This window comes from Lepidochelys olivacea (assembly GCF_965140295.1).
Source record: "Lepidochelys olivacea isolate rLepOli2 genome assembly, chromosome: 6".
Taxonomy (NCBI): Eukaryota; Metazoa; Chordata; order Testudines; family Cheloniidae; genus Lepidochelys; species Lepidochelys olivacea.
Window position 1 is genome coordinate 112,256,911 of NC_140416.1, and position 72,089 is coordinate 112,328,999.

General features: G+C 46.3%; 1 protein-coding gene across 1 annotated transcript; it reads right to left on the reverse strand.

Moving 5' to 3' along the window:
* Positions 1–19,771: 19,771 nt before the first annotated feature.
* On the reverse strand, positions 19,772–46,036 carry GPR132 (G protein-coupled receptor 132). The gene is made up of 3 exons (XM_084631403.1): positions 45,781–46,036; positions 44,315–44,467; positions 19,772–22,207 (listed from the first exon to the last, which is right to left on the reverse strand). Exon 3 carries the CDS (start codon positions 22,149–22,151, stop codon positions 21,144–21,146), a length of 1,008 nt encoding a protein of 335 aa, XP_084487529.1. The 5' UTR covers positions 22,152–22,207; positions 44,315–44,467; positions 45,781–46,036; the 3' UTR covers positions 19,772–21,143.
* Positions 46,037–72,089: the final 26,053 nt, after the last annotated feature.

Here is a 72,089-nt window from a genome sequence, read left to right on the forward strand (position 1 = left end):
GTTTTTTTTTGCTGATACAGACTAACACGGCTACCACCCTGAAACCTACCCCACTGAGATAAATGGAAGCAACTCCCCCTTCTTAGAGCTCCTGTTTCAGTTTGCAGACTCAGTAAGGCCCCAATCTTGCAAACACTTACACATATACTTAACTTTAAGCACATGAATAGTGTCACTGGATTTTCTCACTCTTGTTGCTGGGTGAAGTCAGTGGATATATTCACACATTTAAAATTAAGCATGGGTGTGTTTGCAGGATCAGGGCCAGCACCTTAGCAGGCCACATTTGGAACAGAATCATAGAATCATAGAAGATTACGGTTGGAAGAGACCTCAGGAGGTCATTTAGTCCAACCCCCTGCTCAAAGCAGGAAGGGTTTTGTTTGCACCCTTAGGGGCTAGAAACCAACTTAAAAAAACAAGAAAGCTTAAGTTTTGAAGAAACTAATGGTTTTAGACAATACCACTGCTTGATTGATCAAATCGCCCCTGCCTACAACTGTATTAAAGAACTCCCCATCAAACCAGTGTACTCTGCAGCTGTACTTAACCTTACCTGTGAATGTAGGGGTTAGCAGTTACAGAGAAACTGCTGCTTCAGATCAGACTAGTAGACCATTTAGTCCAGTATACTTGATCTGTCAGTTACAGAGCTTGACTAATGCATTTAGGGTTTGTTTTGCATCAAGGGAAGCTGATCATGCCTCCTTTGTTTAACTTGGCACAGCAGCAGACCAGAAGGGTGTCTGGTCGGAGGTATGTTGTGTTCTTTAACCCTCATATACCTAGGCTGGATTGCCTTAAAAATAGCCAGTAGTCTCTGTCAATATGGTAAAACAATTCAGAAGAACTTCTGCAGACTTTCACCTTCCTAGGGCAAGGCTCAAGCTAAAGAATCCAGAACCAGAAGAAAGACTAGTTAAATATGACCATTGCCTAGGATGTATGCCCTGTTATTGCAGTAGTTCAGCTGGGCACATGACAGCTCTAAGCTTTGGAAGGCTGCCTGCTCCACCTATTAAAGGGTTCAGAAAGAGACGGAGCTGGAATAAGGCTCCAGCTGCGTTCCAGCCAATGATGAGACAACAGAAAAGGGACAGCGTTGGATGAAAGTGGGCCAGATGGACAGTGATATGTTGCTAACATGCTCCAGCAGAAATGTTCTGCCTCAGACATAAGCTACATTCCTTGGGTAAAATATTGTTCCTTCTTTCTCCCCCATCCTAAATCTATTAGCTTCATACTCTCCCTTCTTCTAACCCCATTAGTCTTTCTAACATCATTTTCTGGTCTAGTGTACCAGTGGTCTCCTCTTCCAGTAACTCTTTGAGGTGGTTCCACTTCAATACTGATCTTTTTGCTACTTCGTTTACTAAAGTAGGGCATACAAGTCTTGATCTCTGGCTGGATATGGTCAGTCTGCTTTCCAAGAAAGAGCTTGCCCTACCAAGAAGATATCAAGAAGTCTATTTCCCCTTAGGGTGTTCATCCAGAAGCAGCAGTGTGAGTTTTCAGAAATTTAGCTACAATGGCACGTCACATGCTGGCTACCTGTGTCATGTCCCCCTCTAGTGACTAGAAGCTCTTACTGTTGTCAGGTAATAGAGTTTCTCCTTTAACTCCAGTGGGAGAGGCTTGTGTTTTTTGTTCAGAAGGTCCAGTCTCTGCTAACAACTCTGATGAGGTCATTACATACACCTGCAAGCTGTGTGATGAAACTAGTCCACAAGGTAGTTATTGGTGATGGTGTGTAGCGTGAAGATCTGTGCATTACATAGTACTAGTCAGCAAAGAAACCATATAAAAATGCTGCAGATTGTTTAGGGCTTTCTTTTAACATCCCAGAGCACTCTCCTGGATAATCATTGTAGTTTGGTTTATTACTGTAAGGGGAGGATTTGTTCTGTTGTTGCAAAGCATCACCTTAGAAAGAACTTCTAACAACATACCTATTCATTTCATAACAGGTATTTTTTTTAAACATGTATTTTTAAATACTTGACACTTGCATGCTGTGCATCCCTGTGTTGCTTAAAAAAAAATGTTCCACCATATCACAGCATAAATATCATAGGATATGACAGTTGCTATAGCAACTAAGAATCTACTATTAAATAGCACCGACTAGCTCGTAAAACATGTGTAGCCTGTCAGTGCTCCTGACTTTGCAGTAACATAGGTACCATATTGTCTTCAAAAGAGTTTGTCAGTTTAGAAATGAATGTCAATGTGATTATATTTTGCATCTTTTTTTGTCAGCTACTCTGTTGTCTTTTGGGAAGGGCAAATCCCATAGGAACAAAACAGACTGAAACAAATACAGTCTGGAGAGGAAAGGTTAACAAAGTAATTCTCTTATCATACAGTCATTCTGAGACACCGGCTTTGGTGCTGCACTTTGCTGTTCTCCAGCTTTTGGTTTCACAATGTTTTAGTAAGGCAGTGATTCCAGAGCACTGTTCTGCTTTCAAAAATCAGTATTTCCAGTGGTGTAGAATCATATGCGGAAGAATTTTCTGTGAAAGGCACAATACAAATGAGCGATGTGGTGGCCGAGTTAGTGCAGCCTCACCAATCCCAAGAGTTAAAAAGCAGAAGTCAGACCCCAAAATCATGAGCATGGCTAAAAATTGTGATTCTTTTTCCAAAATAATACGTTAGGTTATTTTTCTTTGCCTTTTGGTTTCTGAGCCTGTAGAGTGCACTTGGCTCAAGTTTCCAAGGTTTCTATGCAACCACAAGGGCTAGAAATGTACTTTAATCTCTGAGATTCTCATGCAATCCCTTAATTTCAACACCTTGGGGTTTAAGAAAAACACCAAATATTACAAGGCTTGCGATAAAAGAGTTGGTAACCCTGCAATAGACAATGATGCCAGTATACCTGGATTCTTTCTTTGGAAGTGCTATTTCAATAGTTGTTTAGTGTTGAGATACCAAGGTGATTGGCTCCACACAAATGCTTTAGATCATGGGTTTGCAACCCAGAGGGAGTCAGAAAGAGATCCAGGCAGGTTGCACCCATCCTCCCTTTCTTTATTGTTAGATAAAAGGGAGGTCTCAAAATTCTTTCTTGTTGTACAATGGACTCATCCTTTGGAACAGATTGAGAACCACTGCCTTAGACTGATAAATATCACAAGCCCACCTTACATATGGCTCAGCAGATACCTTCATATTCAGAGCATCATTAGCATTTTCAATCCCAGCCAGTTGGAGGTGCTGAAATTGTCCCCTTTCCTGAACCCAGGTCTCTAGCCTTTAGAGGTTTAATTCTTAGAAACAAATACAGATCCCTATTTTTAATTTTTTAAATTTGTGATTTATTTTTCCCCATAGACCTACAACTTAAAATCCTTGTAACAGCATAGATTAGATTTGCCTTTTATATTTCCTTGCTCTCATTTTTTTAAACCTTAGCATCATTCAGCCTGAGAATTTGTGATAGGCAAAGAAAAATGAAGAGAGATGCTGATTTTCTTTCCTCTGCTGAAAGGTCCAGCATGTCCTAGAAGTGAGATGAAATAGATTAGGGTTTGGTGCCCTCCTGTGGCCATGTGCACTGTTATTGAAACATGACATTCCATGCATTAAAATGCAGTATGAATCAGATCTTTTTGTTTACATTTCTTTTCCCTTATCTGCAGATGGAAGCCAAATTGACAGTAAAGCTGCCAGCTAGACAATTTCAAAACACTTTAAGGCCAGGCCTTTTTGCTTTGTATATCAAAACAGTTATACTTCCTTGTACCAGGTTAATAATATCATTTAAAGTTTAGAGACCAGTGTTTGACTTACACTGACTAAAGAGACCACAGGTACATGGAACTGAGAGGAAAACTGGCAATTCCCTGAGGATATACTTCCACATCGCCCAGGGGATCTTATGGGTTCCCTTTGTAGGCATACCACAGTAAGAAAGGGAGTACTAGTGGCACCTTAGAGACAAATCAATTTATTTGAGCATAAGCTTTCGTGAGCTACAGCTCACTTCATCGGATGCATTCAGTGGAAAATACAGTGAGGAGATTTATATACACACAGAACATGAAAAAATGGGTGTTATCATACACACTGTAAGGAGAGTGATCACTTAAGATGAGCTATTACCAGCAGGAGAGCGGGCGGGGGTGGGGGGAGGAGGGGGAGAGGAGAAAACGTTTTGTAGTGATAATAAAGGTGGGCCATTTCCAGCAGTTAACAGCAACATCCAAGGAGCAGTTGGGGGTGGGGGAAATAAACATGGGGAAATAGTTTTACTTTGTGTAATGACACATCCACTCCCAGTCTCTATTCAAGCCTAAGTTAATTGTATCCAGTTTGCAAATTAATTCTAATTCATCAGTCTCTCCTTGGAGTCTGTTTTTGAAGTCTTTTTGTTCTAATATTGCGACCTTTAGACTGAAGGTAAAAAATCCATTACAATCTACATACCACACAGACTATGCTGACAGCTTGTGCCACACGCTCTCAAAGAAACTGTGGAACCACCTGATCAACATCCTCTACAGCAAACAGGGAAAGATTAAGAATGAGCTCTCAAAACTGAATACTCTCATAAAAAACCAACCTTCCACACAAACTTCCTTGTGGCTGGACTTTACAAAAACTAGACAAGCCATTTACAACACACACTTTGCTTCTCTACAAAAGAAAAAGGACACTAAACTTTCTAAACTACTACATGCCACAAGGGGCCACAACAGAGGTTCCCTTAACCCACCCAGCAATATTGTCAATCTATCCAAGTATATTCGTAGCCCAGCAGAAGAATCAGTCCTATCTCGGGGCCTCTCCTTCTGCCCCTCCACCCCACGAACATGATACAGTCCTGTGGTGATCTAGAATCCTATTTTCGACATCTCCGACTCAAGGAATATTTCCAACACACCTCTGAACAACATACTAATCCACAGAGACCTTCCTAACAACACTACAAAAAGAAGGATTCGAGGTGGACTCCTCCTGAAGGTCAAAACAACAGACTGGACTTCTACATAGAGTGCTTCCGCCAATGTGCATAGGCTGAAATTGTGGAAAAACAGCATCACTTGCCCCATAACCTCAGCTGTGCAGAACACAATGTCATCCACAGCCTCAGAAACAACTCTGACATCATAATCAAAAAGGCTGACAAAGGAGGTGCTGTCGTCATCATGAATAGGTCGGAATATGAACAAGAGGCTGCTAGGCAGCTCTCCAACACCACTTTCTACAAGCCATTACCCTCTGATCCCACTGAGGGTTACCAAAAGAAACTACAGCATTTGCTCAAGAAACTCCCTGAAAAAGCACAAGAACAAATCCGCACAGACACACCCCTGGAACCCCGACCTGGGGCATTCTATCTGCTACCCAAGATCCATAAACCTGGAAATCCTGGACACCCCATCATCTCAGGCAATGGCACCTGACAGCAGGATTGTCTGGCTATGTAGACTCCCTCCTCAGGCCCTACGCTACCAGCACTCCCAGCTATCTTCGAGACACCACTGACTTCCTGAGGAAACTACAATCCATCGGTGATCTTCCTGAAAACACCATCCTGGCCACTATGGATGTAGAAGCCCTCTACACCAACATTCCACACAAAGATGAACTACAAGTCGTCAGGAACAGTATCCCTGATAATGTCACGGCAAACCTGGTGGCTGAACTTTGTGACTTTGTCCTCACCCATAACTATTTCACATTTGGGGACAATGTATACCTTCAAATCAGCGGCACTGCTATGGGTACCCGCATGGCCCCACAGTATGCCAACATTTTTATGGCTGACTTAGAACAACGCTTCCCCAGCTCTCGTCCCCTAATTCCCCTACTCTACTTGCACTACACTGCTGACATCCTCATCATCTGGACCCATGGAAAAGAAGCCCTTGAGGAATTCCACCATGATTTCAACAATTTCCATCCCAACATCAATCTCAGCCTGGACTAGTCCACACAAGAGATCCACTTCCTGGACATTATGGTGCTAATAAGCAATTGTCACATAACCACCCTGTACCAGAAACCTACTGACCACTATTTCTACCTACATGCCTCCAGCTTTCACCCAGACCACACCACGCGATCCATCGTCTACAGCCAAGCTATATGATACAGCCACATTTGCTCCAACCCCTCAGAGAGAGAGACAAACACCTACAAGATCTCTATCAAGCATTCTTACAACAATACCCACTTTACTACAATACCCACCTGCTGAAGTGAAGAAACAAATTGACAGAGCCAGAAGAGTACCCAGAAGTCACCTACTACAGGACAGGCCCAACAAAGATAATAACAGAACGCCACTAGCCATCACCTTCAGCCCCCAACTAAAACCTCTCCAACGCATCATCAAGGATCTACAACCTATCCTGAAGGACGACTCATCGCTCTCACAGATCTTGGGAGACCGGCCAGTCCTTGCTTACAGACAGCCCCTCAACCTGAAGCAAATACTCACCAGCAACCACATACCACACAACAGAACCACTAACCCAGGAACCTATCCTTGCAACAAAGCCCCTTGCCAACTGTGTCCACATATCTATTCAGGGGACACCATCATAGGGCCTAATCACATCAGCCACACTATCAGAGGCTCGTTCACCTGCACATCTACTAATGTGATATATGCCATCATGTGTCAGCAATACGCCTCTGCCATGTACATTGGTCAAACTGGACAGTCTCTACGTAAAAGAATAAATGGACACAAATCAGATGTCAAGAATTATAACATTCATAAACCAGTTGGAGAACACTTCAATCTCTCTGGTCACTCGATTTCAGACCTAAAGGTCGCAATATTAGAACAAAAAGACTTCAAAAACAGATTCCAACAAGAGACTGCTGAATTGGAATTAATTTGAAAACTGGATACAATTAACTTAGGCTTGAATAGAGCCCCATGTTTATTCCCCCCCGCCCCTCCCACTGCTCCTCAGATGCTGCTGTTAACTGCTGGAAATGGCCCACCTTGATTATCACTACAAAAGGTTTTCTCCTCTCCCCCCCTTCCCCCCCCCGCTCTCCTGCTGGTAATAGCTCATCTTAAGTGATCACTTGGGAGGAGGTATTTTTTCATATTCTCTGTGTATAAATAAAGTCTGCTGCAGTTTCCACGGCATGCATCCGATGAAGTGAGCTGTAGCTCACGAAAGCTCATGCTCAAATAAATTGGTTAGTCTCTAAGGTGCCACAAGTACTCCTTTTCTTTCTCCTTAGTGTGTATGATAACACCCATTTTTTCATGTTCCATGTGTATATAAATCTCCCCACTGTATTTTCCACTGAATGTATCCGATGAAGTGAGCTGTAGCTCACGAAAGCTTATGCTCAAATAAATTGGTTAGTCTCTAAGGTGCCACAAGTACTCCTTTTCTTTTCGCGAATACAGACTAACACGGCTGCTACTCTGAAACATACCACAGTATTGGGGGTCTGGATGGAGGCAGTGGTGTTACTTTCCACAGCCTCTACTGTGTCCATCGTCTGTTTGACACAGTCCATAATATTATGTCATAATAATTAAAAAGAAGCAACAATGAAAATAATATGAATGATGCATTTCTTGTATATAATGTTATCTCTGGGTAGCCCAAGATCCCATGTGCTTCAACAATTCAACTGGGAACTACAAGTTGTGGACTATAAACTGCGGCATGTTGGGAGAACTTCCTGGTTACTGCCAGGTTGCACCTCTGCCCCTGCCCCAGCAGGAGATCTCAGGACTGACTGAGTGAGCTGGGAACATGTAGCAGGCAAGCAGAGAGGAGGCTGCTGGACTTGAAATCCTGTTCTATGTTCTTTACGGAATAAAGCTCTGTTCCTGGTGATTTGTCTGCGTGGGTCTGGTCAGGGCCGTCCTTAGGATTTATGGGGCCCTATGCAGTATTATTAAACTGGTGCCCCTCTGCCCGACGGCAGCCGGGGCTCGCATGTGTATTTTAGATAAGGGTGGTCTTTTGAAGGATTTATTTTAAAAAACTATATGGATGAAGAGCCAAGCATTTAAGGCTAAAGATGAATTCACAGATTGTGCATCTAAAAATCTATGCAACGATTTTTTAGAGATGTGATTTCATAATCTTCAGCAACACACTGATGAAATATTTTTAAAGCAAATTTTAAACTAAGGTCCCATAGACTAACATGTTCTGAGTAAATATTACAGTAATGCACAACTGTTTTTGTCAGTAAATTCAGAAACTGACAGTATATACCTGGGGGTTGGCAAATGCCTGTGAAATGGCTTCATTACCACTTGAATGGCCCTTTAACAGTTTCAGTGTTGTGCTAATAGGTCTGGCAGGCTGGAAGGCTTTTTCACTTTTAAGTACTAGATCCCCTCGGGAGGAAGACTCACCAGGCTGTAGCAGCCAGCTGTGGTGGGAGCCTGCAGGAAGGGTCAGAACTGGGATAGGAAGAGGCAGAAGAGTGGACACTAAGACCCAAGGGTGCCCCAAATTTTCGGATACCCTACGCAACCGCGTATGCCTAAGGACGGCCCTGGGTCTGGTCTCAGGTTAACACATACTGACACAAAACGCAGAGCACACAAAGGAGCCTCAGGCCCAGTTTCTCAAAGGTGTGTAAAAAGTCGCAAGGCAGGCTTCCCTATCTTGAACAACCTCATACTGGGCTAGTGAACGGGGGATGGCGGGCCTACATCACTGTTAGTGAACTGGATGCTTAATGCTGGGGCGTAGAGAAGTTAAGGTTATCTGTTATAACTACTGATCATTTTACAGCATCGTCAATTACAATAGAGAGGTGAATACAATAGTGAATCTGAGTCAGAATGTTTGAATCCAGACAGGAATTTTCCCAAAGTCTGGAGGTTTGAGGGGTGGGGATCATTGTAGGGCGAGGATTCTTTTCTTTCTTTCTTTCTACGGACAAAAAAATATGTTCTTTCATTTTCTTGGCAAGACTTTCCAGCTCCGCTAGACCAAGGTAGCCATCCAGGCATCGTCAGGAGAGGACCCTGCACCAATGTAAGGAAAAGAAAAGGCCCAGGGATGACCCGCTACATGAATGCTCTAGTATACTTGATCATGCCTCAGCACAGGGGGCTGGACTAGATGACCTCTTGAGGGCACTTCGAGCCCTACATTTCTGTGATCCTGATTCTAGACACCAGCCACAAGGTTCAGATTCAGTCCAATCTTCCACTAACTTCTGGGGTGTCTGGATCCAGAATTTTGTTTCAACCTCAAGTCAAGTTGTCTGTAATTGCTTTATATGTCCTCCCACACGAGATGGATGTGATAAGATTTGATTCCCTTTATGCTGTGGATATTTGATAAAAAAACAGGTTTTCACCTTGAAGAAAAATAAATTAGAGGCTATTCCGTAAAGGAGGGAATCCAGTTCTAGCGCTACACTTGGCTGATGCAGCAACTCACGGTGTCGAATACCATCAGGTGGTCGAGGAACATCTCCATAAAACACATCCCCAGACATCGGCACTACCAGGAGGGATGACCTGGAGTGCGGATGAGAAGCGCAGTGGGGAAAGTATCTGAAATACTTTCTTCATGGATTGTATTTTCCAAATGGACAATCTACCCTAAATGCTCAATTACTGAGGGACAATCTACACTCATTCCTATATTTGCTTTCTACAACCAACTCTCTGTATAAATATTCATAAGTGATGTACCTGAGTATTTGGATTCTAATATCTAAACTGTATTGTTAAATGTATTCACCTTAATTTGGGTTATTGCTGATTATGCGCGATATGTATCTTATGACTTTTTAAAACAAACTTTGTATTGTGGATAATCTAAGCACTATACCCAGATGTACAGACACTCTTTTCTTAACCTGTGTACTATATAATTTTTTTTAACATTAGCTTTAATAAATTTTTTAAATCTGACATTGAATAACATGGCAGCACAAAGCCCAAAGCCTTATTACAATTACTGACTTCCTCATGTGAGACGGAAATTTCTAGTCAGGCAATGTGGTTGTTTGACTACAGAAACACTGACATAATAATTCTGTTAACTCTTGGGAAGACCCCTGGCTGAGTCATAAGGAAAAGTGCATTTACAAAGCCCCATGTGTTATATGGTGTTTCGAGAGGTACAAAGCCTTGTCTTCCGTTGCAATAGGGTTTGGTAAATCTCCCCTTCCAATTGACCTGCAGGACTTTCATCCACCTCTCCACAGACCTGGCAAAGACTTTTTCTTCTCTGCCCCACAGAGAATGCTCTGGCTTTCACTTCCCCTTTTATTCTGGGCTATTCCCCACCCCCACATATGTATATCATGATGTCCATAATTAAACCTCAGGAGATCAGGGAGTCCATTAAGCTGAGTAATTATGAGTAATACTTGTTTTAGATTTGTACAGTAGTCAGATTAGTGGTAGCCTATTTGTATATACTGTTTAGGTGTCAGTCTTCTCTGAAGATATTCCTGTTAACGCTGCAAACATATCTCCTAAATTGCAGTAAATGTACTACTCCCCGAGGGGCTATGGACCAACAGTCACCAAAACTCTTGTCAAGGAAAGACTTGAGTTGAATGGAAGGATTAAAGAAACAGACAGGATTTTATGCATTGCGAATGGGAAATGACCTGGCGTATTTCAATAGCTCATGGAGCATCTATCAGTATAGCATCTTGGATGCTTACTTACAAATGTTCGAATGATGCAGTAAACAAAGCTACCTGCAGTGGGTAGTATCAGCCTAAACTGCTGCCGCCACTAGAAGTATTCACAAAGGAAAAAAAATCAACCCAAAGTTAAACAAAGGAATGCATGGCAGATGATGCCCTGAAACTTTGCTAGGCCTGGGATTCTGCAGGCTGTCATAGCCATCCAGGCTCGTGGTCCTCTGCTCAGAAAGCCCCATACTCTCAGCAGGTGCCTCCAACCTACCTTAATTGCTGCAGTGGGGGAAGATGCGAAGAGGCTTTGTCAGACAATCAGATCACTCAGGCGTGTAAAGAGTTCTACAAGGTTTGAAACTCAATCTTTACTCAAGCCTAATTCCCCTGACTTGATTTGGTGGGAAAAATAAACCATTGCTTTCTCTGCGTTGTTACCCAGACGTTCCTAACATGACTGGAAGATGAGTGCCTTGGTGGTGACTGTAAGCATCTCTGGTGAATATTTATTAACATGAATCATTTCTTACTGGTAATTAGAGCTGCTCAAATAATTCACTGCAACCAATTTATCTGACTGGGATTTTTTCAGTGACTCATCAGATTCTTTCAAAATAATCAGCTTATTTGCACCCACTTTTGGTAGGAACATGAGAAGTAGGACACTATTGAAAACTTCCATGTCTTGGGTTTCAGTGTATTGATATTGTTACTGCTAAGATGTTTGAAAAACTAAGAAATCCTTCCAATAGATGAATTTCAGTATGAGAGATGCTTTTAAACTCTGCCTTAAAAGGTATTATTTCATGTGGTATTTATGTATTTGGTACCTGAAGTTGTTTAACAGGCAGGAAACAGACATGCTATGATGAGCGTAAGCTCAAACTCCTTGATGGCAAGATAGGGGATCTTGCAGTCTGTGGTTGGTGTTTTTGTGGCTACCTTGACTAAGTGTCTGAGAACATTTATGCATGGCAAAACTCTCTTCAATTCAATAAGAAGTCTGTAAAAACTAACTCAGGGCCAAGTTTTGAACAACAGCCCCTAAGCTCACACCTCCAATGATCCCGCACATGCTGGCCTGTGTTCTTTTTTCAAGTAATTCTCCAAGTAATTTTTTCATGCAGCAATTCAATAGCTCTTCTTCTTAACTGTGTCTTCCTATAGAGCATGGACTAGGTTGTGCCTTTTCAATGCAGCCTGGAGTGGGGAGCAATGCAGAAGTTCCCCGCCCCAGAGATTGCTCAAAGAGGGATTGTGTCTCAAGGACATGAAATTGCCCTTCAAACGTTCTGGTGTGCATGGGGAGTGTGCTGGATGCAATGTCCTCTATGTTGCACCTTCCAGCATGCCCAGATGGTTCTGTGGTCAGGATTTAGGGCTGCTGAGGACTTGGCTCTGTCCCCTCCCCATCCCTGCTGGGGTGACGTGCACCCTGAAAGAAACAAACGTAGCAGTCTCTCTGGTCCTCTTGTGCAATTAATCCTTTTACAAGAGAGGGGACCACCTTGCCCTGGTTTTGCACAAGGGCCCAGAGGTGGATTAAGATTTACTGGGGCCCTGGGCACAAAGAACTCCTGCCACAGGTTCCCACCCCCTGTTCCTCCTCTTCCCCCCATGGCCCCACCCCTCTGGCCTGGCCAGAAGCTGGGCTGTGGTAAGAGCTGCCCAGGAAGTGCTGGCCACTGTGGGGAGCCCCAGACCCCCCATCTGCCCTGGGCAGCGTTCCCTGGGGGGCAGGGACACAGGCTGGAGGCTGTTCTCAAGCATCCTTGCCCCTTGCCCAGGGCAGGTGGAGGGTTCAGGGCTCCCCATATCTTCCTGGGCTCCCTGGGTGGCTCTTATTACAACCTAGGGTGACCATGTGTCCTGTTTTGGCTGAGAGAGTCCCCTTTTTAAACGCTGTCCTGGACGTCCCGACTTTTTTGGCAAAACTGGGCATTTGTCCCAGTTGCTCTTGCCAACTGATGATCAGGTGGCAGAAGCAAATGGGACAAATGCCCAGTGTTGCCAAAAATGGGTTGTGGGGGGGTGAGCAGAAGGGCTTGGGCCAACTCCACATGGGGGACGGGGGAGAGGGGCTTGGGTCAGCTTCACACAGGGGAGGGAGGAGGGAATATGCTCACCCTACCACAGCTAGGCTTCGGCTTCTGACCTGGCCAGGGGCCAGAGCCTCAGGGGAAGAGGAAGAGCAGGGCAGCAGATCCCCGCGGGGAGAGAAGGAACAGGGGGGCAGTGCCAGGGTTCCAGCTTTCCTGCGTAGGCCCCCAAATTGGCCAGGGGCCCTGGGCACAGACCCTGTGGGCCTGTGCGGTAATCAGCCACTGCAAGGGCTGGGCACAAACTAGCCCTATAACACACAGAGTTAAAAAGAAATTGACATGAGTCGTAAAAAAGAAAGCTTAGCTGAAATATTATTTGACACTTTAACTGGAGCAGCTGCTCTCATCACCAGCAAGGACAAGAACCTTTAACTAGGATTTTAAACTAATCATTTATGCCTCATCCATCTCAGTTAGTTCACTGATAACTGTTGGGGGCTGTAGGCAGATTTTTAGCCCTTCCAGAGAGCTTCACAGATATGAAGCAAAAAACAAAAAAACAAAAAACGGTTCTGCAGAAAGGCTAAATGTTTGCTGAGCGATGAAGGTCTAAGATATGAAATGTGGTAAAAATATGTCACGGAACATCAAGTGAAACCCAAATGCTATTCACAAGCGGTCAGAGGCAGCTGCCTTTTTAGTAGCGGAAAGAATGCATCTCTTCTGGAAGCCTCACTACATAACAGGGCCCAGAGTGGGTCTATAACCAGAAAAGACCAAACCTAGCAAATCACAAGGTCTAACCCTAACATTTTCTTGAGGAGGGACGGCATTTGAGTGTGCAAGACACAGGACAGCCATGTACACACTGGTGAAGACCCTAACCCTGCAACCACTAATGCATGTCCTTAACATTACACACGTACATAAAGTTGCTCACAATCTAAACCAGTCTGTGCTTCAGCTCCCCATTTATAAAATGGGGATAATAAGCCTTCCTGTCTCCCACCCTTTGTCTGTCTTGTCTAGTTAGACTGTAAATCTCTTTGGGGCAGAGAGTGTCGTTTACTATGTGTTTCTACAGCACCTAGCACACTACAGCTCTGCTCTTAGTCGTGGCCTCCATAAGCTACTGAAATGCAAATAATAACGTTTCAGCGTTTTCTGGGACAGGTCCAGAGCAAATTGTTTACATCAAATTTTTCTGGAACAGTCTTGGAAACTTTTAACTTTTCTGGAACTTTGGGAGCTTTTTGACCTTGCGAAGGCGATTTTGGGCCTGTTTCTGGGCCTTTGGGGAATTTTCTGAGGTGCTTTTAAACCACGTTATAAATGTTTTCTGGACCTCTCTGGGATACTTTTAAGGCAGTTCTTGGCCCTAACATGCTCCCACAATCAAAAGAGTAAATTAATAATGGCAGTATGTATGTAATGTCTGCATCTAGAGTATAAGCCCTCTGGGACAAGTGCCTGTGTTCAATGAGACAAACAGGACACCATTGGCTGTAGCAGAGATAATGACCAGTAATACTAATAGAACCTACCATTATAACTCCTATTCACTTGTGGGGGAAGCTCAGGGTGTTGGCAACTTCAGAATGAGGCCCCTGTTGCACACCAAAAACGCTCACCCTCTTTAGTGGGAAGCGTGGGTGTATAGGGAATGGAGGATTGGACCTCTGAAGACCAGTTACAGGGAAATCCAGGTTTCTTCAGGAACACAGTCAAAATTGATGCTATATCCTCACCAACTTGTCTCCAAACTCAGGCTTAGTCTAGCAGTCTGGAGGTTCACATGGGGGTCACGTCCAAGTAGCTGTGCTGAGTGCTGGGTGTGTGTATGTGTATATGGAGGTGGGCGTAGAATCTTCCTCCCTATGATGAAATGGCACCTGTAGGCTTTTAGGCAATACCCCTGTAGCAGGAAAGGCTGGAAAAATGCACCTCGCCGCAAATTTCCAGTGTTCCTCTTTTCTGAGCGTTGCCATGCAGGGGACTTGCATGGAACAGAGCCCTGTACTGAGTTCCCCTTTTTGTCTAGGTCATGGAGTCCAGAAGATATAGTTAGAAACTTGTGATAAATAGCGAGGTCACATCCTTGCATTTATATTACAAGATCCAGCAATTCATCAAACTTTATGTTTTTAGTCATTTGGAGATAAAACGTCCTGGTGCTGGAGCATACAGTACCCCTCTTTTGTGCCTATGAAGAGAAGTGGAGGCTTGAATTACCCATGTAGTGCCTGATGCAATGCCCACTGACGTCAATGGATGTTGGATCAGACCCTTGTAACATCCATGCCCCTGCATTTATGACATTAAGCCAGCTCCAATGTTAGTAACTGGAAGTCAGCTTTTAATTTCAGTTCAATGCAGCTTTACTATCAGAAATACAACATCAGACTGACATCTCCAAAACGAGCAGACAATGCAGATGCCCATTTCCCATTGATTTCCCAGCCACTTCTCTCTTGGTATTGGTCCTTCCCCAGCAACATTATATCTATTTGTTAATAATGGAAGGCCTGATTTTCAGAAGACTTCATGAGAAATTTTAGGAGTACTTGTGGCACCTTAGAGACTAACCAATTTATTTGAGCATAAGCTTTCGTGAGCTACAGCTCACTTCATCGGATGCATACAGTGGAAAATACAGAAGATGTTTTTATACACACAAACCATGAAAAAATGGGTGTTTATCACTACAAAAGGTTTTCTCTCCCCCCACCCCACTCTCCTGCTGGTAATAGCTTATCTAAAGTGATCACTCTCCTTACAATATGTATGATAATCAAGGTGGGCCATTTCCAGCACAAATCCAGGTTTTCTCCTCACCCTCCCCAACATACCCACTCTCCTGTTGGTAACAGCTTATCTAAAGTGATCACTCTCCTTACAATGTGTATGATAATCAAGGTGGGCCATTTCCAGCACAAATCCAGGGTTTAACTAGAATGTCTGAGGAACGGGGGGTGGGGGGGTGGGAAAGGGGGTAGACCAGAGAGATTGAAGTGTTCTCCGACTGGTTTATGAATGTTATAATTCTTGACATCTGATTTGTGGAGAACACTTCAATCTCTCTGGTCACGCGATTACAGACATGAAAGTTGTGATATTACAACAGAAAAGCTTCAAAACCAGACTCCAGCGAGAGACTGCTGAATTGGAATTCATTTGCAAATTGGATACAATTAACTTAGGCTTGAATAGAGACTGGGAGTGGCTAAGTCATTATGCAAGGTAACCTATTTCCCCTTGTTTTTTCTAACCCCTCCACCCCCCGCCCCGACGTTCTTGTTAAACCCTGGATTTGTGCTGGAAATGGCTCACCTTGATTATCATGCACATTGTAAGGAGAGTGATCACTTTAGATAAGCTATTACCAGCAGGAGAGTGGGGTGGGGAGAGAGAAAACCTTTTGTAGTGATAAACACCCATTTTTTCATGGTTTGTGTGTATGAAAACATCTTCTGTATTTTCCACAGTATGCATCCTATGAAGTGAGCTGTAGCTCACGAAAGCTTATGCTCAAATAAATTGGTTAGTCTCTAAGGTGCCACAAGTACTCCTTTTCTTTTGCGAATACAGACTAACACGGCTGTTACTCTGAAACCTGAGAAATTTTAGGTATTCAGCACTTTCTAAAAAATCAAGTCATAAATCTGCGGAAGGTTTAATCTCTTGTGTCTATATTCAAGCATTGGAAAATAACATTGCTAATAAGAAACACATTAGAATTCATTCTGTTACCCAGCAGCTCTGTATTCTTGGGGAACCAGGGTGCAGTACCCAGCCTCTCTGACTCATGAAAGACCTTTCCACCCCCAGCCTCTGCTTGAACCAAAACCAATCAGAAGGCTTACAAAAATCAATGAAAAGGCAGTGGGAGACACACCTAAATGCCTAGGACAAGGGTGACAGGATTAAGGAAACTCCCCTAGCCTCATTTGCAGCGAAGATGGGACAGGGAGGCATCTCTATTAGCATACAGAATAGAAAACAGAGATTCCAAGGCAAGAACCACAAGAAACTCTGAGCCCAGAAAAGCAGGGAAGCACTGCATGATGGGGGATCTCTGCTCCAGATGTTAATGGACCCACGCCTGCACACACCCATCTCTGTAGTTATCAGACCAATTCTAGTAATAAATCCTTTCTTGGTGTTAAAATAGTGAAGCTCCCTAATTGCATTGTGAGCTCCCTTCAAGGAATACCGTCCACAGCCATGAATGATCAGCTTCCGTTGTCTAGCCTGAACAAAACAACTTTGATATACTCCTTTGAGCCATTGGTTTACCCATAAACAAATCTACTGTTCTCCCTTGAACCATTATTGCTTCTCTACAAAAACCCCTAGGCATGCTCAAGTAAGTGTTCTGATGCCTGGATCCAAAATCTGCCTCTGATCCATTGGGACTTCATCTTCTGACTGATCATGCTGGGGGCTCTGCCTGTCTCTCAGCTACCACCACCACCACCTAGGAACCACAGTCAATTAGATTTAATATTAGAACTGTTTTGTTTGTTTGGCTCCCCTATGGTTATTACCTGGCAAGAAATAACTTTCATGATTAAGCTGGCTGCTTCTCTCTCTCTCTCTTCTCCCCGCTCCCCTCGTGAGTGTTTTTTAGTTTCCTCATTCGTTCCGTAGCAATGCTCCTCATACCGAAGCGAAAAGATCCCCGCAGCGCCCCAAAATCCTATGCTGATCAAGCGGGTTACTACCAGAACAATTGTAATGTGAAAGTGGGGATAGAGACGTGTTGAACCCAGGACATGTGAGGGCGGCAGCTTGGAAGTGCTGCTCTACCCAGTCTGCTGAGTCCAGGGGCATAGGAAGGTGGCAGATTGAAAGTGCTGCTCAACCCAGCCTGCTCTATTCTGGTGCAGTGCCTGTGGCATATGAGGGTGACCCAGGGGTGAAAGTAAGGGGGTATGGGCCGGTATGGCGTACCGGTAAAAGGTAGCCGCCAGGACTGGCCCGTACTGCTGACTTTAAAGCGCTGCTTAAAGCACTGCCCCTTTTGCGCCCCCACTGGGTCCCTACCAGCAGGGTCGCCAGTGCGGGGGCCCCAAAGAGGCAGCGATGACCCAGCTGGGGGGCACAAAAAGGGCAGCGATGTTAAAAAGCTGCCGCGGCAGCGCTTTAATATCACTGCCCCTTTTCCGCCCCCCGCCCGCTGACGGTGGGAGGGTAAAAGAAGTAGCTGCCCCGGGCCCACGATTTAAAAGGGCCCAGGGCTCCGGCCACCTCTGCTGCTACCGCGGCTGCGCCAGCCGGAGCCCAGGCCCTTTAAATCGCCACCGGAGCCACAGGCAGCGTGGGCCAGGGAGCACAGACGGACTGGCTTGGGGATGCTGACCCCCAGCCCACCCCTTCCGCCCGAGGCCTCGCCCCTTTCGGGGGGAGCCAGAGCAGCCCCGTATCGGTAAAATCTGCATTTTACTTTCACCCCTGGGGTGACAGCTTGGAGGTGCTGCTCGACCCAGCTTACTGAGTCCAGGGACATATAAAGGGCCAGCTTGGGAGTGCTGATTAACCCCGTCCTCTCAGACGCGCTCTGTTAATGTGTGCGTGTTCGTGTGATTCTGAGGCTTGAAAGAACCCAGCCCTGGGGAATCTAGGTCCTGCAGGATAGCTCCAGTGGGTGGGAACTTGCAACAGGGAGAACTAGAGCTCTATATGAAAACTTAAGTGACTCAAGCAGTACATTGATAGAAGTACAGAACCTCCCCCCATCTCCCCAGAAGAGTAACCCTAATAAATGAGCATACCCCAAAGTAATGGGCAAAGCTGGTAACAATTCCAAACTTCAAAGATATAATTATCTTCAGAAACAATCCCCAAACGGCACTCAGCCTTCTCCTAAATATTTTTGGGAGACAGACATTTTGAGGATAGGCACCAGAGATAAATGAAATAGCTAATAGAAATAATAAACATTAAATAAATATACTAAATTCAGGTAAAGTCCTCCTGGCTTGTTGGATCATATTAAAGAAGTTCTGTATTAAAATCACAAATGAGTTTGATTCCCCATAGTTTAAATTCCAGGGTATTACTAATTAAGAGGTCTCTTGGTTTTTGGTACTGTTTCTCTCCCTCTATGTGTGAAACTTGCAAGCTGCTAATTGTGTTAGCACATTCTAAGTCAGAGTCTGTTCTCAAAGCAATTCTTTGTAGCAACAACTACTCACACAGAGAGAAACTCAAAGCAATACTCTGTAACCGTAGAAACAACACCCAGAAACTCCCCGCCCTTTTGTTGTATTCATCTCGCTTTGTTAACAATTGTGATTAAAATAGAGATAGAGGATGTATGTGGATGGATGCTTGGTGTGGATAATAACTAAATGATCAGGGAGGTGCCAGCCTAAGAATGCAGTGTCCATCGGCTGAAGAAGGTGTCAAGTGGAAATAGCCAGAGGACCCCCCCCCCCCGGAGGGTAGACTGGAATCCACCCAACAGCCTCAAGAATGGGAGAACCAAAGAACAAGATAACATCTGGCAGCACGGAGCCGTCAGGAATGTGACATCTGCTGATTGATTCAGCAACAGCATGATGAAGCAATTCCCATAGACTGGCATAGGAAGAAATTCCTATAAAAATGGACTCTAGAAAGTAAGAACTTTGGGGTCTGATTCTGCAAACCAACTTCCAGGAGCATCAGATGTGCATCTGACAAGGCCCTGCTCCCTCCTCATGTCCAGGCCACCTGGCCAGTGGCTTGGCATGAGCAACTCTAAGGCTAGTAACTATGATAACAACATAGCAGAACCTGTGTGTGTGTGTGTGTATGAATGAATGTGTGAATAAATATAAGGTTGAATGGAATGTTATAGCTATAACTAACTGCTTACTATGATTTTCTGTATTCACAATAAATGTGGTAGTTTGCCTTTTCCCCTTTAATAAGATCCTGCTGGTTTTTATTTTATTGGTATAACAAGCTCAAAGATATCTTTTTCAAAATGTAAAAAAGAATAGAGAATGATACATTTAAATTGCAATAAAAGTTACAATAAACATTACAGTAGATATACAGTCATATCTGATTCTGGTTTAGTCCAGAAGGTAACATTAATTAAGTAAAAGAAATACGGGAGCAACAGTACAAATAAATTACAATGACATTACTGTATTTTAGAAGAACATTGAAAGTCTAATTTAAATAAAGAAATACCAAGAATGTTTCAAGATAAGATTTCATGTAATCTTTTGCCCACTTTACGTATGGACTGTAGGAGTCTGAAAGGCATGAGATCTTATTGCAGACCGTGTGCTGCCATCTGACAATTACTTGTTTTAGTTTTTTGTTTGTTTTTAATTTGTCCTTATGAGATATGCCGGGTCGAAGGCACTGGACACTACATATCTCCATTTATTTGCAGGTACAGTGTAGCCAGCAGTAATGAAAGTTTCTCAGCACTGTCTCACCCGTATACCGCTATCATGTCCTGGGGAGCTCTTAACTAGTGCCAGAAGGTAGATCAGCCTCTGCGTCTCAATACCTTGCTGTTAATAAGGCAGCCAACTGTGCTGTGGACTCTTATCTGCTAGGATCTGGACCAAACACTAATACTGAAGGATCAGCTCCCAAATTAGACCCTGCAGTTCTATTTGCAAGGGATTGATGGCAAGCCAAACCCTTCAGATATAAGGTTCAAGTTCAAACTGTAGAGGAATCATAAAAAATAGTCATAAATGTACTAGATGCTACAATGTCTTGCAAGATTTATCAAGTACAGTACAAGATTTGAACAAAGAATCAAACATTTGAAATAGATGATTCCATGAATTCCAGACCTGTACAATAGCTTGATGCAGGGGTTTTGTCTGTATGCTCTAAGCTGGTCACTTATGGTAACTCTGAACGCAAGGAACTCTTCTTGATTTCTGCCTTCCGCTGAGGATGTCAGGTAAATTAAAACCAAATGTCTAAAGCTTATTAGAAATATTTACAGGGCTTTAATTTGGGTCTACCATTTCCAGTGTTTAACCCCAAATACTACTGAATGTATGCATGCAAACCCTGGGATGTTCCATCTCTATTAGACCCCACAGAGTCCCCTTCGAAGATGAAAGTGTACGAGAAAAAGATTGAGCCCGAGAACAAATTTGTCAAGTTTTAGTTTGACTTGAAGGAAACCAGTCAATTGACTGTAGCTGCTCCTTGCAAAGCATGGTTTAGAATGAAAATACTGGCGGGCTGTGGTTTAAGTAAGTTGGGAGGCAGACATCAGATCCCTCGTCTGATAGGCATTCACACTCCTCCGACATAGCCTCCAGGAACTTAGTGCTGGGGCCATGCATTGTGACAAAGCCACATCAAAATGTTGGGTCAATATCCCCATGTTGTGATGCCCCAAACACGTGACCACCATCTCTTTTGGGGGGCACCTTAAACACTGCTAGCAGAACCCTCATTAAGACACTGTTGATGGTTGACATCTCTACGGTTCCTTTCAAAGTGTGGCGATTATGGTAAATTTTGATTTTCCAATGTCTGTGCTACTTCCTGTGATTCTTTTGAATTTTTCAACTTGAGGCTGGCATTGATGGATGACTGATATCTCCATTTTGTCATACTCTCGTAGAAATCTTTTCTAACATGTTCACTAGCCAAGACATAGATGATTGGATCAGCAACGCTGTTAGCAGTGGATAAGCACAGAAAGGCAGCAGAAGTAGAATATATGCGAAGTTCAAATGCACATGAGCCGTTCTGATGCAAAAGAAAGTTTATGGATCTTATCAGGAGCACCAAATGGTAGGGAGCAAAGCAGATCAGAAAAATGGTGATGATGGCCATAGCCAAGTACTTCACTTTGGCTTTTTGGCGTTTGCCCAAGCTGCTGCTTGTTTCGGTACTTTGGAAAATTTTGTAGTTTGTGAAAATGAGGATTGTGCAAGGAATGGCAAATCCAGCTAGGAACCTGGCAAGGTTGAAATAAGCCAATTGTAAGTTGAGTGGTAAAGTCTCAAAGCAGGTTGTACGGTTTGAAGTCTGCTCGCCATCTGGTAAAATAAATACTGGGCAGTGGATTACTAAAACCGCAGAAAAGAGAATGGATGTGATGAAGATTGCAGTTCTCTGATGCCTCACTCCCTTGGATTCCAAAGCATACACCACTGCTACATAGCGATCAATAGAAATGCAACACAAGAGCAGAATGCTGATATATATGTTGCAGAAAAAGATATATCCTGTTAGCTTGCAAACCACTGACCCCATCTCCCATTTGTGTTTGTTTTGTACATAGGTAGTCCAGAGGGGCAGGGTACTCAAGTACATCAGCTCGCACAGTGATAAGCCAAAAATGTAGATGGCAAGAACGTTCTTTCTTCGGATCTGTACAAATGTTAGCCATGTAGTAAAGCAATTTGCTGGAAAACCTAAGGCAAAAACAATACTGTAGCACACAACCAGCAGTATCCTGCTGTCCTCATAGGGCATTGATGGGCATTCCAGCTTGGATTCATTCATTATGGGGACACAGCGGTGTGCAGAAACCCCAGGATAGCTTTTCCCGATTTGTGTTCCTGTGAATCAAAAGACACGATGCAAAGTTAGCAGCCGTAAAAGACTGTTAAAAATGTGACAGTAAAGGTAATGGTCTGATAACACAGGGCTAGATTGTGCAGCCCTTCCTCACCTTGATTTCACTGGCACTGCTTATGTGAGTGGGTGCTCACCAGGACAGTTGCACAAGCTAGCCCATAGGGAGTTTGTGGAGGCTGCCATGTTGCAGGTGGTTTTAAACCAGAGCTACTCCACTGAAGTCAAAACTGGTGTAACTAAATGGAGGTTCAGGCACATTGAGTTTGTGACTTCTTACTGTTTGTATTGCAGGGGTGCCTAGGAGCCTCAATCGTAGACCAGGGACCGCATTGTGTTGGCGCTGTACAAACACAGAACAAATGGACGGGCCCAGCCCCAAAGAGCTTACAGTCTAAGTGAGTTTACACTCTCTTTCCACAGGGCCCACCGGAGAACTACTCTTTTGTGACTGACCTAGTACATAAATCAGAGATCTGTGACATAAATGAGATTCTGCCTTTTTCTAATTGCCTGTTTTTGTGATCAGGTTTCTTTCCCCACTTCCCACAGATCTACCACAGGCAGCATGAGTAGTGCCAAATGCTTAACAGACTCCCCCCTTTCTCCCCCCCTCAACTCTTTGCCTATACACCCGACTTCTGATTTCAAACCCTAGGGGATCTGTAGGTTAACAACCTCTTTAAGCTTTTCGGTTGCTGCCTGCTGTCCCAGTGCTTTGGTAGGGAGATATGGGAAAAAAATGGTACCCATGTCCTATGGAGGAAGAAGCGTCAGAGAAAGCAGGAGGTTTAGGGGACTGATTGCCAACACAGGGCCACACTGAGCACCAGTCATTTTCCCAGTTATGTATAACACAGGATTAATTTTCACACTGTTTCTCAATTAGCCACATTATTTTAAAAAAATCCCTGAAGCGTGGTGTTCACTGTGCATAGTACAACCTGGACCGTTTTAGTTCAATAAGGAATAGGAACGCTTCTCTCCATTGGAGGTGCTCCAAACACTTCACAAACTTTAAGGGCTCCGTTGCACATTGGGCATGGTGAGGAGCTGCACTATCACATGAGAGACTGTGCCTTGGAGCTCGTGGGTGTGCACGAGTACCGCACCCACTTCTAGACCTGTGATGGGATGCAGCCAGCTTCCTCCAGCATGCCAGGCCCACTCTAGAAGCTGGTATGTAAGGGGGAAGAGCCATAGCTCCACCACTTCCCCACCCACCCCGTATCTCTTTGATGGTCCACGTTCAGAGAGACAAGCGGATTAGCAGTCTATTGCGTGACATTATTAATACACACTGTGACCATATAGATCGTTGTTGCAACCAAGGTCCTATAGTGGCACCAAATCTTGCATGAAGGAGGTCAAGTAAGGTGTCTATGAAAAGGTTATGATTTGCTGGTTATGATTATGCTGTCTGTGTGTATCATTTTTGTATTTGAAGTTATGAATATTGTCTATGTACTTGTATCTCAATGTGTTTGATTCTAAGTAGCATTAGTGAAGCATTTAGTCAGCTTCTTGAGAAAGGAATCTTCAGATTAAGTGCCTAATCAAGAAACACTTAACTGACAATGGACCTTTGGAGGCTCCAATCCACATATGAGGAGCCTCCCTGGGAACATTCAAGGCAGCACATGAGCAATGGCTGCTCTATCTGAAAAGAACTAAGTCATGCTTAGTCCAGGTGACTCCAAACTCCACTTGCTGCCGTGATTTTCCACAGTAAGAACAAAGGTGTCCTTCCACATGGCAGAGAATATAAAAGGCCCTAGAAACCCCTCCACTTTGTCTTCAATCCTGCTTCTTACCTCTGGAGGAACTTTGCTACACTGAAGCTCTGAACAAAGGACTGAATAACCCATCCAAGCTGTGGATGTACTCCAGAGCCTTGATTGGAGCCTGCAGCTTATTCCATCACTGCTACAAGCCTGAACCAAGAACTTTGCCATTACTGTATGTCATTGATTCCTTTAACAAAGTTTAGCTCTCATCTATATTTCTTTTTATGAATAAACCTTTAGATTTAGATTCTAAAGGATTGGCGACAGCGTGATTTGTGGGTAAGATCTGACTAGTATATTGACCTAGGTCTGGGGCTTGGTCCTTTTTTCTTTTACTGGGGCATTGGTTTTCATAACCATTCATCCCCATAAGGAGTGGTACTAGTGGTGATACAAGGGAACTGGAATATCTCAGGTAATTGCTTGTATGACTTCTGGTTAGCCAGTGGGGTAAAATCGAAGTCCTCTCTGTTTGGCTGGTTCGGCGTGCCTTAATAGTAAAGGAGCTCCAGCTTTGGGCTGTAACTGCCCTGCTCTAAGCAATTTGTCCTGAATTGATACTCTCAGTAGTGTCCCGCCACATGCAGCTTTGTTACAGTGGCGTAGTCATGTTAGGATCCACAGAACCAGGTCAATTAAGCTTTGGATCAGAACCCCACGCTATCCAAATTGGAATTTTGGTATTGAGAGTTGTGTTGGTTAAAGATCAGTGATCATGAGCCAGAAAGCATCAGCAGAAGCAATGAAACTGCAAGCCCTGAGAGAGAGCCTGAAATTGGAACTAAAACTGGCAGAAATTCGAATGAGAGAGAAGCAAGCCTTGGAAGAAGGCTGGAAGAAGCAGCAACTGAAAGATAGAAGGAAGCTGCTGAAAGACAGAGAGAAGCTAAAGAAAGAGTGGCTGAATTGGAAAGAGAAGCTTCTGAGAGAGAGGAAAGAGCTCATAGAAGGCACGTGGAACGGCTGGCTGCTGAGGAGAGGGTTCGCCAGAAGCAACAAGAAACTGCCAGACTTAAGCTCCAAGTCAAAAAAGCAATGGAAGAACAGCAGAAACTGTATCATCTTGAAAGTCCAGTTTATAGCAATGTTGGTATGCTATATTACTCTGTGTTTAACCCATTATGCTATGACCAGGGGGAGGGGGACTCTAACCTGGTGGGAAATAGCTGTTTGTCGGTGCAAAAAAGCAATTTGTCCTGAATAGATACTCTCAGTAGTGTCCCACCAAAGGCAGCATCATTATAGTTTGGCCTTTATGTGACCTATGCAAGGGGAGGGGAGGTTCCTTCTGCCCAGTCCTTGCCATCCCCACAATGTGCCAAGCAGAACTTGATCCTAACTAATTAACTCTCATAACATCCCACTGAGGCAGGTAAGTATCAGAGAGGGAAAAATAAGGCACAGGGAGGTGAAGTGCCCCAAGTTGCACTGGAAGCTCGTGTCTGAGATGGGGTAAAGCCCAGATCTTCTACCTGCCAGCCTTGTGCCTTGTTCGCTGGGACCCAGATTCTGGTTCCCTCACTCCTGGGGAAGAGCACAATCCTCCACAAGAAATCTCACTGACTTCAGCACAGCCTAGCATATCTCACTGTGGGAGGGCATCATAAGCTGGCCCTAAACCACGTTGCCTCTTTAATAAAACAAAGCCACTGCTCAGTCCCAAAGCCACCACCACGATGAATGCAGAAAATCGACACACTCAGCATCCCCCTTTCCATAGACTGAGAGCATCAAATGCTCCCCATCAAACTGAAGAGCAAAGGCACAAGCAAAACTCCAGGTGCTAGTGGGGACCGCAGAGGCAGATTCCTGAAAGTAGCCATCATGTAGGGCCAGCCTGTGGTCCCCTTGCTCAATGGAGTCAACAGCGGTACTCATAGAGAAGGTGTGACTCACCAGGAGGGGATCAGAATTTGACCCATTACAGATACTGCTGCCCTTTAATGCACTGTTGTTGCTCTCACTTAGAGCTTGGATTCTACCCTCCGTTCCCAGCTACTCACCTGGAGAAGCCAATCATTTCAGTGAAGTGAGGTAGCACTTCAGGCGAGTAAGGGAGCTAGTCAGGCTCTTCATCAGAACGTGAGTAGCACCTGTCTGACACTTCTTGGAAACAACAGGAAGTCACAGTGCAAATGGCCCTCGCTTTTATAAATAAGTTAAAGACCCGAGAACAAAGAGAAGAACGTAAACAAATGTCGGAAGCGGAGGCCAAGGAAAGGAAGAAAAGCCAAGTACTCTGAACAGGAGGGCTAAGCACCCCCGTGGGGCCACTAATGACAAAAACTAGACATGGGGCACGTCATCAGTGTTAACCACCCTGGCCCAGGTGAGTGAGGGAAAGGCTGGCCTATAGCATTCCATCTGTCTACCTAGACACAGCCCAGTGTAAGGGGATGTGGAGAGGATTCAAAGTGCAGTTAGATTTGGCCACCTGGAGCTCCTGGGCATGTACAGGTAGCATACTTACTGCTCTGCTCCTTTACAGCTTGCAGCTAACTGCCCCCTACTCAGCTGGCTTGCTCTGCAGCTCAGTGCACAAGGGCTTGTCAGGAACAGGGCCCCATCTCCTCCCTGCCATTCCCTTGCCCCTTTGGGGCATCCTGCACCCCTAGGGTTTAGGCACAGAGAAGCCCCTGCACTCCCCTCATGCAGGGACTGTTGTTTTGCCTGGCTCTAAGAGGCGATCATTTTTTAAAATTTTTCACTACATTTTTTCATAAAATTATGATGAGGAGAAAAGAAACCAATGGAAAGGACTGACAAAAATCTTCATCAGGATCTCTAGAGAAAATGCTGAGAGGTTTGAAAACAGTCAAAATTTAACAAAAATTATTACCCCCCCGCCACCCCACCCAACCCAACCCAGTAAAATGCTCATTTTTTGAACTATTTTGTTTTCTTTTTAAACAGCTCTATCCTGGCCTTTCTGTGGGATGCACAATTGGTTTGGGCAGGTTCCCTTTACTCCTGGGTTTTCTCTGACTCTACACCACTATAAGGATCAGGCACAATCTGGCCTATAGGTTTTTTCTCCATGGATTTTTTTTTAATTCATACAAACAAAAGCAAAGGCTGTTGTTGCAGTGTCATTGTTTTGGGAAGGTTTAACAATCGTCACTCATAATCAGGCGAGTGCGAAGGGCTATGGTGTTGCTCAGTAGGTTCTCATGGTGTTTGATGCTAATCCACATGCAGTCACGTCCCAAGACTCAGGTTCAAACTGAGCCAAAATCTCAAAGCAAAACACAACCACAGCTACTGAGTGTCACTTGATTTTGTTTGATTAATGTCACATAGTTTCAAAGCAATATCATAGAACAACCAGATCCGCTCAGAACTGCGGCGCATTCACTCAAAAGGTTCGTGAATCTTAAGCCCTCTTCCAAAGTACCTGCTATGAGCTTGAAATTACACTTAAACCAGGCAAATGTGGAGTAGTCTGACCTCCACTCCAGGCACGGGGCTCGATTCTGTGCTATGTCTCCAGAGAGAGCTGTAGCACAGAAAGCACAGCCCAAGAGAGCAAAGGTGGCTGAAGCATCCTTCAGGATAAGTTAGAGCAGCCTCAGGGGCTGGGCTAACTATGGCAGCCTTCCCCAGGCTGCCTATTGACTACTCCACAGCCCAGAATCCCCCCATCATGTCAGGCACTACAAGCGTGCCCCCACCAACTACACTGGGGCCTGAGAAGGGAAGCAGCACATCGCTACACTACTCATGTGCGGGAGGTAAGTTCTACAGTGGCTCCTTTGTGGCCCCTATATGCCACTGGAATGATGTCTAAGAGGGCAGAATCCACCCCACTTTTGCAACATTTTTAAAAGCTGAGATAAAAGCAAATGAGCATTTTTAAAAAAAGTATGTGGACAAGTTGCAGAAGTAACACAAGCTTCCCTTATGAGCTGGCATTGTTAGGTCACCTCCCATCTACTGTGTTGCATCTGGCTCCTGACCCTGTAAACACTTACACACACAAAGAAGTTTACTTCACTGGGCTATGTGTGTAAATGCTGCCATAGACTATGGGTGGTCCAGTGGTTAGGGAGCTAGTCTGGGACTTGAGAGCCCAGAGTGCAATTCCTTGCTCTGCCACAGACTTCGTGTGTGACCACGGGCAAGTCATTTAGTCTCTCTGTGCCACAGCCATAAAAGGGGGATAACAGCACTGCCCTACCTTACGGGATGTGGTGAGGATAAATACATTACAAGGACTCTGATACAATGGTAATGGGACCCGTAGAAGCACTCTGGATAGATTAGGCCCTTAGGTGGTAAGCTACTTGGGGTAGCAAAGCTCTACATGCATCTATAGCACTATATAAATAGTAATAGAGGTTTTACAGGAATGTAAGTCTGTGTGTGTATATATATATAGCTCTGCGTTGCTCACCACAAGCAGAGGTTTGCTTGCTGTCAGGAGTGTCTGAGTGAAGACGAATTTCCAGTCATGACAAATGAGTGGGCAAAGTACAGGAAGGAACTTGTGTGCCAGTTTCTGACACCCTCACTCCTAAATGCCTTGCTCCTAGAGTAATCCTGGCACTGGTGGAGGGGTAAGGTGCTACTTAGTGGGAGCGCGGGGATCAGAATCTGGCTGTGTGTTTGTAGAGGAATTAAAGAATCAGCTCTGTGCAAAGGAAACAAACTAACTGAGCTGGCTGAGTTCTCTGCATCTCCTTTTGTTGCACACCATGCCCCACAGAATAGGTATTAGGAGCCAGGGGCCACTACATTAATCAGGTTGATTAACCTCTGCCCCTAGCAGGAGCCACAATGCCTCATGTTTCTTTGCTGGAGAATGGAACCTTCCTGTTCCCAGTGTGTTGATCCAGATACGCTCAAGGGGGATTTAAAATTCCTTTTTTTTTTTTGACAGGTTTCAGAGTAACAGCCGTGTTAGTCTGTATCCACAAAAAGAAAAGGAGGACTTGTGGCACCTTAGAGACTAACCAATTTATTTGAGCATAAGCTTTCGTGAGCTACAGCTCACTTCATCAGATGCATAAAGTGGAAAAAAAAACTTTATGCATCCGATGAAGTGAGCTGTAGCGCACGAAAGCTTATGCTCAAATAAATTGGTTAGTCTCTAAGGTGCCACAAGTACTCCTTTTCTTTTTTTTTTTTTTTGAACATCAAGCATCAGAATGACTCGACAATGAAGCAATGGTGATTTCTGTGAGGGAATCTACCGACAACTAAGCAACTGTTTTGAGGCTGTCAAAACTGTTCTATATAGGTTCTTATATTGTGCTAATCAGCATAATATCTGAGAACCTTCCAGTAGTGCGTTAAGCACAATGTGACTGACATCTGTCAGGTGTTATTTGTTCTCTCCCCCTCTCCCTGGGGGGTGAGATGTGCGCCGTGGAGGGTCTTGTTTTGGTAGGGTTTCAGGGTATATTTTTAAAACTGTGGCTATATATTTATATTAAAGGAGGCAGGTCAAAGAAATGTGCCTTGCACTTGGAGCGAAAGGTGGTGAGGTTAGTGATGGGCCTTAGTTCCTGGGGGAGTACACTGCACAGTCTGGGAGTGCCTCCGGGAAAGCCCTGTCTCCTGCTCAGATGAGCTTTACCCTTATTCTAGAGAGCTCCACTGTGCACGAGGAGAAGAGTTGTTGACCATGGTCTTTATCCCCAAGCTTTAGGTGGTCTTTTAGATACCTGGTCCCAGGCCATGGATCGCCTTGAAGATAAGGACCGAGATCATGACTTCGATTTAAAATTCTTTGGGAAGCCAATGCAGAGAGCGTCGGAGAGGTGTGATGTGCTTGTGGTAGCCCGTGTAGCTAAGGAGATGGGCTGCAGCATTCTGTACTAGCTGGAGTTTCCTAGGTGCTGAATTCTTCATGCCCAGGTAAACTTTATGTTTAATTATTTAGGTTTAATTTATGACTGTGGCATTGCTAGTGATTTATGACCAAGTCCCAAACATACACTTGCCTGAAAGTTGACATAGAAGGTCTCAACCTCAGAACAAATGCTGTATGATAAACTTATAAAAAAAGAGGTTTCAGAGTAACAGCCGTGTTAGTCTGTATTCGCAAAAAGAAAAGGAGGACTTGTGGCACCTTAGAGACTCACCAATTTATTTGAGCGTGAGCTTTCGTGAGCTACAGCTCACTTCATTGGATGAATATTGTGGAAAATACAGGAGATGTTTTTATACACACAGACCATGAAAAAATGGGTGTTTATCACTACAAAAGGTTTTCTCTCCCCCCACCCCACTCTCCTGCTGGTAATGGCCCACCTTGATTATCATACACATTGTAAGAAGAGTGATCACTTTAGATAAGCTATTACCAGCAGAAGAGTGGAGTGGGGGGAGAGAAAACCTTTTGTAGTGATAAGCTCACGAAAGCTTATGCTCAAATAAATTGGTGAGTCTCTAAGGTGCCACAAGTACTCCTTTTCTTTTTATAAAAAAGAAAAGAGTCTATTATTGTTAGTATGGCAGCACACAATGACCACAATAAAGTAGCAGGTCCTGGTGTGCCAGGCACTGTACAAACACAACAAAACCAGTTCTGTCCTAGAGAGCTCATAATCCAAGACAACATGGTTTTTTTGCGACAGGGAAGCCTGGCTGTTTAAAAATAGCCAGAGCTTCGCGAACCAGCTGAGCGGCGGAGAACCAGCTGAGCAGCGGGGACAGCAGAGCAGCACACAGCAGGAGTTTGCCTGGGAGTTCGCCTGGAGGGAGCCCAGTGAGGCTTACGTCTTGCAAACTGCTCTGAGGAAGCTCATAGTAGGAAGGTGATATGGAAGGGGGGGGTTCAGCTGTTGTGACCTGCACTGGATGTGCCATGTTTGTCTTTCTTCCACAGGACAGAAGCGACTTTGTCTGTACAAAGTGCAAGCTGGTCTCCATATTGGAAGAGAAGATTGAAGGTCTGGAGCAACAGATAACAACCCTGCGTTGCATACGGGAAACTGAGGATTTCCTGGACGAAACTCAGGATAGGCTTCTAGGGGCACAAAGCTCTACAGATATAGAGCAGGTTGCACAGAGGAGCCAAGAGACCAGTGAAGAAGCTTGGCAACATGTGACCTCCAGAAGAGGTAAGCGGAATGTCCGGGTTCCAGTAACACAGACACAGGTAACTAACCGCTTTCATGTTCTCTCCACAGGTATCGTTGCGGAGAGTGGACCAGATGATATGTCTGGGGCGAGAAAGCAGAAGGAGACTCCGCTGGTTGGAAGGCATGAGATGCGCTGTCCTGAGGTTGGGGGTTCCACGACCACCACCCCCAAGAGGAGAAGGCGGGTGGTGGTGGTCGGGGACTCTCTCCTCCGGGGGACTGAGTCATCTATCTGCCGCCCTGACCGGGAAAACCGAGAAGTCTGCTGCTTGCCAGGGGCTAAGATTCGTGATGTGAAGGAGAGACTGCCGAGACTCATCAAGTCCTCGGATCGCTACCCCTTCCTGCTTCTCCACGTGGGCACCAATGATACTGCCAAGAATGACCTTGAGCGGATCACTGCGGACTATGTGGCTCTAGGAAGAAGAATAAAGGAGTTGGAGGCGCAAGTGGTGTTCTCGTCCATCCTCCCCGTGGAAGGAAAAGGCCTAGGTAGGGAGCGTCGAATCGTGGAAGTCAACGAATGGCTACGCAGATGGTGTCGGAGAGAAGGCTTTGGTTTCTTTGACCATGGGATGGTGTTCCATGAAGGAGGAGTGCTGGGTAGAGACGGGCTCCATCTTACGAAGAGAGGGAAGAGCATCTTTGCCAGCAGGCTGGCTAACCTAGTGAGGAGGGCTTTAAACTAGGTTCACCGGGGGAAGGAGACCAAAGCCCTGAGGTAAGTGGGAAAGCGGGATACCGGGAGGAAGCACAGGCAGGAATGTCTGTGAGGGGAGGGCTCCTGCCTCATACTGGCAATGAGGGGCGATCAACAGGTTATCTCAAGTGCTTATATACAAATGCACAAAGCCTTGGAAACAAGCAGGGAGAACTGGAGGTCCTGGTGATGTCAAGGAACTATGACGTGATCGGAATAACAGAGACTTGGTGGGATAACTCATATGACTGGAGTACTGTCATGGATGGTTATAAACTGTTCAGGAAGGACAGGCAGGGCAGAAAAGGTGGGGGAGTAGCACTGTATGTAAGGGAGCAGTATGACTGCTCAGAGCTCCGGTACGAAACTGCAGAAAAACCTGAGTGTCTCTGGATTAAGTTTAGAAGTGTGTGCAACAAGAGTGATGTAGTGGTGGGAGTCTGCTATAGACCACCGGACCAGGGGGATGAGGTGGATGAGGCTTTCTTCCGGCAGCTCACGGAAGCTACTAGATCGCATGCCCTGATTCTCATGGGTGACTTTAATTTTCCTGATATCTGCTGGGAGAGCAATACAGCGGTGCATAGACAATCCAGGAAGTTTTTGGAAAGCGTAGGGGACAATTTCCTGGCGCAAGTGCTAGAGGAGCCAACTAGGGGGGGTGCTTTTCTTGACCTGCTGCTCACAAACCGGGTAGAATTAGTGGGGGAAGCAAAAGTGGATGGGAATCTGGGAGGCAGTGACCATGAGTTGGTTGAGTTCAGGATCCTGACGCAGGGAACAAAGGTAAGCAGCAGGATACGGACCCTGGACTTCAGGAAAGCAGACTTTGACTCCCTCAGGGAACGGATGGCCAGGATCCCCTGGGGGACTAACTTGAAGGGGAAAGGAGTCCAGGAGAGCTGGCTGTATTTCAAGGAATCCCTGTTGAGGTTACAGGGACAAACCATCCCGATGAGTCGAAAGAATAGTAAATATGGCAGGCGACCAACTTGGCTTAATGGTGAAATCCTAGCGGATCTTAAACATAAAAAAGAAGCTTACAAGAAGTGGAAGGTTGGACATATGACCAGGGAAGAGTATAAAAATATTGCTCGGGCATGTAGGAATGTTATCAGGAGGGCCAAATCGCACCTGGAGCTGCAGCTAGCCAGAGATGTCAAGAGTAACAAGAAGGGTTTCTTCAGGTATGTTGGCAACAAGAAGAAAGCCAAGGAATGTGTGGGCCCCTTACTGAATGAGGGAGGCAACCTAGTGACAGAGGATGTGGAAAAAGCTAATGTACTCAATGCTTTTTTTGCCTCTGTTTTCACTAACAAGGTCAGCTCCCAGACTGCTGCGCTGGGCATCACAAAATGCGGAAGAGATGGCCAGCCCTCTGTGGAGATAGAGGCGGTTAGGGACTATTTAGAAAAGCTGGACGTGCACAAGTCCATGGGGCCGGACGAGTTGCATCCGAGAGTGCTGAAGGAATTGGCGGCTGTGATTGCAGAGCCACTGGCCATTATCTTTGAAAACTCGTGGCGAACCGGGGAAGTCCCGGATGACTGGAAAAAGGCTAATGTAGTGCCAATCTTTAAAAAAGGGAAGAAGGAAGATCCTGGGAACTACAGGCCAGTCAGCCTCACCTCAGTCCCTGGAAAAATCATGGAGCAGGTCCTCAAAGAATCAATCCTGAAGCACTTGCATGAGAGGAAAGTGATCAGGAACAGCCAGCATGGATTCACCAAGGGAAGGTCATGCCTGACTAATCTAATCGCCTTTTATGATGAGATTACTGGTTCTGTGGATGAAGGGAAAGCAGTGGATGTATTGTTTCTTGACTTTAGCAAAGCTTTTGACACGGTCTCCCATAGTATTCTTGTCAGCAAGTTAAGGAAGTATGGGCTGGATGAATGCACTATAAGGTGGGTAGAAAGCTGGCTAAATTGTCGGGCTCAACGGGTAGTGATCAATGGCTCCATGTCTAGTTGGCAGCCGGTATCAAGTGGAGTGCCCCAAGGGTCGGTCCTGGGGCCGGTTTTATTCAATATCTTCATAAATGATCTGGAGGATGGTGTGGATTGCACTCTCAGCAAATTTGCGGATGATACTAAACTGGGAGGAGTGGTAGATACGCTGGAGGGGAGGGATAGGATACAGAAGGACCTAGACCAATTGGAAGATTGGGCCAAAAGGAATCTGATGAGGTTCAATAAGGATAAGTGCAGGGTCCTGCACTTAGGACGGAAGAACCCAATGCACAGCTACAGACTAGGGACCGAATGGCTAGGCAGCAGTTCTGCAGAAAAGGACCTAGGGGTGACAGTGGACGAGAAGCTGGATATGAGTCAGCAGTGTGCCCTTGTTGCCAAGAAGGCCAATGGCATTTTGGGATGTATAAGTAGGGGCATAGCGAGCAGATCGAGGGACGTGATCGTTCCCCTCTATTCGACATTGGTGAGGCCTCATCTGGAGTACTGTGTCCAGTTTTGGGCCCCACACTTCAAGAAGGATGTGGATAAATTGGAGAGAGTCCAGCGAAGGGCAACAAAAATGATTAGGGGACTGGAACACATGAGTTATGAGGAGAGGCTGAGGGAGCTGGGATTGTTTAGCCTGCAGAAGAGAAGAATGAGGGGGGATTTGATAGCTGCTTTCAACTACCTGAAAGGGGGTTCCAAAGAGGATGGCTCTAGACTGTTCTCAATGGTAGCAGATGACAGAACGAGGAGTAATGGTCTCAAGTTGCAGTGGGGGAGGTTTAGATTGGATATTAGGAAAAACTTTTTCACTAAGAGGGTGGTGAAACACTGGAATGCGTTACCTAGGGAGGTGGTAGAATCTCCTTCCTTAGAGGTTTTTAAGGTCAGGCTTGACAAAGCCCTGGCTGGGATGATTTAACTGGGAATTGGTCCTGCTTTGAGCAGGGGGTTGGACTAGATGACCTTCTGGGGTCCCTTCCAACCCTGATATTCTATGATTCTATGATTCTATGTAGCCGATGCATAAACTACAAAGCATGGGACAAGCTAGCAGGAGAAACCAGTGTATCGCATACTCACAGTGGTCACTAATCTAGTCATTGCCCGTTTGACCGTTTTAAAGTTAGAACAATGCAAAAAACAGCATTTTTTTTTGCACATTTGTTGAAGTAACTGTTGTTTATTTAATGTCACCTTTCTGCACTGCCTACGTGCACCTGCTGCTAGTCACTGAAAGGATGCATTTCTGCCCAAGAGTACCTGCAGTGTAGCAGAGAAATCAGCAGCAAGGTAGAAGCCGGAAGGAAGTGGTTACAGTAGATGGTGCCCTATTGATCTGATGGACAAGATATTGCTGAAAATAAGCCATAAGGCAACAATCAGGGCTAGGTAAGCCTTCAGTAGAGGTCAGTGCAGAGTCATCCATTCTCTATGAGACCATCAGGAATCATTGTTCCTCAATGGCCCCTGGAGCAGCCTGACTTTCCTAAGAAGGGGTGAGCTGCTCTCTTCCCCTCCTCGGTCAGCCATTGAGGGAGAATCACTGCCCTGGCTCCTCCCCGTACCGCCCAGCTGTTTTGGGAATGTTGTGGCTGGGCCCAGGAATGAGATGGGTACTATTTCTTTGAGTCTATTGAGGTCTCTGCAGAGAGTGATGTGCTTATTTTTTGGCCTTGGGCATAATGTTGAAACAAAAAGGCGGATGTCAATAAACGTTCTCCTTAAACGACTGTCAGATGTCCACGAGAAAATCTAAGGTGGTAAGAAAGGACAGTTGTTGGCGCTGGTATAGAAGCAGGCTAAGAAAAACGAGCCATTAAAAGCCTCTTCTGGAGAGACAGGCCCAGATCCTCAAAGGCATTCAATGGAGCCTAAATACCCTTATGGTTCTGGGCCATGATCTTGGATGTCATTTTGCAGTTTGGGTCCACCCTGGACATTCTTTTCACAAACAGTGTACCTTTAGAAATAAGCCTTTCAAAGCACTAGTGGTGTGTCACCAAATGGGTCTAAGGTGGCCATGTTTCAGAACCTTATAGTCAAGTCTGAAGGGGAAATTGTTTCCCACAAGCAATCTTCTCCTGTCACTATGTAAATACAATTATTATTCTGCACTTGTGCCATATCCAGCACTCACGTTTATATCACTGAGTAGAGTAGGCAAATATCTCAAAAAAATGTTCCTAGACTATTCTTTCAAATAAAAAAAAATGACCTATTTGAGTTGTGTTTGCACTTTTTTCATATTTACTTCCTGCGAATAGTCTAATGAGCAAGTTTATCAGCAGCAGTGTTAATGCAAATGGTTGAATTTTGAATAAATGGTAGAGATTTTTCAGAGGCAGTGAGCTTTAAACTTGTAAACATGAGTACTTGCATCAGAATCATGTTCCTAAGAGTGATGCCCATCCAATCAGGAAAACAAAAACATACCATGTGATCTAGTTTTCAGAGTAGCAGTCATGTTAATCTGTATCCACAAAAAGAACAGGAGGACTTGTGGCACCTTAGAGACTAACAAATTTATTTGAGCATAAGCTTTTGCGAGCTACAGCTCACTTCATCAGATGCATGCAACCTACGTAACCACTCAAAATGAACTAGACAGCTCAGATTTCAAAATACTCACATAAGCTGTAAACAAGATGGAGCACCAGAGTTTTTTATAAAAAGAAAAGGAGTACTTGTGGCACCTTAGAGACTAACCAATTTATTTGAGCATAAGCTTTCGTGAGCTACAGCTCACTTCATCAGATGCATGCTGTGGAAAGTGTAGAAGATCTTATTATATACACACAAAAAGCATGAAAAAATACCTCCTCCCACCCCACTCTCCTGCTGGTAATAGCTTATCTAAAGTGATCACTCTCCTTACAATGTGTATGATAATCAAGGTGGGCCATTTCCAGCACAAATCCAGGTTTTCTCACACCCCCCCCCCCCACACACACAAACTCACTTTCCTGCTGGTAATAGCTTATCCAAAGTGACCACTCTCCTTACATTGTTTTTTATAGAAGCATTTGACAAATAATTCAGAATAATGAATAAATTCAAGAAAGTCAGCAGCAGCTCTGGGATAACTCCTGCAGCTAAGAAAAGCCTACACGTGTTGACTAAATGATTGACTATGAATTTTTCACTTGGTTCTCTCAGTGAGCATTCTGCATACGGAACAAGTACAAAACAGCCAGTGGAGAGCCACACTGTAGTGCAGACCAGAGAGGCAGTTTGACTGCCCATCAGCATTGTGACGCATTTATAAGGGTTACAGGTGAGCCGTGATGTGAAGGTGTTACTTGAAGGCGCTTCAAGATCCAGCGATAGAAAAGTGAGCTGTTACATAAGATCAGTTGTTTACATGGCATCTAGCAGCTTCCTCCCCGTCTTTTCATTTGAAATTTCTGGCAGTGATGCGTGAACCTCAGAAGCACTGGAAGCCTGGCTAAGCGTCTAAAATCGTCTTTGGTGAGGTAATCATTGCTGTTTCTCAGGAGATTCCCTTTAGCCATAGATGGGCCACTACAGCAGTAGCCTGTCTGCTTGACAGTGCTTCAGCAGCTTCCGGTGAATGTAGCTGCACTTCTCTATTCCCTTGGGTCTACTGCATACCACTCAAACCAGAGGAGCACACATAGGTTCCTACCCTTTTGGTGAGACTTGCTGAGATGCTCACCTTGGCCATGATTCAACAGAGCATTTAAGAATGTGCTTAAGCTCAGGCAGTTGAGTAATCCTATTCCATGTGCTCAAAATAAAGTGTGTCCATGTTCTGGGACCTTGGTCCTTATAGGGAGTCCTTGGGACTGTGCAGAGCATTCTGGATTTAATTCATAGATCAGATTCAGTAATCAGCATTCACAGCTTTGTGCCGGTGTAGGGTGAGGGTGATACCTCAGATATGGTACTCCAAGTACTTCACAATTGATTTCACTCGAGTTCATACTGAGACTCTGAGACTCTCATTTTGAAATGTTGCTTTTTACAAAGAACAGAGAAGAGGTTCATGGTTTCATTTTGAGAGGTTGAGCAACCACAGCTCTGATTGACTTAACTGAGAGCGGCCGTCTCTCAGCCGACCATCTGTGAACTTGCCACCAGTATTTCACAACTTATTCACTGCCACAAGCATTTTGCATCAGCTCACATCTGATTAAGAAAGAGAACCTAAACCCAGAGGGAAATGGTTTAAAAAGATGATCTATTTTATTTGTAGCTGTCATTCATTAGATTTCCAAACCTCTCTCATGTGAGACAACTGTTTTGATCTGTAGAGGAAAAGGGAGTGGGTTACAAAAATAGATCCTGTTACGAAAAGCAAAAGAAGCTGCAGGCACTGTACGCTACCGGAAGAGTTAGGAGGGCGCACCACAGTGGAACAAGGTACTGACCTGAAAGTCTTTGGATGGACTCATTTGGCGAGGAGGAAGGAGAGAAGAGAAAAAAAGACACGGTAAAGATACATCTACACTTGGAGCTAGGGGGCTGATTCCCAGCTCCCTTTGAGCTAGCACAAGAAAGCTAGTAGTTTAGTTCGGGTGGCACAGGCAACAGCGAGCAGCAACATGGGCTAGCCCCCTGGTTGAGTACAAACTGCCTGGATCCTGTGTGTACATACTTGGGGCGGATAGCCTGTGCCGCTGCTTGCCATGGTACCATGGCTACCCTATTACTTTTAGCACGCTAGCTTGATGAGAGCTAGCGTGAGCTGGGAATCACCCCTCCCCCGCTCCAAGAGTAGACACAGCCTGAGCTCAGTACCGTGAGCGGACTCAAATCTGTATAAGAGTTAAGGGGAGAGACAGGGCGGGAGAGCTAATATCCTTTCGTGGACCTATTTCTGTTTTAGCAGAGGTCGCTGCTAAGTTTTGCTTCATGTTGGGAAGTGGACAGTTCAGATGGCAAAATTTGATATCTTCCATTGCTGTATGCAGTGCTGTGGTAGCCGGGTTGGTCCCAGGATATTAGAGAGACAAGGTGGGAGAGGTGATAGCTTTTACTGATCCAACTTCTGTTAACAAAGGTGGCGACCTTAGGGGGTAGCTGATTGGGACCACAAAAGTTGGTCCAATAAAAGGTATCACTTCACCCGCCTTGCCTCTCCAATATCCGGGGACCAGCATGGCTACCACAACACTGCATATGGTTAAGAGGGATGTATTTTATTTATTCCTGCTTCCTAATCATCCCTACATGTGAAAGGCTGCCATTGGGAACAGCGAATTTGGGATATTTATATGGCACATAAAACATCCACTGCTACAGTGGTTAGGATAAAAACCCACCACCAAACATTTGGAAAGGATTTAAATCCTCAGGCTTCAAGGCAAAAGCCAAACTAGCTCAAGACGGAGAGGGGTAGTTTCCCCTTTGAGGTTTCTTGCATCTTTTTCTAAAGCAGCTGGTACCAACCAGCATCAGAGACAGGTCATCTAACTAGACAGATGAGTGGGCTGATGCAATATAGCAATTCCTGAATTCCTGTGTTCTGTCTGGAATAATGACAGTGATGCTAGCAAAGCAGAGTCACTTGCATTCTGTGCCTTTTCTGAATCCTGGTTCCAGCCCAATAGCGGATTTCAGCCCTGCCTGGGGGAAGCCCCCTCGACTGGCTGCCTTTCCCACGTGCCCCACTCCTGGGGAAGAGCAGCCAATCTGGGCTGCTGCAGGAAGCAGGCAGATCTCTCTCTCCCTCTCATCAGGAGCCAACACTATTCCCACAGGAGGGGAGCGAGGAGACAGAAAGCGGTGAGCATCTCAGATTGTCTCTGCTCCCTCCCCCTTCTATAGAGCAAGGGGACAGTTCCTCTGCTTCTGTCCCCTCCCTGCACCATCTTTCCTGGAATGGGGGTGAAGACCCCCTGGAGGAGCAGAAATGAGGCTGGGGGGAGGGGAAGACAGAATGGATATGGGGACAGAGCTGATGTGGGGCTAGGGGACAGGATTGATGTAGGAGTTGGAGCAGAATTCATTGCTGGGCAGGGGGACAAGCAAACGTAGGGATGAGACCTCCTACACTGGGGACCAAAATCACCTTGATAACTGTAGAAGAGTTGACAACATAATTGTTACACACTGGGGGTAGCCAGGGAGGGGATGTCAAAAATCAAGACAGATAAAAACCCCACAATCATTTTTTAAAAATCATGATTTGTCTAACATCATTTTATACCATTGTAGTTGGCAATACAGTGTCCTTCTTCGAGAGCTCATAAAAAGCATCAGAGGACTTGGCAATTTTCTGGCTGTGGGAAAGCAGGGGCTAATCTGATTGTTTGTGCCTAAAAGGTTGTCAAAAGCAGAGGTTCCCAAACTGGGGGTCGTGAGGTTATTACATGGGGAGTCGCGAGCTGTCAGTCTCCACCCCAAACCCCGCTTTGCCTCCAGCATTCATAATGGTGCTAAATAGGTAAGTGTTTTTAATTTCTAAGGGGGGGGTCGCACTCAGAGGCTTCCTATGTGAAAGGGGTCACCAGTACAATAGTTTGAAAACCACTAGTCTAGAGAATACGTTGCAACATGAGGAGAGAGACTTTGCAGTCAGGAAAGTAACCAGGAGTCCCTGCAGTGTCATCCTTGGCTGCAGACTGAAGTTTGAAACCAGGGAAGTTAATGGGTTAAGGAAAGCAAAGCATCTGAATGGGTCAAAGTAGCAAAAGTGAGGAAAACCTAACATACTGTGCCAAACATAGGCTCCTACGGTTTGACAACATCATACTATTGAACCACACCCTCCTTAGGTGCAAAGAAATTTGCAGGCTTTCATGCTTAGATGCCTTCTTAAAGTTCTCATGTACCTCTAATGAGAGTCTTGACAGTAGAGAATATGCTAATAATTTCCTGCAGATAAGGCGTCTGTAAATCTATCAAGCAGGACTTGATAGCAAAATTCTAGGTATCACCTCCTCAGCTCATTCTTGGACCACAAAGTCTAGCAAAGAACTCAACATGTGGTGTTCCATCAGCCAAACATCTAGCATCTCTGAAAGACCTATCAGAGGTCATCAGGTCAAGCACTGAGGCCCTGCTCCTACAAAGCAGTCATGATGGGTATGGGGGTGCTAGGTAATGAATATTGCTCTGAAAATGTGAAACTGCACACACAGATCCTCCCCGCCCCTTCACAGCCCAGCACACCCCCATACTCCCCACAGACCCACTCCTGAAAGCCCTGCCTCCCGGCCGTACTCACCAGCCCTGCTGGGAGGTGACTGTGTCTGGCAGCACAGCCAGGGCTGGTCCCAGGGCCAGGAATCACTCTGTCCCCTTGGGAGTGGCACGATCAGCCAGGCCAGGACCTGCCCCGGCCAGGGTCCCTCAAGATACATTTGCCTGGAGGGACCCAGCCAGCCCTCGACACTGTTCCCGCCCCCCCCCCCACCCACACACACACCTCTGGCTGAGACAGACCAGGCTTCTGCACCAGTCCCAGGCGGCTCAGCCCCGGGGAGACAGGCGGGGCCCCACAGGTGGAGGGAAGCAGAGACTGCCCGGAGCTGGAGGTGCACTGGGGTCTGGCCGGGGGCTGAGAGGAGCCAGGAGGCAGGGGGCGAAGAGGAGCTGGGGGAGCAGGCCGAGAGGAGCAAGTGGTGGGTGGGTGAAGCCAGTGTGGTCTCCGGGCACAGTACAAGCGGAGCAGGTCGGGGCCCCTTCTGAGCATGGGCCCAGCTCCATGGAGCCACTGGAGCCATTGTAAACCCGGCACTGAGTCTTTGTGTTACTTATTTGTACAGTGCTGAATACTATGGGGCCCTGATTCATGACTGGAGCCTTTAGGCACTTACAGTGTGTATGATAACACACATTTTTTCATGTTCTGTGTGTATATAAATCTCCTCACTGTATTTTCCACTGTATGCATCCGATGAAGTGAGCTGCAGCTCACGAAAGCTCATGCTCAAATAAATTGGTTAGTCTTTAAGGTGCCACTAGCACTCCTTTTCTTTTTACAATAAAGCTAGTAATTTCAAATCCCAACTACCAGTGATTTCCAATGAACCCTTCCCTTGCCGATACCAAGATCACAATGTTCTTCTTCTTCTCCTCCTCCATAGAGGGCCACTATAAAGGCAACGACACTCTTTTCAGTCCTCCATCCTTTGGAAAGATCATGCCTGTTCATGGAATGAAATATCCTAATATTTGGACAGTTGTGCTTGATTCTGTGAGTTTATATTTCGTCCATTACATTTGCTGAAATCGAGGTCGGGGGTATTTACACAGAAGGCTGGGACAAAGATCTCATCATGTATTGTGTCAACATTAAAAAAAAAATCAGTGATATTTCATAGAATATCAGGGTTGGAAGGGACCTCAGGAGGTCATCTAGTCTAACCCCCTGCTCAAAGCAGGACCAATCCCCAAATTTGCCCCTAAGTTTGCACTGGCAATGCAGTCAACATACATCTGCTCCAAATCCCTGAGTTTAGAAACAAACTTGAGTCAGCAGGGCTGGAAATGTCAAAGCAGTGACAGTCTCCGGGCCAGATTCTTTGGGTCAGCAGATTGACACAAAGGAGCCATAAAGCAGGCAGATCTGTCCATCTGAGGACTTCCCCAGTATTGGGGGAATTTCCAACTACCTCTTCCAACATTTCTTCTTGAAGGGTCCAGCATAGCGGGCTAGGCTAAGAGAAAGGAACCTGGCTGGAGTGCAGCTGATTTCCAGTAATCCCTTGCTAGTGTATTGGCCCCTAGGTACCACAGCACATTGGCATAATTTAGAGCAGCCTGAGGATACTATATAAATCACATCAGGGGCTGGGTTAGAAGAAAACTAGCCCTAGATGTGCAGAGATACAACCAGGTTTTTTATGACCATGAGCGGTGGGTATTGAAGGCCAGGGGAGGCTATGCCTCCCATAACCCAGGTCATGGTCCCGCTCATGCTCTGCCCTGGTGCCCTGCCCTTGCTCCGCCTCTCCCCTGAAGCCAGTGGGGTCTCAGCTTCAGCCAGTGGCCTGGAGCTCGGGGCTTGGGCCGGCAGCCAGGGCTGGAGCTGCCAGGGGCGACACAGGCTGGTGCTCAGGCCAGCCTGCAGGTTGGACCAGTTGGCATGGGACTCCTCTGGTCACGGGGGAGGGCAATTGGGGTTCTGGCAGGCAGGCAGTGGGCTGGGGTGGAGGGTCAGGGCCAGGGAGCTAGCCTCCCTGAAGCAGGAGTTCACCTGCCTCCCATGTTTCTGACCCACCCTCAGCTGCACCATGGTGATATTGGGCACAGCAGCAAATCTAGGTCTAAATCTAAAGGGAAGTGTTCGCTAGCTACCACCCAGAGTGGCTCCAGTAGCAGGCTGTAAACACAGCTGGGAAAGGAAACAGCAGGGAGCTGTATAAAGCAAAAAAACAACAGCCACACCTGAAGAGGACAAGAGTATGAGAAGTGAAATTCAGAAAGCTGCTGCATTCAATTTGACTTCTTGTTATGGGGGAAATGGTGTTGCACTCCATTGCATTCTGACAGGCAAAGAAGAGTTCCTCTCGGATATCAGAAGCCCTTGCCACCACAACCAGGGTTTTTAAATATGAAAAAACGAAGAGGAGAGTGGCATAAATGGATTAATTCTGCCCAATGCGTTCGCAACTCACACTTTTATCATGAGACTCGCAATATTTGGTGTTATTCTTTAAGTCCCAGCTGCTAAATTAAGCAATTGCACAAGAATCTCAGTTTTCATTTAAAAGGAAAAATAAGTTCAGAACCCTCCTGGTTGAAGGGAAAAGCTTTAAAATAGGACCTGTGTCCTAAATACTTAAAAACCAGAAGGCAAATAAAATGAAGGCAAAACGCATTTAAAAAAAAACCAAACCAAACCAAACCAAACACCCCCCCCCCCACTTCATGATTCTTAAGCCAGTCTCCCGGTTTTCTGGGGCTGCCTCCTACTTTTCAAATGTTTGAGGTTGGCAACATTGCAATGAGATAAAGATGGGAACAGAGGAGAAACCTAGGTGCCAAGTCAGTAGCTACTGTGCTGCCAGTGAAACGTTGTTTTGCTTATAAAATACTACTCCAGCACATTGAGAAGGGAGACGGTTTGGCGTGGAAATCTGTTCTCAAGATTATTCAGGCAGCGTGGCTTCAGCTGACAGAACCTGCCTTCTTGTGTTCAACTATGATTTCATCAGATTTAAAGTCTCTGCACTGAAGCTTAAACCGAGTCCCACAGCCAACCCAGAACCAGGCAGTATTTTTATCCCATGTACTATTAATCATCATTCATGCTTTCATTCTCATAGAGGTGTGTTCTTTTCAATGAAGAAATACGTTTCCTACAGTAAAGAGTATGTTATTCTTAAGAAAAGAGATCATAAGCACCCCCATCAATTGCTAGGATCTCTAATTAACATAGTACTGACCACTTTTTGTGGTCTTAGTACCTGTCAAACTAGATTTTACAGAGGAGTTCTACTTTGCAGCCTTATGTAAAAAGAGCCTGTCTAGCATTAGCACATGTGGGCTGACGCGTGGCTGGCTACATTTAAATATAAAGCGTGGAGAATTGGAAACAAAAACAAAACACAAATCCCTTTAAATAAAACTAATCACTTGCCTTGCTGTCAGAAGTCAATCTTATTTCTGTCCTTCTTGATGTTCTTTCTTGGAGGAACATTAAGGTGCTGTGAAGCTGACTGCACTAGCATTGACTAGCTTATCGAGTGTGAGGAACCAACTCCAGGAAGTAACCACCAAGAGTGCAGCCTCTCTATGGAGTAAATCAAATGGCAAGTTCAACAGGAAGAATGAGTTAATTTATGGCTATGCACAAAGCCTTTGATTCTGTTGCCTTTACTTATGCTACGCAGCACCTTGCTCCTCGTTAGTTCCATTGCCTACAGCAAGTGGGCACTTGGCACTTTTGAAGAACAAATTACTCATTTAGATGGCTAAATATGGATTTAGGAGACTAATCTGGGCACCTGTATTTTGAAAGCCTCAGGCTTTATTATTACTAAAATAGAGGACACTAATTGAAACACCTGCAGCAGGAAATTTCTGCATTACCGACACCAAGGATTGCGCCTGGAAGTATATCAGTGTTCAAAAAAATGCTAGTAATAGAGTAAATGAGAACAGCCAACCTAAATCTATTCGGCAGTATAGAAAAAAGGAAAGATTATCAATATTTCCATAGGAAAATGTAGTTTCAACAAGAAAGGTGCAGGGGGAACTGACCACTTTGAGGGATACAGAATCTTGTACCACTATGCCAGTGTTCTGAATCCAGCCCAGGGCAGTAGTGCCTGATAATCCTAGTGTGCTCAGTGCAGAAACAACATGCCTAGGGGACAGGAAAATCTGAGTTTCCGTGTCAGTGTCCCCAAACCCCCTTGAATTTCAGGTGCCTGGGTTATCTTCATGGATTGCTGTGCCATGCATGGCTTCCAGAGATTAAACTGCTCTCACTCACTGAAACTGCTTGACCCTCCAGAACAGGGGTTGGTGCCCTGATAGGGGAAAATGGGGTAGATTCCCTTTGCACTGCCACTGCCTTTTACAGTGGGCCATGAGTCTAAAATTATGGTCACACTGTGGGGAGGAGAGGTATGTGAGAATGACGACTCTCCCACCAGTCACAAATGAACATTGGCTGGTGCCTTTGGACTGTGTCAGGCCCCACCATTTATCTCTGGGGAAGCCTTCCTCTCATGCATGTATCAGCCCATATGGAAAGCCCTTGGTTGTCGGTTTTTACCAAAAATTTTTCCCGGGTTTTACATGTAACCCTTCTGCCCGTCAGAGTTGGCAGCAACAAGGGCAGGGTTCAGTATCTAGGGGTTCCATTCCAATAACAATGCAAAACCGGCTCGAGTCCCCACCCAGTGACCTGGGACAAATATATACAACCCCCCTGGGGCGCCTCTAAGAGGCAATACTTCCCCTCTCGCAAGCACAGAGTCCAACAACCCCAAAGTCTTGGTCTCTGTCCTTGGTGAGTCCAGAGTTCAAAAGTTCATCTGCAGAGCTTTAACCCCCCCAGCCTGTGTGGAAATGGGGAGAAGTAAAAGGGCACCTTACATGCTCCGACAGCCGACTGCCCCGCCTCTCCGTGGGTTTCTGCTGCAGCCTTCACCGCCAGCCACTCCTCTCCACCAGCTGTTCCTCCCCAGTAGCCATCCTGCAAACCACTCTGCCATCTACTTCTCTCCGGTAGCCGTCCTGCGAGTCGCTCACCAATGTATCTTCAGGCCCCCTACTACTTAACACAGTACTCAGTGATTTCAGCTCATAGTAGGGTAGGCCCAGTGCTGGTGCACCATTAGCCCAAAATGAATTCAGCTCTGCAATCTGTAACCAGACTCCTAATGGAATCAAAATTAGCTCTGCTATTACACAGTGGAGAGAGAAGAAGGTGAAGTTGGCATTTAGGGCCCTTACAAGGGGCCCATACCACAAAGTACAAATGCCTGTCCCCAGCCTCTCTCTATTCACTGAGTTTTGGAACCCATGTCCCTTGCCTAGCAAGTGCTACTTAGCTGAGTGCGAGTCCCTCTATCATAATGTAACCCTTTTGCCCATCAGAGTTGGCAGCAACAAGGGCCGGGTTCAGTATCTAGGGGTTCCATTCCAATAACACAATGCAAAACCTGCTCGAGCCCCCACGCAGTGATCTGGGACAAATATATACCACCCCCGCTGAGCTCCTGTAAGAGGCAATACTTCCCCTTTCTCAAGAACAGAGTCTGAGTGTAACAGAGAGAAACAATGTGGCATTATGTTGGGGAAACACCACCAACAGGAGTCATAACACAACCCATGAGCCAAACCCCACCCCAAGCAAATTGGGCCATGTCCTTTCCCTTTGGTTCTTGAATCCAGCAACTCAAAAGTCACCCAAAGTCCCAAAAGTCCAACAACCCAAAAGTCTCTGTCCCTGGTCAGTGCAGCCCCAGAGTTTGAAAGTTTATCTGCAGAGCTTTACCTCCCAACCTGGGTGGAAATGGGGGTGACGGAGGGGGGTTAAGGGGCACCTTACGTGGTCCAAAGCCGACTGCCCCACCTCTCCGTGGGGCTCCGCTCTGCTCCACCAGCCGTCCAACGAATTGCTCTGCTCTGCCAGCCACTCCACCAGCCGTCCTGCAAGCCGCTGTCCCACAAACTGCTCCACTCCGCCAGCCGTCCCTTGAGCCACTCCACGAGCCGTCCCGCGAACTGCTCCCTGCCCCATTACTTGCTTCAGGTGGTCCTCCCCGCACCCCCCTGCCTCAGCTCACCTCCGCTCCACCGCCTCCCCAGAGTGCACTTTTGGCCACCCCCAACCACTTGGCACCGTAGGCAACCCCGCCTAGTGGTTGCACCTGCCCTGGGTGTGCCTATGCAAATGAGATCAGCCCCTGAAGTTCTTTTCCACAACCCACCACCAGATGTCAGGGTAGAGCTCATCCTGACTCTGCTTACCGAGAGAAAGGGTCAAATGGAGTCTAGGACCATTAGGCAAAACCCACACTGCCAGGTAGAAGTACCTATTACCACCCTCTCTCAACTCACTGGACTTTGGAACCCATGTCCCCTGCCTAGGGAGTGCCATTTAGTTGAGGGTGAGTCCCTCAATCAGAAAATGTCAAGTACAGTTCTGCTGTCCTTGATTCACACAACAAGGATGACAATACTTTATTATTCCTGCCCCAATGACAAGGAGACTAGGGATCCCACACCAGCCAAAAGTGACCATTTAGGCAAGCAATCCCATCATGCTGAGCACCTAGGCAGGGAGGGTGTTTCCATGCAAACAAGATCAGCTCCTGAAGTCCTTTTCACAGCTCACCACTAGCTATCAGGGGAGAGCTCATTCAGACTCTGCTTACATACAAAAGCCATTGTTCGTTTTTTGCTATTTTTCACCCACACTTTGGAAGTGCTAGTACTTCCCAGGCCCAGATCCCTGCTTCAAAAGGTGAGATGGCAGCTCGGTAACCTGGATGGCCCCAGTTACCAAGCTGCTATCTTTTCTTCTGGAGTGGGAAGCTGAGTCAGAAGGACTGGAATGACCAAACACTGGTGTACACGTCAGTCCCACGCCTACCAAATCCACATTGCCAGCATTTCATGTAACTATCTCTGCAGCATTCACAGCAAACATGAGTTAGCAAACTCCTTTTTTGACAAAAATGAGTCAAACATGAAAAACCATATTCAACTATGTTTCAGAACGTGAGACGACTATGAAAGTTAAAAACCCCCCGAAGAGTGATATTTACCCCAAAACCAGAATGTTAATTTTTTGCATCGTTTTTTAATTTTTGTAATAAACGCTAATTACAATTTCCCAGAAAATTTTGAACAAAATAAAAACTGAAAACAAAGAGCCCTACCCATATGCTATGCTCTGGTGTCTCCTGTAAGGCTGTTTCCAGCCATTTCTTGGTATCACAGCACTGGGAAATACCACTGGAGCAGAAGGAAACTTCTATCCCAGCTGACCTTCCTACCCATGTGGCTGTGGTGTGGGACAGTGGTTCAAGAAGTAGGTGCCTAGGGGACTGCACTGCATGGTGGGAGGAGGATGCCTACACAGTTATCTACGTGTAGGAATAAGATAACATCTGTGGTGATTCAGAGGAACGGGGCATGTGGTATTTCATAAGACCACTGACCCACATTCCTGCAGCTTTTTAATGATGTAAGAGAGGAAGGATGGGCCAGAGATTGGGGCATGTGACAGGTTTCAGTTGGTCCACTGAGCTGCTGGGGGGCGGTGGGGAGCTACTGCCTCACCGGCAGGCCTTGGTCACACCTTTCTGTCACTAGGGAATTAGTGGAGGGAGGTGTGCTGGCCAGAGTCAGTGGCGCGCCCCTCAGGCGGGGGAGCGCCGGCCAGAGTCCATGGCATTGTCGGGATTCTGCTACCCAAGGCGGGTTGGCCGGGGTAGGAGAACGCAGGCCCACCCAACTCCACTGCGTTCCAGCCCAGGGCCCTGACAGTGGCGGGAGCATAGGGTCCCGCCACTGGGTCAGCGGGGAACCATCCGCGCCACGCTGACCACACCGCACTGTGCGGTTCTGCCCCTGGGCTACTTCCTACCCGGTCTCTCAAGCAGGTCCCTCTGGTCCCTCCAGCTCGTCAGGCTCACGCTGGCCCAGGTTACTGTCTGGCTTCTCCAGTTCCTCCAGGTACTTGGCGGCTGGCAGTCCTGGTAGCCCCAGTCCTTCCTCCAGGTCAGGTTTCTCCTGGCCCAGGCCCTCCCCTTGCTCAGCAGCAGGGTCTGGAGGGAGCAGCCTGTGTCTGTCTCCCTCCCTGGTGCTGCCCTCACTGGGCAAAGGGCCCCGCCCTTTGTACTTCCGGTTCCACCCCTCCTCGTCCGGGGATTGGAGTAAGCTTGGTCTGGCCCCGTCCACTCAGGCTGAGAGGGTGGCTCTTTACCCTCTGGTTCGGAGGGAAGCCACCCTGGCGCCCTACAGGGCACTAGCATAGCACTCATGAGAAGCTGGGTTCCCTGCTTCAATATGGATTCCCTGCATGTCCCAGAGCAAGTCTATAAAGTTTTCAGATGACCCAAAAACTGGGGGAGTGGTTAATAATGAAGTGGGCAGGCTGCTAATTCTGAGCAATCTAGATCACTTGGTAAACTGGGCACAAGCAAACAATATGCCTTTTAATACGGCTAAATGGAAATGTATATATAAGGGAACAAAGAACGTAGGCCCAGGGCCGTCCTTACCCATAAGCAAAGTATGCAACTGGGTAGGGCACCCGGAAATTTGGGGCACCAAATTTCCTGGTGCCCTGCGCAACTGCGTGCTGCTCCAGCTCCACCTCTTCCCACCCACCCCTGCTCCGCCCCAGCCCCGCCCCACTCCATCCCTTCCCCAAAGCCCCGCCCCTGCCCCCCCTCTTCCTGCCCCAGACCCGCCACTGAGGAGTGCAGCAGGGCTGGCCTTGCACTCACTGGTGGCAGGAAATGCAGCGGCCCGGCCCCAGGCGCGCCGCCGTGAGTGCTGGGGGGTGGTTCCCCTCTGTCCCCCAAGTCAGCCCTCCCCCACCCCCGTGGAGGCGAGGGGCCTGCGAAGGGACCCAGGATAGCTAGGGACGGCCCTGTGTAGGCCATATTTACAGACTGGAGGACTCTATCCTGGGCAGCAGTGACTGAAAAGATTTGGGGGTCATGCTGGATAATCAGCTGAACAGGTGCACCCAGTGTGACACTGTGGCCAAAAGAGCTAATCAGATCCAGGGTGTGTTAGGGGGCTTATTCCTTCACCCACTTACTTCCCTGGTCCTTCTCGTATGAACAGAGAGCAACAATACCCGAAGTCCAAAAGTGCAAACAATTCGATGTTTATTGGGGTGAACTTCCAGCAAGCATGATTCCAGTTTCCTTCCTTAGTGTCCTCCTTCCCAGCTCTGACACCACAGAGCCTTACACCTGTGTTCCTGTTCCCATTCCTGCCCTTAGCCAAACATGATTCCAATTTCCCCACTCCTATTCCCTGTTCCCATTTCCCCCTTTAGCAAAACATGATTCCAATTTTCTTACCCCCATTCTCTGTTCCCATCTCCCGCACCCACACACCCACCCACTTCCTGATTGACTGCAGACTATATAGTAAAACTTGAGTTCTGCTTAGCTATACCTTAACCAATAATTTTCCTGAAATTTAACTAACCAATCCTAACATATTGTAACATGATTATGTAACCAATTCTATCCCACCACCTTAATTAGTTTACACCCAGCAAAATTACTTATACAGCAGACAGGAACAATCACAGAACCAGACAGCGATTATACAGACAAACAATAGTAAAGTGGGAACTATAATGACAAAACAATACAGAAATGAGGATTTCACATCCCAGCTATTGATAAGTGAGTTCTTGCCAGACAGGATGCTATCAAACTAAGTTTCCTTTTACATCTTCTAGGCACTTCCCTTTCTCTGGAGGCGATAGGTATTATCAGGACAGGATTGTATTCCTAACAGCCCAATAGCACCTTATTTCAATGTGACTAGTTTGGAATGTGAGGATGTGACCGTTCTCTTCCCAGCTTATGGCTGCCTCTGCTGCTTAGCCAAAGGCCTCAGCCTAAGCACAGGGCCTCAGACTGTCACAGTAAGAGAAGGCCCTTACACCGGCAGACAGTGATTTTGATTCTTTCTTTTATACCTCTAGCCAAGTGATAAGAATACACCTAAATTCTTCGAGTACAGGCCTTTACCGACAGGCCTGAATATCTATATCCTAACACTGGGATGCATAAACAGGAATCTTGAGTAAGAGGAGAGAGGTTATTTTACCTCTACGTGGCACTGGTGCAAACGCTGCATGAATACTGCATCCAGTTCTGGTGCACAATTTAAGAACGATGTTAATACACTGGAGAGAGTTCAAGGAGCCATGAGAATGATTAAAGGGTTAGAAAACCTGCCTTATAAAGATGGGACTGAAGGAGCTCAATCTATTTAGCTTAAGAAAGAGAAAGTTAAGAGGTGACTTGATTGCAGTCTGTAAGGACCTACACGGGGAACAAATATTTAATAATGGGCTCTTCAATCTAGCAGAGAAAGGTATAACACAATCCAATGGCTGGCTGTTGAAGTTAGATAAATTCAGACTGGAAATAAGGCATAAACTTTTAACATCAAGATTAATTAGCCGTTGAACAATTTACCAAGAGTCGTGATAGATTCTCCATCACTGACCATTTTTAAATCAAGACTTGATGTTTTTCTAAAAGATCTGTTCTAGGAATTATTCTGGGGAAGTTCTATGGCCTGTGCCATTCAGGAGACCAGACTCACAATGGTCCCTTCTGGCTTTAGACTCTATGAAAGACGCTTAGCATCTCCGCTATCTGTTCCCCCTCAGTAAATTGGGGATAACAGCACTGCCCTGCCTTAGAGTGGTGTTCCCTGCCATTGCAGGGGCCTTGAGCACTGGTGCACCTGAGTCCCTCCTACTCTCTGTTTGTAATACTGGGCTGTAATATTTTGGTCTTGTTTCAGTTGTGGGGTTTAGTGTGTGGATACTGGGTGGTGCTGGTGGCCTGTGATATACAGGAGATCAGACTAGATGATCTAGTGGTCCCTTCTGGCCTTAAACTCTATAGGTATGTTGCGAGGATAAGCATGCTAATGCCTGCGAGATGCTCAGCTACGAATAAGAAGGGAGGCTGAATAAGTATCCAAGCTAGGTAGATAACTGTGTTTCCAAGTATATTTTTATTGTTGTGATGAAAATAAAATGTTCCCTTTAAAAAATAAAAGTAGTGTTTGCCAGATGCTTTCACAGTGGGATAGAGACAGAGCTTTGGGTTCAGCTCAGCTGTGGGAGAAGTTTCTGGGAAAGGATCTGTCTGCAGGTATCACTGTTGCCTCCCTGAGTCCCCCCTATTGTCCTACTGGGGAAGTGGGAGACTGTGGAATAGGATGTTGGGGCAGATTCCAGGACAGTGTAGGAGGCCTGGGCTATTCAGATGAGGCCTTGTGTCTCTGCATCAGCTCTGGCTCCTGGCTGTGGATATTGGCAGGGGCAAAGAGGAGACCTCATGCATCAGCCCTGTCCCAGTCTGGGCACTGCTCCATCTGCCCTTCCTAGTCTCCATACTACCCTCGCCCAGGCACCAGACCTATTGAGGACACTGCAGTGCAGGGTAGGGAGGGGGAAGAATGGTGCAGTACAGGTGGCTGGCTGAGCCCCATTTCCATGCAGGCTATTCAAGGGCACAGGGTCCCCTCTGAATACAGCTCTGGGGGCAGAGGGGCCATGCGGGCCAATGATTCCTGTCACCAAGGACTAAATTTTCCATAAACTTCGACAGTCTCACCTGCAGGATGTATCCAGGCATCAAGTCACTGCACAGGGCTAAAAGTCACATGCACATTCTCAACTATACAGTCTCATACGTGCCTGACTGTGCACGTGCTAGTGGTCACTTGCACACACAGATGTGTGGTTTACCATGCACCAATGGACGCATCTGTATGTTTGGTGAGAGAGATGGAAAAAAATAGTGTGTCTCAGAGCTCAAGGAACAAACCTCACTGGTACCCCTAGGACATTCCGACCGGCTCTGGAAAGGTCACGTTATGGCATTGTGATCAACCAGCCCCTGCTTCTGACCACTTCCCCTTCCAATGAATCCCAGACTGACACCACAAATAGGTATTGTTCTTGACGTCACAGACCCAAATGCTGAGAGTCAAATTTGTCAGACGCGTTCAGAGGATATTGACAGGGCTCTTTTTACAATTGGCAACTTTTCCAGGACTGCAGGAAAAAGCAGGGCTAAACTTAGTTGTTCTTTAATTAGGAGTGTTTCCATTGTGTGCAAAACTGAACAAAGCAGTTTAATTGGCGCTTAAAAAATATAATACATGCAGAAATATTTCATACCTACCCTGGATATGGTATCCAGGCAGAACAGACCAATTAGGGAGACATTCAGGAACCAGGGAGATTCTGGCCTTGGTCCAAAGCCCACTGCAGTCAATGGAAAGATTCCCATTGATTTCAATGGGCTTTGAATCAGGCCCTGCAAGAATACTGGCATTTAGGGCTACCTTTAATTGTTGTGCAGTGTTTAAATATCATGTAAGTGCCTTTGAAATACAACATGTATAAAAGACATACTAGTTAAACAGGTCTGTAGGGATGTCCCTTTCTAGACTCTCTTCTGCAAGTTGCTTACTAGAGTGCAGCAGCTGCCAAAATGATAAGAGAAAAGAGCCAGGGACCCCAAAAGCTATGTTTCTTCTGCTATACAGAATCAAAGAATCCATGTGATTTTCACAGCACACAAAGGGAAAATCCTTGGGTGCCACTGACAGGAAGCCAGAGATTGCCGTTAGAGGTTAGCAGGGGACGAAACCCTCAGAAGGCTTCCATGTGGTGTTAGCTCTGTGTGCCTTTCTGATCTAGAAATTCTGCAGGAGTTTTGGTACTTACCTATTCTGGTCAGGCGGGAAATGCCACAATAAACGGCTTTTCTTGTTGGGTTTTTTTGTTGTTTTTCTATTTCTATCTGTGGCTAAAATCAAGAAGTTCAGAGACATGCAAAAATAAACATAAAACGGTGTTGGGGGAGTTTTTTGACATAGTTATTTTTTTAGTCAGACTTCAGAAAAGGCTCAGGTTTGGTGCATGTTTTGCAAGGAGCTGCAAGTTGGTTCTTATTTTAGATGCGTGTCTCACCCAATGTTAATCTTTTGGCGGATTTAGAGTCTTTTTGCACTTATATCTTCAGAAGGGCATCAGAATGGCTCCACTTCCTAGTTTTTCCAACTGGCAGATACACATATACCCCACTGTGCAGCTGTCCCCTATAATGACCTAATTAGATCAATGGTACTTCTCTGCAGGCCACAGCCAGTCATTCTGAAAACAGTCTGTGGCTGATGCAAATTTTTCTTAGAAAACCAAAGCTTTTGGAGAAGAATGGCATTGAAGAATTTGTAACTAATAAACAAACGAATCAAAAATAATTTTCCCGAAAAAGAAATGCGGAAGGACAGCTCTTAGGCTAAAATTCTGCACCAGATTTATCCTGGTGCAAAGGAGAGGACTTTGACTCCTTTGTTAGTGTGTCCTGCATACTACACACAAAGATACAGTCCCTGCACAAACATGCCTAATAACTTTAAAGTGAGGAAACCGAGGAGTCTGTAGACTCACTCAGAGTTTTACTACTCTTAAGAGATGAGGATGACTCATTCCAAAAATATGGGTTTGATAGGAAAGAACAGATTGCCCCGTTTCCTTTTTAGTCATTTGGCAGGACATTAAACAAGATTTCAGCAGCAGACCAATCCGGAGCTAACATACGTCATGGAGACACTGATGAGATAGCCTGGGATCCCAGGTGAGAATGTCTTAAATAAAGGCAAGACAGGAAGGGGGCGTAACCATATCCTCACCAGCATCCTGTCTTCTCCTGGACCATGTAGAGAGCTCTCCACCAGGGCAGTGATTGTAGCAGGGCTAGGGAGGGTCAGAACATGTCCTTGTTCACTCATCAGCCCTACAGCGTGACAGGTGGAAAATTGTTTCTATGTGAATCTCTACAGGCACAATCCAAGCCCACTGACATCAGTGGGAGCTGCTCCATTAACAGTGGGTATTGGGTCAAGGCCTGGATATAGGGTGACCATATTTCTCAAAAAGGGAAAATGGGATACCACATGGGGCTAGCCCAAACCGCCTCCCCCCACCTTCAAGCAGGGCTCGCATGAGCCACTCATCCGAGCCCCACTCATGCTCCCCTCAAGGGGCTGGCCTGAGACGCTCACCTGTGCCCTGCCCCCTCATGGCATTGCTGCTTGCCTGAGCCCTGCCTGTAGGGTTGCCAGGCATCTGGTTTTCGACCAGAACACCCAGTTGAAAAGGGACACTGGCGGCTCTGGTCAGCACTGCTGACTGGGACATTAAAAATCTGGTCAGCAGGGCTAAGGCAGGCTCCCTGCCTGCCTGCCCTCGCTTTGTGCGGCTCCCAGAAGCAGCTGCCATGTCCGGCTCATAGGCGCAGGGGTGGCCAGTGAGGATCCACATGCTGGCGCCGCCCCAAGTACCAGCTCCGCAGCTCCCATTGGCCAGGAACTGTGGCCAATGGGAGCTGTGGGGATGGTGCCTGCAGGCAAGGGCAGCGTGCACCACACAGAGCCGCCTGGCCACCCCTGCGCCTAAGAGCCGAACATGGCGGCCGCTTCTGGGGGCTGTGCAGAGCCAGGGCAGGCAGGGAGCCTGATTTAGCCCTGCTGTGCCACCGACTGGGAACCACCTGAGGTAAGCACTGGCCAGCTGGAGCCCGCCCCATCTTGGAACCCCCTCCTGCACCCTAATTCCCTCCTGGAGCCTGCACCCCACACCCTCTCCCACACCTCAACACCCTGCCCCAGCCCTGAGCCCCCTCCTGAACCCCAAACCCCTCATCCCTGGCCGCACCCCATAGCCCACATCCCCAGATGGAGCCCACACCCCCTTCCACAGCCCAACCCCTACCCCAGCCCAGTGAAAGTGAGTGACGTGTGGGAGACCGAGTGACAGAGTGAGTGGGGATGGAGTGGGAGGTCGGGGGATGGGGCCTCAGAGAAGGGATGGGACAGGGCAGGGCCTTGGGGAAGGAGTGGGGCAGGGATGTTCGGTTTTGTGCGATTAGAAAGTTGGCAACCCTACCTGCCTGCCCCTGGCTCGAGCCCCGCCTATCCCGCTGTGTGGGACTGGCATTGCTGCTTGCCCCCCCCATACATTCCTCCCCACTCCACTTTTTTTGATAAAAGTGGGCATTTTGTCCTGTTTGCTCTTGCCAACGGATGAAGTTGGCAAAAGCAAACGGGACAAATACCCACTCTTGCCAAAAAAGTAGGGACGGCCGGGACAGAGCTTACAAAAGGGACTGTCCCTGCTGAAACGGGACATAGGGTCATCCTACCTGGACAGGAGCGCTGTTAATGTAGCTCCATTAGAGCTGCCAAAAAAAGCCAAAGGCTTCTGTGCAGATGGCAATGGCCTTCTCCAGGGTCTGCCGCATCTGTGGGAGCACCCTGTGGCCAGGTCAGGTGTGGAGGGAGTGGAGGGAGGCAGGCAAGTGTTGCCCCGTGGTAGAACAACTGGTTCAAAATCTCTAAGAGGAAATGCTCACAGTGGGCTCCTCCTGTCAGCTCCCTCCCACAGGTTTTTCTGCAGGAGGAGCTGGTCGGACCTAGTGCCATTACTACTGTGCTCCTGCTGCTCATGGCGGTGAAACAGAATGAGAGGTACAAATGCGTAGATTTTAAATGCACTGGTATTTTAATGCAATGTCTATTACGTTCCCACTGAATTAACAGGTGAGCCTGTCCAAGGTCTACTATGTAAGATTATTACACTTGTGCACAAATATTTGTCAGATTAAAACAGTATCATTCATCGCACATAGGCGCTTCAGAACTCATTTTGCCTTTGACCTTCGTAAAGACACGTGGAACTTCAACCAATGTCACCCTAGGAATGAGATGGTTTCTGTCCCCAGGGACAAGGAATTCCTTAAATCAAAGCACTGAGAGTGGAGAGTTAATCCTGTCTGCACTGGGTGAAATTCTTCCTTCTGCACACAAAGAAGAATTTCCTACTCAGTTCAACTTCCTAAATCCTATCCCAGCATGCACTGGGATTAATGTATCATCTGGGAAGGATTCTCCTGGGCTAGAGTATTCTTTGGTTGTTACCTAGTCCTTGTGAGGCATCCAGAATCTTACTCAGACAGGAAGCTGTTTGGGGTGAGGACCTTCTTCTGTGTTTGCACAGCACCTAGCACCGTGGGATTTTGATCCATGACAGAGGCTCGTAGGTGCTACCACAGTACAAATAATAATAAACTAATAGTAAGGCTGTGACAGTAGTGTGATACGTATTACGTCTGAGATCAAAATGTGAGTCACAAACAGCCTGGGTCAAATTAACTAATGTTATTTGGAATTCATTGGGCTCCCTGTTTCCCATTCATGAAAGGACACTGTACTGGGAGACTTTGGCAAACCAGTAAAGTGCCTGAAACCACTATGGCTTATTGCTAAAAGCAGCCAAGTCAGCAGGCTGTAAATTGGCCATTCAGCACTCTCAGTCTGACCAAGGCAGGAGTGGTGGTGGTGGTGGGGGGGGGTTTGGGTGTCACAGAAAGGGCAGCTTGACCCCTCCTCCTTCCTGATAAGACTTGTGTTGAAGTGGCTGATACATGCATTTTCGAAGAGCAGGATGTGCTCCAGGAATGTCTATTGGGGCCTCAAGGCTGCAAACTCTGGAAAAACCCACACCTGGTTAATTGAAAAACAGAAGGAACCTCTTGCTTGACTATTGAAACTGCTTACTTAACAAGTTTCCTTTAAGGGACATGTCATTCTATTACTAATGTATAAATAAGGGGGAAAAGTTTGAGGTTGTGGGACTTTTTTTTGGACTCTCCCTCTGGATACATCTTGCAGTCCCCACCGGCAGACGGAAGATTTGGCCACCGGAAGCCTGCCTCTGTGCCACTCGAGAGCCACACTCAGCTTTGGTAATTATCAAGGGTTGCGGGTATTTTACTAACCTTTTGCAGAAGTGTGTTAGTGCATGAGACTAAGTAAAGTTTAGCTTTAAGTGAAAGCACTCTTGTGTTGTCCTGTTTGTGCCAGCCACCTATCGCTCGGACAGCCGTGTCTCCCCTGATTTATTTCCTGACACCACCTCGCACAGAGTAAAAGTTACCAAGAGCTTTGGGTTGAAAGAACCCCGGGTAACAACACGTCCCCAGGCATGCATATCAATTTATACTGTTATTTCCACAGGATGAACTGCTGTCAAAGGGACAGTTTGCTCCACTTGCAAAATAAGGCAGTGTCAGATCGAACTTGCAGCTCACAGGCCATCAACCAAGGTTGTCTAGCCGCATGAGTTCAAAGCTGTGCACTGCCTTCCCGTACTGATGTGAAGAACTTTGCCAGTGAGAAACACGTGTGGTTCTTTTTAAAAAAACAAAACGAAACAAAAAACAACCTCCCTCCTGCTCCCCACCCATTACGGGGCAAAAGTAGCACCGCAGGTCAAAAGGGCACAGTTTCAAGAAATTGCCTACATGCATTGTAAAACAAGAAATGTAGTGTGCAACACTTTAATTTTTGAAATGAAAGAATCTGGACTACTCAGGCGAGAGGTGTTGCCGGAAGGACTGCGAGCCAAACTCCTACTAGAGCAGTGTCTCAAACTTTTGTATTGGTGACCCCTTTCACATAGCAAGCCTCTGAGTGCCACCCCCCCATATAAATTAAAAACACTTTTTCATACATTTAACACCATTATAAATGCTGGAGGCAAAGCACGGTTTGTGGTGGAGGCTGACAGCTCACAACCCCCCATGTAATTACCTCCCAACCCCCAGTTTGAGAACCCCTGTACTCGAGAGCTGATCCTGCATTTCTTGGGTGGCCTGAACTCGTAAGGAAGCTCATTCATTCCTGTTTGTAAACAGACTCAAGTCAGCTGCCTTTTTTCCTTTACTTTATAAATCCAAGTTTAACCTACCTTATTTTTCCCAGAAGACTCCATGCAGAGCTGGAGAACTAATCAGACTATACCATTGCAAACACCAACCAAGGGGAGCTTGATCAGTTGAGAGGGGAAGTGCCTTTTATTCTGACTGTCCAAAACTCTTTGTTATATGCCAGTTTAATTCATGCCACCTATAAGCCATTGAAAGAAAAGGGGCACGTGTTAAGGATTCAAAATGCCTCTCCCCCTTTTAATCAAAGGCTGAGCAACCTCATAAGGAGATCCCATTTTCTAAACAGGGCACTGAAGTACAGACGGCTTAAATGCTTCATGTGAAGTCTATGGAAGAGCCAGGAATTGAACCCAGAGCGCCTGTATCCTAGCCTGCTGCTTTAACACAAGACCATCCTGCCTTTTTACCATACAGTGCAGCTGCATCATTTGGAAATTGTAGCCCTGTACTGTCTTCCCCATGGGTCTGTCTGCGCTTGACAAATGGCCACTAGATGTGTAGCATAGTTACAAAGGGCCACTAGTGCATATGTTGCATCAATTCCCCTGAGTATGGTCAGGGAGCCTTCTGCTGTGATTACATAGCAGTTACTCTCCAGAGCTGATTGGCAACAAGACAGTCACTAAACAGCTGTATTAAATCCAGGCCTTAAAGAAACACTGGTACATATTGTCCTTGTTCAAAAGCCAGAAGAAATTATTATTATTATTATGGTAAGGGAAAGTTTGTGCTGTACAGAAGGGGTGTGTGTAGCTTTCAAAATCCTGTGCCATGTTTGGAGGAACTGCAGTAACCGCAAGAACAGCCTGCATCTTAGATTACCAGAGCTCTGGGTGCTTATTGTTGTAATGCACGCAGGAGAATGCTTTTGGTTGGAAAGCAGGAAATGTTCTGCAAATCCCAGATAAAATGGAAAATAAGTCTGTAAATGGTTTGATCCACTTATTCATATGCACAGAACCAGCCCTTCAACAGCCTCAGGAAAGAGAAACAGGAAGCAAGGGGAGGGGAAGGAAATTAGGAGTTCAGAGCAGCAAAGTTTAATTAGGGGGCTGGACTTAAATACTGGGGTCCTCTCTCCAAAGCAATGTATGTCATATGACTTTGCAGTGCTACAGTTTTTGATCATTCAGGTGTCTGCAGCGAGGAAGGGTCTGGGGATCCACTCTCACTTGCTCTGTAATTTAAATCACTCAGAGTTCAGATAATCTCCACTATTACATCATCTTTAAAAGCCAAGGTGAACAGGCAGGAATTAGTAGCTGTCTTTGGCAGTCATAGCAAAAGCAGACAAGGATCAAATGGGCTGGAGGCCGACTAACCCTCTCGCCCCTAGAGACATCTCCTCTTGCTCAAAGCATGTGAAGCAGATCAGGGGCAGTGTGGAAACATGCATTTCTGGAGCCCATGATACACACAGGAAACTGACACCAGCTGTCACCTTGGCACTTTTCATGAGTATTACATTCACTACCAAAAAACCCCAACAGTGCATGGGAAACATATCTGAGGACTCCTGAATGCCAAAGAATAAGAGATTTCCTGTGTGTTAGTACAAGTCATACTAGTAAATCCCATATTTTAAATGCAGCATTTTCCCCTTGATTCATAATCTTTAGTGAACTTGTGATGCTCTGTACCTCGGAGGAACACCCGACACCCCCATGTTCATCTTTATAAAATGGTTGTGTGGTATCCAATGCAAAGTTTGTCATGTTGGGAGTCTTCGGAAGGCTCATAATGCACTGAGCATGGTTGTTATAGTGACTGATTGTTACAGTAATGTTATAGTAAGGTTATAGGTTATAATTTCATGTATATAGTTATGATGCTGAAAATGTATCATGGTTTAAAGCAAGCCCATTCAAAAACTCTCCAAGAACAGAGAGGCAGTTCACACTGCATCAGGGCGTGGATGGGACAAACCCAGCCCAGCCTCACAGGAACAATGGACACTGGCTTAGGCAGCAACAAAAGAATCTGTTCGACCCTCGAGGGAGTCACCCCCTTCCTTTGGGACTGCGATGAGGTAATGCTCACCTGTCTCTAAAGGAGGGCAAAGCCAAGAGGTGGGAGGGCAAAGCCAAGAGGAGAGAAAGGACCTGATAAAAGGGAGAGACATTTTGCCATGCTCTCTCTCTTCCACCTACATCTACAGACACCACCACCACCAAGCGACTGAAACGCTGATCAAAGGGGAGAGCCTGACTGAAAAATAACCAGCCAGCCTGTGTTGAGAAGCATCTAAGTTTTTAAGGACATTGAAAGTGTTAAGATCAGCTTAGAATGCGTTTTGCTTTTATTTCATTTGACCAAATCTGACTTGATATGCTTTAACTTATAATTACTTAAATCTACCTTTATAGTTAATAAATGTTTGTTTAGTCTACCTGAAGCAGTGCGTTTGGTTTGAAGTGTGTCAGAGACTCCCTTTAGGATAACAAGCCTGGAACATATCAAGTTCTTTGTTAAATTGACGAACTCATATAAGCTTGCAGTGTCCAGGGGGCATAACTGGACACTGCAAGATGGAGGTTCCTAGGGTTGTGTCTGGGACCGGAGATATTGGCTAGTGTCATTCACTTGCAAGTAGCTGAGAGAGGCTTACATGCCAGAGGCTGTGTGTGAACAGCCCGGGAGTGGGGGTTCTCACAGCAGAGCAGGGTAAGGCTAGCTCCCAGAGTCAAGGATTGGAGTGGCCTAGCAGATCACTGGTCCAGACAACACCAGGGGGAACGTCACAGGACTTCGGAAAAAAAATCTGACTAGGGCTATGTCGGCACTACAGAACTTAGAGCGGCAGAGCTGTAAGGCTGCAGCTGTGCCACTTAAGGTCTCCTGTGTAGCCGTTCTATGCTCTCCTGCTGGCATAATTAAACCACCCCAAGGAGCGGTGGTAGCTATGTCAGCGGGAGAGCGTCTCCTGACAATATAGCACTGTCCACACCGGCACTTTTGTCGGTGACACTTATGTTGGTCAGGGATGCGGTTTTTTCACACCCCTGGCTGACAAAAGTGTTGCTGACGAGAGTGCTGGTGCAGACAAAGCCCCAATCTAGATCAAGTGAGAAAGTCAATGGTATGCATTCTCTTGAGACCATTCCCTATCCCTTCCCCAAACTAATCCCCCAAAGCAGCCAAGGAAAACCAATGTTAATTTTCTTGATTTTCTAAAGAAAAACAAGCAGGGAAAAATATTTCAAAATAACCCCCCAATTTTGTAGGGCTTCTTTAGCCATCAAAAGGGATCGGGACACAAGTACGATTTTTCAAAAATATCTTTTGCAATCATCCTTACAAATGCTGTGATTTGAGCCCAGGAATAATTTTCTCACAGTGTGATTAGCAACGCTGGCCTTCTTGTCAGAAATTTGGAATTATGGCTTACTTCCATGTATTCACCACAATTCTTTTAAACAATGCTGGAAATGCAAGTTACAGTCCCAGTTTCCAAATAGTGCTATTATGACCTGCTAGAGAGATATTTTTGAGGACATTTGGGAAAGAACTTTTTTAAGCAGAAAGATTCTTTATTCTTGTATTAAAAATAACTGTTTCATTCCATGCTCTACTGACACTAACAATTCTATTAGTTCTGTAAACAGTGACCCCACAATGGGTTATAAAGTGTAGCTTTACATGGTGCATTTTAAAACACAAAGGTGGAGACTAAGCTTTGGTCTACACTAGGACTTTAGGTAGAATTTAGCAGCATTAAATCGATGTAAACCTGCACTCGTCCACACGATGAAGCCCTTTATTTCGACTTAAAGGGCTCTTAAAATAGATTTCCTTACTCCACCCCTGACAAGTGGATTAGCACTTAAATAGGCCTTTCCGGGTCGAATTTGGGGTATTGTGGACACAATTCGACAGTATTGGCCTCCGGGAGCTATCCCAGAGTGCTCCATTGTGACCGCTCTGGACAGCACTCTCAACTCAGATGCACTGGCCAGGTAGACAGGAAAAGAACCACGAACTTTTGAATCTCATTTCCTGTTTGGCCAGCGTGGCAAGCTACAGGTGACCATGCAGAGCTTATCAGCAGAGGTGACCATGATGGAGTCCCAGAATTGCAAAAGAGCTCCAGCATGGACTAAACGGGAGGTACGGGATCTGATCGCTGTATGGGGAGAGGAATCCGTGCTATCAGAACTCCGTTCCAGTTTTCGAAATGCCAAAACCTTTGTCAAAATCTCCCAGGGCATGAAGGACAGAGGCCATAACAGGGACCCGAAGCAGTGCCGCACGAAACTTAAGGAGCTGAGGCAAGCCTACCAGAAAACCAGAGAGGTGAACGGCCGCTCCGGGTCAGAGCCCCAAACATGCCGCTTCTATGATGAGCTGCATGCCATTTTAGGGGGTTCAGCCACCACTACCCCGGCCGTGTTGTTTGACTCCTTCAATGGAGATGGAGGCAACACGGAAGCAGGTTTTGGTGATGAGGTTGTAGATAGCTCACAGCAAGCAAGCGGAGAAACCGGTTTTCCCAACAGCCAGGAACTGTTTCTCACCCTGGACCTGGAGCCAGTACCCCCCGAACCCACCCAAGGCTGCCTCCTGGACCCGGCAGGCAGAGAAGGGACCTCCGGTGAGTGTACCTTTTAAAATACTATACATGGTTTAAAAGCAATCATGTGAAAGGATTACTTTGCCCTGGCATTCGCGGCTCTCCTGGATGTACTCCCAAAGCCTTTGCAAAAGGTTTCTGGGGAGGGCAGCCTTATTGCGTCCTCCATGGTAGGACACTTTACCACTCCAGGCCAGTAACACGTACTTGGGAATCATTGTACAACAAAGCATTGCAGTGTATGTTTACTGGCGTTCAAACAACATCCATTCTTTATCTCTCTGTGTTATTCTCAGGAGAGTGAGATATCATTCATGGTCACCTGGTTGAAATAGGGTGCTTTTCTTCAGGGGACACTCAGAGGTGCCTGTTCCTGATGGGCTGTTTGCCTGTGGCTGAACAGAAATGTTCCCTGCTGTTAGCCACGGGGAGGGGGGAGGTTTGAGGGGGTAGCCACGTGGTGGGGGGAGGCAAAATGCGACCTTGTAACGAAAGCACATGTGCTATGTATGTAATGTTAACAGCAAGGTTTACCACTGTTTTATAAAATGTGTCTTTTAAAATACCGCTGTCCCTTTTTTTTCTCCACCAGCTGCATGAGTTTCAATGATCACAGGATCTTCTCCTTCCCAGAGGCTAGTGAAGATTAGAAAGAAAAAAAACTGCACTCGTGATGAAATGTTCTCTGAGCTCATGCTGTCCTCCCACACTGACAGAGCACAGACGAATGCGTGGAGGCAAATAATGTCAGAGTGCAGGAAAGCACAAAATGACCGGGAGGAGAGGTGGCGGGCTGAAGAGAGTAAGTGGTGGGCTGAAGACAGGGCTGAAGCTCAAATGTGGCGGCAGCGTGATGAGAGGAGGCAGGATTCAATGCTGAGGCTGCTGGAGGATCAAACCAGTATGCTCCAGTGCATGGTTGAGCTGCAGCAAAGGCAGCTGGAACAAAACAGACTGCCACTACAGCCCCTGTGTAACCAACCGTCCTCCTCCCCAAGTTCCATAGCCTCCACACCCAGACGTCCAAGAACGCGGTGGGGGCGCCTCCGGTCACCCAGCCACTCCACCACAGAGGATTGCCCAAAAAACAGAAGGCTGGCATTCAATAAATTTTAAAGTTGTAAACTTTTAAATGCTGTGTGGCATTTTCCTTCCCTCCTCCACCACCCTCCTGGGCTACCTTGGTAGTCATCCCCCTATTTGTGTGATGAATGAATAAAGAATGCATGAATGTGAAGCAACAATGACTTTATTGCCTCTGCAAGTGGTGATCGAAGGGAGGAGGGGAGGGTGGTTAGCTTACAGGGAAGTAGAGTGAACCAAGGGGTGGGGGGTTTCATCAAGGAGAAACAAACAGAACTTTCACACCGTAGCCTGGCCAGTCATGAAACTGGTTTTCAAAGCTTCTCTGATGCGTACCACGCCCTCCTGAGCTCTTATAACCACCCTGGTGTCTGGCTGCGCATAACCAGCAGCCAGGCGATTTGCCTCAACCTCCCACCCCGCCATAAACATGTCCCCCTTACTCTCACAGATATTGTGGAGCACACAGCAAGCAGTAATAACAGTGGGAATATTGGTTTCGCTGAGGTCTAAGCGAGTCAGTAAACTGCGCCAGCGTGCCTTTAAACGTCCAAATGCACATTCTACCACCATTCTGCACTTGCTCAGCCTGTAGTTGAACAGCTCCTGACTACTGTCCAGGCTGCCTGTGTACGGCTTCATGAGCCATGGCATTAAGGGGTAGGCTGGGTCCCGAAGGATAACTATAGGCATTTCAACATCCCCAAAAGTTATTTTCTGGTCTGGGAATAAAGTCCCTTCCTGCAGCTTTTGAAACATACCAGAGTTCCTGAAGATGCGAGTGTCATGTACTTTTCCCGGCCATCCCATGTTGATGTTGGTGAAATGTCCCTTGTGATCCACCAGAGCTTGCAGCACTACTGAAAAGTTCCCCTTGCGGTTTATGTACTCGCCGGCTTGGTGCTCCGGTGCCAAGATAGGGATATGGGTTCCGTCTATGGCCCCACCACAGTTAGGGAATCCCATTGCAGCAAAGCCATCCACTATGACCTGCACATTTCCCAGGGTCACTACCCTTGATATCAGCAGATCTTTGATTGTGTGGGCTACTTGCATCACAGCAGCCCCCACAGTAGATTTGCCCACTCCAAATTGATTCCCAACTGACCGGTAGCTGTCTGGCATTGCAAGCTTCCACAGGACTATCGCCACTTGCTTCTCAACTGTGAGGGCTGCTCTCATCTTGGTATTCATGTGCTTCATGGCAGGGGAAAGCAAGTCACAAAGTTCATGAAAGTGCCCTTACGCATGCGAAAGTTTCACAGCCACTGGGAATCGTCCCAGACCTGCAACACTATGCGGTCCCACCAGTCTGTGCTTGTTTCCCGAGCCCAGAATCGGCGTTCCACAGCATGAACCTGCCCCATTAGCACCATGATGCATGCATTGGCAGGGCCCATGCTTTCAGAGAAATCTGTGTCCATGTCCTGATCACTCACGTGACCGCACTGATGTCGCCTCCTCGCCTGGTATCGCTCTGCCAGGTTCTGGTGCTGCATATTCTGCTGGATAATGCGTGTGGTGTTTAATGTGCTCCTAATTGCCAAAGTGAGCTGAGCGGCCTCCATGCTTGCCTTGGTATGGCGTCTGCACAGAAAAAAGGCGCAGAACAATTGTCTGCCATTGCTCTGACGGAGGGAGGGGCGACTGACGACATGGCTTACAGGGTTGGCTTACAGGGAATTAAAATCAACAAAGGGGGTGGCTTTACATCAATGAGTATTTCAGGCAGGACTTCACGGAGGGTTCCAATAAGAAATGGTGCACCTAAGTAATTGTTCTTATTGGAACAAGCAGGTTGGTCTGGCCTCTGATTGATACATGGCTAGATTTACCTCGCTGCACCTTCTCTGTGAGTGACTTCAGTGTGACCTAGAGGAATGAGTCCCCTAGACGGGGGGATGGGGGGAGGTGGGTGGAAGCAAATGAGTACAAAACAAATCTGGTCTATTTCTTGTTTTGATCCACTCCATCTATCTTTTACATCTTTGGCTGACAGCAGATGGTGCAGAAGGACTGCAAACCATCCACATCTCATGGCTGCTCAGCAGAAGACGGTGCAGTAAGACTGCTAGCCATCCTCATCTCTTGCCTGCCTGGCAGAAGATGGTACAGTAGGACTGCTAGCAATCCATATCACCTGCCTGCTCACCATAAGATGGTTCAATAGGACTGACTGCAGGACTAAAGAGAATGACCTGGTCAAGTCACTCCAAATTTAGTCCCTGCGCATATGTCTGCCCAGGCGCTCCTGGCCGACGTGGCCAGGAGCACCTCGGACATGACGATGACGGCTACCAGTCGTACTGTACCGTCTGCTGCCACAAGGCAATGGGTTGATGCTGCTGTGTAGCAATGCAGTACCACGTCTGCCAGCACCCAGGAGACATATGGTGATGGTTACCTGAGCGGGCTCCATGCTTGCCGTAGTATGGCGTCTGCACAGGTAACTCAGGAAAAAAGACGCGAAACGATTGTCTGCCCTTGCTTTCACGGAAGGAGGGAGGGAACGGGGGCCTGACGATATGTACCCAGAACCACCCGCAACAATGTTTTAGCCCCATCAGGCATTGGGATCTCAACCCAGAATTCCAATGGGCAGCGGAGACTGCGGGAACTGTGGGATAGCTACCCACAGTGCAACACTCCGGAAGTCGACTCTAGCCTAGGTACTGTGGAAGCGCTCCGCTGAGTTAATGCACTTAATGCACTTAGAGCATTTTCTGTGGGGACACACACACTCATAGAATCATAGAATCATAGAATCACTCGAATATATAAAACCAATTTCTAAAAAACCGACTGCTATAAATTCGACCTAATTTTGTAGTGTAGACATACCCTAAGTGCCTATCACATCTTGAGAAGTGCAAGTATCTGATAGTGTAACAGACTATGTAGAATGTGGGGCCTAGTGGACAGAACACTAACTGGGGCACAGGGAGACATGGGTTTAGCTCCTAGCTCTACCACAGCCCTGCTGGGTGACCTTGTGCAAGTCACTTCCCTCCCCGTGCCTCAGTTTCCCCATCTGTTAAATGGGGAGAACGATACTGGTCCCCTTTGTAAAATGTTTTGATATGACTAGTGCTATATAAGAGGTATACGTTAATATATATTTTTTAATATTGGAGTAATAAACATGGGGTGAAATCCAGGCTCCACTGCAGTCAATGACAAGATTTCCACTGACTTCAGTAGGGCTAAAATATCATAGAGTCTTGTCCTGAGTGTCTATCTCAGGTAGCCATACAATCAGAACCTATTAGCCAATCCAGTCCAGTCTTTTAGCATGCCCATTTCACAAATGTACATTACAATGTGAGCAGAAAATTGTGAGCCAATCTGAGAGCTCCCTACGATTTCAACCTATGTTGATGCATACAACAGACAAGTCAAAACTGTGTTTGTTTCTTCCCTTGGTCATATGGCTCTTGGGAGCCTAATTAAAAGAAAAAAGAATTAGGATTTTTCCCATGCTAAGAGGGACTTCTGCCCATCCTTCACTGGGAGGGGGAACACTGCAGAACCTTTGTTTGAAGTCCAATTGGAAGCACTGAGAAAGTCACTGGAAGGTTATTTTTTTAAATTGATATAGAGTTGATAGGCCCAGATATCAAAGGGCCTCTAACAATGTGGACCCCCATTACGCACGTCAAGGGTCTATGTTTGGGTGTAGAAATGTGAGCATGTGTAAAGAGGCGCAGCCACTAATATTGCAGGCACATGGTCAAGCACCTTTTGAAAATACATTAAGTCTACTACAGCCAGGCAATGACGTTGCTCTAGACTTAGGATATGGCTTCACTGAAGCTGGAGGTCACTTCCAGCTCGGGAGATACACCCAGGGTAGTTCTGACTGAGCTAACATGCTAAAAATAGCAGTGTAGCCGTGGCTGCATGGGCAGTGGGATTGACTAGCTGTCCCAGGTACGATTGTGTCTAAAAATAGGTCCAGACTCAGAACAGCCCCCCTGTCCCCCTGCCAGTGCAGCCACAGCTACATAGCTAATTTTAGTGTGCCAGCTTGATCAGAGCTAGCATGGGGATGTCTACTCGAGGTGGAATTCACAGGCGCCAACTTTGTCATTTCCCCAGGGGGGTGCTCGACCCTCGCTCAGCCCCAGACCCTGCCCCCACTCAACCCCTTCCCCCAAGGCCCCACCCCCGCCCTGCCTCTTCCCACCCCTGCTCCTTCCCCAAGCGTGACCCATCCTTGCTCCCTCCTCCCCCGCAGCGCCTCCTGCCCGCCGCTGAACAGTTGATCGCTGTGGGCAGGTGGCACTGGTGGGGGGGAGGAGCTGATCAGCAGGGCCACCAGTGGATGCGGAGCACCCACTATTTTCTTCCTGTGGGTGCTCCAGCCCTGGAGCACCCATGGAGTCAATGTCTATGGTGGGATTTACACATCTAGCTCTAGTGTAGACATCCCATTAGGCTCAGAGAAAGCTGCAGCTACAGGGATCAGTATTAACCATTGACATATCATTCACCCCACAAAATATCCTGTTTCTCACATGCTAACGTGCTTTGGGTTTACAGCCACTGGTGATTGCCGCTCTAGGCAGACTTGCCCTTCAGCTGACCTACTAAAGGCTGAGATAGCGCCTAGGTCTCTTTTAAGGTCCAATTATTGTTATATGACACACCATCATTATGCATTATATCATGGTAGCATCTGGGAGCCCTAGTCCCAGACCAGAGCCCCATTGTGCGAGGCACTGTCCAAACACAGAACATAAAGCAGTCTCTGCCTCAAAGATGCAAAAATTCTTTGGGCCCCAATACAGCAAAGCACTTAAGTAAATTCTTAGGTCCACCTTAAGCAGGGCATGTGCTTAAGTGCTTTGCTGAACTAGGGCCTTAGTGCAAGGCCTTCGCTAAGGAGTTTTATGTGAGCTGCTGTAAAAAGTGGCTCCCTGGTCTAAGAAAACAAAATGGGAATTCCATGGTGGCCCTTATTAGCATGTGTCAGGATATTTTTTAAAATACTGTTTTTGTCTGCAAAAACTGGCTGGACCCTCAGCCATGGGAACTTCAGCTAATCCTGTTGTGTTGAGTTCTTTGGCCCTGCTGATCAGCTCCTCCTCCTCCCTCCTAGTGCCTCTCGCCTGCTGCGGATCAGCTGTTCAGCGACGTGCAGGAGGCACTGGGGGAGAGGGGGTGGAGCAAGGATGGGATGCGCTTGAGGGAGGGGGTGGAATAGGGCCGGAAGAGGCGGGGCAGGGGTGGGAAGGAGTGGAGTGGGAGCGGGACCTGGGGGAAAGGGTGGAGTTTGGGGTAGGGCCTGGGGCAGAGCAGGTGTCGAGCACCCCCTGGCAATTCAGAAAGATGGTGCCTCTGATGTGGGCATAGGAATATAGGAAGTGGGAATAAGGATCTCGGTTTCTCAAGCACACACACGCACATGCTCGCTCTCTCCCTTCCCATCTTTAAATCCTTGCTTAAGACACACTTCTTTCTGCTTCCCCACACCGCTGGTCTTTCTTCACTCTCACTTCCCTGAGCAGTTTTCCCAGGTCTCTTACCAAGTTTGTCTTGTGTCTCCCAAAATACAAGGTAAAATATTTGGGGCAGGAAATGTGCCTTATTCAATGTTTGCAAAGTGGTACGTTCATTTCAGGTTTCATTTTGATAAAAATAATAGTGATGGGTAAACCGCAAATGGCTCAGTTCCCATGCAATATCTGGATGCTAATTTGAACTACGTGGGTTTGCAAAATTAGGCTTGAAAGCTCATGAGAATAGTTCAACTTCCCATGTACTACTGGTCCTTCCTGCTTCTGATAAGGTGAGATATAACGTGAAAAAGAACAAGTTTCTCATGTTGCATTTGGGTTACAGCTTTCACTTCCAGTCCCAGTCAGACTCTAGACGTGCATGTATTAGAGTAATATTTATGACTGTGATTCTGGCTAAGGTGACAGCATATTCTAAGGTCCCCATGCCTCATTTCAATACTGACAAACACGTAGCTGGAATCAATCATGTGTTAGTAGTGGTAAAATAGGTATTAGAGTTAAAAAGAATATGCTTAGTGTTCAGGGTTTATTGAATGCCTGCAAATTGCTTCATGCATTAATTGTAGAAGTATAGGACTGGAAGGTCATCTAGGTCCCCTGCACTCAAGGCAGGACTAATAACTAGATGATTCCTAACATACGTTTGTCTAACCTGTTCTTAAAAACCTCCAATGACATAGATTCTACAACCTCCCTTGGCAATTTGTTCCAGTGCTTAACTACCCTGATAGTTCGGAAGTTTTTCCTAATGTCCAACCTAAACCTCCCTTGCTGCAATTTCAACCCCCTGCTTCTTGTCCTATCCCTAGAGGTCAAAAATGACAATTTTTCACCCTCCTCCTTATAACAAGCTTTTATGTACTTGAAAACTGTTATCATGTCCCCCATTTCTCCAGACTACACAAACCCAGTTTTTTCAATCTGTCTTTCTAGGTCATAGTTTCTAGACCTTTAATCATTTTTGTTACTCTCCTCTGGACTTTCTCCAGTTTGTCCACATCTTTCCTGAAATGCGGCACCCAGAACTAGACACAGTACTCCAGCTGAGGCTTTATCAGCACGGAATAGAGCAGAAGAATTACTTCACATGCCTTGCTTACAATACTCCTGCTAATACATCCCAGAATTATGTTTGCTATGTTTACAACAGAGTTACACTGTTGACTCATACTTAGCTTGTGATCCACTATGATCCCCAGATCCCTTTCTGCAATACTCCTTCCTTGGCAGTCATTTTTCTTTTTGTATGTGTGCAACTGACTGACTGTTCCTTCCTAAATGGAGTACTTTGCATTTGTCCCTATTGAATTTCATCCTATTTACTTCAGACCATTCCTCCAGTTTGTCCAGATCATTCTGAATTTTAATCCTGTCCTCTTGCACTTGTAACCCCTCCCAGCTTGGTATCATCCGCAAACTTTATAAGTGTACTCTCTATGCCATTATCTAAATCATTTATGAAGATACTGAACAGAACCAGATCCAGGACTGATTCCTGTGGGACCCCATGTGATATGCCCTTCCAGCTTGACTGTGAACTACTGATAATTACTCTCTGGAAATGGTTTTACAACCAGTTATGCACCCACCTTATAGTAGCTTCATCTAGGTTGTATTTCCCTAGTTTGTTTATGAGCAGGTCATGTAAAAAGTATCAAAAGCCTTACTAATTCAAGATATACCACATCTACTGCTTCCCCCCTATCCACAAGGTCTTGTCACCCTGTCAAAGAAAGCTATTAGGTTGGTTTGACATGATTTGTTCTTGACACATCCATGCTGACTGTTACATATCACCTTATTATTTTCTAGGTTTTGCAAATTGATTGCTTAATTATTTGCTCCATTATTTTTCTGGGTATTTGAAGTTAAGCTGACTTATCTGTATTTCCCCTTGTTGTCCTCATTTCCCTTTTATTTAAAAGATGGGGATTATATTTGCCCTTTCCAGTCCTCAGAAATCTCTCCCGTCTTCCATGACTTTTCAGAGATAATCACTAATGGCTCAGATATCTCCTCAGTCAGCTCCTTGTGTATTCTAGGGTGTACTTCATCAGGCCCTGGTGACCTGAAGACATCTAACTTGTCTACATAAATTTTAACTTGTTCTATCCCTATTTTAGACTCTGATCCTACCTCATGTTCACTGGCATTCACTATGTTAGATGTCCAATCGCTACTAACCTTTCTGGTGAAAAC

What these genes read in the sequence shown, in the direction of transcription:
- GPR132 (XM_084631403.1), bottom strand. Translation starts at nt 22,151, where the DNA reads ATGAATGAATCCAAGCTGGAATGCCCATCAATGCCCTATGAGGACAGC.